Genomic DNA, 72,089 nt, shown 5'->3' with positions numbered 1-72,089 from the left:
AGTGAGTTGGCAGGAGTTCGAAGGTTCTCGTCGGTTCTCGCAGGTTGTAGCTGGCGCTGACTGGTGAATTTAATTGGCCCATTTGGAATAAAAAAGGTAAGCAGTAGTTTTCATAAACAAGGTTAACCGACCTGTAATGTTAAATGTCTGCCAAGCTTCACAGCCGTGTATCTTTGACTTCTTAAAAGTTGCTTCCACTCCTCCCTCCTTCTCCCCATCTCGCCACCCCCCCACCCCCCTTCTCTCCCCTCTTTTAAAGGACTTACCATACATTGTGCTTTAGCCGTCTTATTTACAGAGCCAACCTTACTGTTCATCGCAGTGTGTGTCTGTATCACCTTGGCTTTGCACCATGTGAATTTCAATCAGACAGCGCTCCCCCTGCTTGCCCTGTATCCCTCCTGCATAACGGGCCGGTGAAGAAAGCGATGTGTGTGAGTGTCTGCCACTCTGAGAGCCGGTTTTTCAGGCGACTGCTGGCAACTTGACAGTCGCCGGCAGTCAAAAATTGCCTAAGTGGGACAGGCCCATTAATGTAACATAAATTGACTATCTGGATATGAATGTAGGAGTAAGTTTGGGGATGACCTGAAAATTAGTGATGTTGTTGATAGTGAGCAGGATAGTTTTGAGTTACAAAATGATATTGATCAATTGGTAAAAGGGGCAACACAATGGTAGGTGGAACTTAATCTGGATAAGTGTGAGGAGATGCACTTTGGGTGGACTAGGCGGTCCAAGTCAGCATGGATTTACGAAGGGGAAATCATGCTTGACTAATCTTCTGGAATTTTTTGAAGATGTAACTCGGAAAATGGGCAAGGGAGAGCCAGTGGATGAAGTGTACCTGGACTTTCAGAAAGCATTTGATAAGGTCCCACACAGGAGATTAGTGGGCAAAATTAGAGCACATGGTATTAGGGGTAGAGTGCTGACATGGATAGAGAAGTGGTTGGCAGACAGGAAACAAAGAGTAGGGATTAACGGGACCTTTCAGAATGGCAGGCAGTGACTAGTGGGGTACCGCAAGGCTCAGTGCTGGGACAGCAGCTATTTAGAATATACATCAATGATTTGGATGAAGGGATTCAAAGTAACATTAGCAAATTTGCAGATGACACAAAGCTGGGTGGCAGTGTGAACTGTGAGGAGGATGCTATGAGAATGCAGGGCGACTTGGACAGGTTGGGGAGTGGGCAGATGCATGGCAGATGAAGTTTAATGCAGATAAATGTGAGGTTATCCACGGTGCAAAAACAGGAAGACAGATTACTATCTAAATGGCGTCAAGTTGGGATAAGGAGAAATACAACGGGATCTGGGGGTCCTTGTACATCAGTCTATGAAAGTAAGCATGCAGGTACGGCAGGCAGTGAAGAAAGCGAATGGCATGTTGGCCTTTATAACACGAGGAATCGAATATAGGAGCAAAAAGGTGCTTCTGCAGTTGTACAGATCCCTAATGAGAAAACACCCGGAATATTGTGTGCAGTTTTGGTCCCCTAATTTGAGGAAAGACATTCTTGCTATTGAGGGAGTGCAGCATAGGTTTTCAAGGTTAATTCCTGGAATGGCAGGACTAACATTTGCTGAGAGAATGGAGCAGCTGGGCTTGTACACTCTGGAGTTTAGTAGGATGAGAGGATATCTCATTGAAAATATAAGATTGTTAAGGGCTTGGACACACTAGAGGTAGGAAACATGTTCCCGATGTTGAGGGAGTCCAGAACCAGGGGCCACAGTTTAAGAATAAGGAGTAAGCCATTTAGAACAGAGACAAGGAAACACTTTTTCTCACAGAGAGTGGTGAGTCTGTGGAATTCTTTGCCTCAGACGGCGGTGGAGGCAGGTTCTCTGGATGCTTTCAAGAGAGAGCTAGATAGGGCTCTTATAAATAGCAGAGTCAGGGGATATGGGGAGAAGGCAGGAACGGGGTACTGATTGGGAAAGATCAGCCATGATCCCATTGAGTGGCGGTGCTGGCTCGAAGGGCCAAATGGCCTGCTCCTGCGCCTATTGTCTATTGTCTATTGTCTATTAGGTGTAGAACATACATAATGACCCCCCTCATCCTTTCCCACCCAAACCATTCCCTCCCCTGGTACTTTCCAGGTTTTTAATTCAATTTACTTATTTTCTCCATGTAAGCATCACACCTGTCCCTACATCTTTTCCCTCATATCCATCCGGGGACCTCTACTAACCTCATCTTCTGCATTCAGTGCTCCCAATGTGGCCTTCTTTACATCGGCAAGACCAAGAGTAGACTAGGCAACCACTCGCCAAACACTTGTGCTCAGATTGCCATGGCCGACTAGATCTCCTAGCTGTTAACCATTTTAATTTCCCTTCCAAAACCCTTATTTTCGTTCTGTCCTAATCGTCCTCCATTGCCAGGGTTAACTGTATGTTTGGTGGACTGTGTGGTATGGGAGGACTCGTTGCTCCACCCGTGCAGCAGGTGGCGCTGCACAGGACAAAGGGAGATGTTGAGTATATAGTTTATATACAGTGTATATAGTTTATCCTGTCCTATAGTGTATATAGTTTATCCTGTCCTATAGTGTATATAGTTTATCCTGTCCTATAGTGTATATAGTTTATCCTGTCCTATAGTGTATATAGTTTATCCTGTCTGTGAACAGTGTGAGTGTGCATCCATTTTGACTTGTCTTGTTTCCAGCATTGAGTAATATAATATAGACTTCTGTTGTACCTTGAAGACTCTCAAGTTTCATGCAGACCTAGAAAACGACCACAAAATAAACTGGAGGAACAGTGCCTCATATTCCATTTGGATGGCTTACCAGCCAATAGTAGGAACACCAAATGCTCCAATTTTAGGTAACACTCCCCTTTTTCTCCCCTTCCTCACTTTTGTATCATCGTGCCCCACCTTTTCCCCCCACTCATTTCTCTCACCATCCTGTCCCCTTCCACCTATATCACTCCACCTGGCTTTACATCTCACTTCTCTTCTTGGCTGACATCCTTTTGTCTCCTATTCATTTCCAGCCTCTATCCACCAATCTGCCAATTAAACCCCCTCACCTGTATCCCCTAGCACTTGCCAGTATTTGTCCCACCTCCAACACATGTCCAGGATACTACCTCCTGCTACAATCAATCTGAAGTACGGTCTTTTCCCCTTTGTGTTTTACTCACTATTGCAACATCTGCAGTTCCCTGAGTCTCAAATATTTTAAGCTCACCCTTCAAGCTAATCGGTGTCCTGGTACTCATCAGTTTGACTTTAAGAGATATTAATGAATGGCACTCGACAGAAAATCATGGGCTCACATATTTTTAATGGTTTTCTGGGGATCTTGGAGCAGGAAGTGGAGAGGAGATTCAATATTATCTGAGCACAGGAAATTGGAAAGTCTGCCAGATACACAGTGTAAAGACAATGGGAAGGAACAATTGCCAAAAGCAGAAGGAAGGGCTTCTAGTGGGTACTGTGGGGTTTCTCCTTGGTGATCGGGAAGATAGGATAATTGATTCAGAATTTCAATGGTCTGCTACATAGAAAAACAGAAACATAGAAAGTAGGTGCAGGAGGTGGCCATTCAGCCCTTCAAGCTAGCACTGCCATTCATTGTGATCGTGACTGATCATCCACAATCAGTAACCTGTGCCTGCCTTCTCCCCATACCCCTTGATTCTGCTAGCCCCAAGAGCTCTATCTAACTCTCTTTTACATTCATCCAGAATCCAACTCTGGGTGAAAACGTTTTTTCTCATCGCGGTTTTAAATGGCATCCCCTTTATTCTTAGTCTATGGCCCCTGGTTCTGGACTCCCCCAACATTGGGAACATTTTCCTGCATCTAGCTTGTCCAGTCCTTTTATATATTTATATGTTTCTATAAGAACCCCTCTCATTCTTCTAAATTCCAGTGAATACAAGCCCAGTCTTTCCAATCTTTCCTCATATGACAGTCCCGCCATCCCAGGGATTAACCTCGCGAACCTATGCTGCACTGCCTCAATTGCAAGGATGTCCTTCCACAAATTAGGAGACTAAAACTGCACACAATACTCCAATGTGGTCTCACCCAGGCCCTGTACAACTGCAGAAGGACCTCTTTACTCCTATACTCAAATCTTCTCGTTATGAAGGCCAACATGCCATTATCTTTCTTTACTGCCTGCTGTACCTGCATGTTTACTTTCAGTGACTGTTGTACAAGGACGCCCAGGTCTCGTAGCATTTCTCTTTTTCCTAATCTGACACCATTGAGATAATATTCTGCCTCCTTGTTCTTGCCACCAAAGTGGATAACCTCACATTTATCCTCATTATACTGCATCTGCCATGTATCTGTCCACACACGCAACCTGCCAACTCACCAAGCATCCTCTCGGTAGTTCACACTGCCACCCAGCTTTGTGTCACGTTAGTGTTACTTTTAATTGCATCATCTACTGTAAATCATTAATATATATTGTAAATAGTTGCGGCCCCAGCACCAAGCCTTGCGGCACTCCACTCGCCAATGCCTGCCATTCTGACGGATTCATTTATCTTAATCCGAGGAAGGACATTCTTGCCATAGAGGGACTTTTAGGACTGAGATGAGAAAAAGGTTTTTCACTCAGAGAGTGATGAATCTTTGGAATTCTCTGCCACAGAATGTAGTTGAGGCCAGTTCATTGGCTATATTTAAGAGGGAGTTAGATGTGGCCCTTGTGGCTAAAGGGATCAGGGGGTATGGAGAGAAAGCAGGTACAGGATACTGAGTTGGATGATCAGCCATGATCATATTGAATGGCGGTGCAGGCTCGAAGGGCCGAATGGCCTACTCCTGCACTTATTTTCTATGTTTCTATGTTTCTATTCCTATTCTTTGTTTCCTGTCTGCCAACCAATTCTCTATCCATGTCAATACCCTGCCCCCAATACCATGTGCTCTAATTTTGCCCACTAATCTCCAGTGTTGGACCTTATCAAAGGCTTCCTGAAAGTCCAGGTACATTACGTCCACTGGCTCTCTTCATCCACTTTACTTTTCACATCTTCAAAAAATTCCAGAAGATTAGTCAAGCAGGATTTCCTCTTCATATATCCATGCAGACTTTGACCAATCCTTTTACTGCTTTCCAAATGTGCCGTTATTACTTCTTTAATAATTGACTCCAGCATCTTCCACACCACTGATGTCAGGCTAACTGGTCTATAATTCCCAGTTTTCTCTCTCGCTCCTTTCTTGAAAAGTGGGATAACATTAGCTACCCTTAAATCTCCAGGAACTGATCCTGAATCTATAGAACATTGGAAAATGATCACCAATGCATCCAAGATTTCTAGAGCCACCTCCTTGACTACTCTGGGATGCAGACCGTCAGGCCCTGGGGATTTATCAGCTTTCAGTCCCATCAGTCTACCCAATACTATTTCTCACCCAATGCAAATTTCTTTCAGTTCCTCTGTCTCCCTAGATCATCTGTCCTCTAGTACATCTGGGAGATTGTTTGTGTCTTCCTTAGTGAAGACAGAACCATATAACCTGTTCAATTCATCTGCCATTTCCTTGTTCCCAATAATAATTTCACCTATATCTGCCTTCAAGGGACCCACAATTGTCTTTACTGCTCTTTTTATCTTAACATACCTAGAGAAGCTTTTACTATCCTTCTTTATATTCTTGGCGAGCTTACCTTCGTACTTCATCTTTTCACCCTGTATTGCCCTTTTTGATACGTTCTGATGTCAAGTCAAGTCAAGTCAAGTCAAGTTTATTTGTCACATACACATACGAGATGTGCAGTGAAATGAAAGTGGCAATGCTCGCGGACTTTTGTGCAAAAGACAAACAACAAAACAACCAAACAAATTATAAACACAATCATAACACACTTATTCTTATTCATAATAAATAATGGAAGGAAAAACGTTCTGTACAGTTAGTCCCTGGTGAGAAAGGCGTTTACAGTCCGAATTGCCTCTTTGAAAGTTCCCCAATCCTCTGGCTTCTCGCTACTCTTTGCTATGTTATACCATTCCTAATAAACAATAGGTGCAGGAGTCGGCAATTTCCGCTCTTCGAGCCAGCACCGCCATTCACAGTGATCATGGCTGATCATCCACAATCAGCACCCCGTTCCTGCCTTCTCTCCATATCCCCTGACCGCTATCTTTAATAATAAATTATAATAATAATTTTATTTATAGAGCACTTTAAAAACAAAGTGCTGTACATCACTAATCATTGACAAAAAAGTTAATACATACCAAAAATAACAATCAAAAGAAATAGTAGGAAAAGACATGTAAAATAAATAAACATCAAAAACACCACAAACAGAAGCAAAGCCTCAGGCATGGTCAAAAGCCAGGGAGTACAAATGCGTTTTAGCACTGGACTTGAAGATGGACAGTGAGGGGGCCTGTCTGATGTGCAACGGCAGGGTGTTCCAGAGTGCCGGAGCAGCAACAGAGAAGGCTCTATCCCCTCTGAGCCTCCGACTAGACCTCGGTACCTCCAGGAGCAGCTGACCAGCTGACCTGAGGGACCGGGCAGGAGCGAATGGGTGGAGCAGCTCAGAGAGGTAAGGCGGGGCGAGCCCATTCAGAGATTTAAAAACAAATAACAGTATCTTAAAATGAACCCGAAAGTGCACCGGGAGCCAGTGTAGGGAGGCCAGAATTGGCGATATGTGCTCCCTCTTTTGAGTCCCTGTTAAAAGGCGAGCAGCAGCATTCTGAACCAACTGGAGACGAGCCAGTGAAGAACGAGCAACACCAAAATAGAGCGCGTTACAGTAATCCAGCCTAGATGTAATAAAGGCATGGATTACTGTCTCAAAATGCTGCCGCTCGAGAATGGGCTTCACCTTCGCCAGCTTCCTTAGGTGAAAGAAGCTGGACTTAACCACCGCGCATATTTGGCGATCTAATTTAAAGTCACTGTCCATCCTAAAACCCAGGTTCACAACTGTTGGCTTCACGTACCTTGACAATGGACCTAAATCAACAAATGGAGGTTCACGGCAGCCATTGGGATCAAATAAAATCACCTCTGTCTTCTTTTCATTAAATCCAAGAAAGTTTAGGGCCAACCAGGACTTAATATCATCAAGACAAGACAGAAGCGATTTTACAGAAAAAGGCATCTTCCCCCCTCAGCGGCAAATAAAGCTGGGTATCATCTGCATAACAGTGGAAGGAGATGCCATGCTTTCTAAGGATTGAACCCAGAGGAAGTATGTACAGCGAGAAAAGCAGGGGCCCCAGAATCGAACCCTGTGGGACCCCATATGACAGGGGAGCGGAAGAGGATTCAAACCCAGCAAGGCTAACACACATGGTTCTGCCCGCCAGATAGGACCTGAACCATCCCAGGGCACTGCCGCAGATGCCCACTAACTGCTGTAGCCGAGATAATAAGATATTATGGTCCACCGTATCAAAGGTGGCAGACAAGTCCAGCAGGACAAGAACCACACAATCCCCAGAATCATTAGCCAGGAGGATGTTGTTAAAAACCCTTAGCAATGCTGACTCCGTGCTGTGCATGGTTTTAAATCCAGACTGGAAGATCTCACGAATATCATGCTCCTCCAGGAATAGTTTTAGCTGAGCATAAACAACTCTTTCCAGTAATTTAGAAATAAAAGGCAGTTTCGAGATGGGTCTAAAATTGGCCAGAACAGATTGATCCAGGCCAGGTTTCTTAAGTAGTGGTTGCACTACCGCATGTTTAAAACTCATGGGGACAACCCCAGAACACAAGCTGCTGTTAATAATGGTAAGAACCGACTGCCCTATACTAGGGAAAACCTCCTTAAAAAGATGTGGAGGGACCGCTTAAGAGCTTTATCTAACTCCCTTGAAAGCATTCAGAGAATTAGCCTCCACTGCCTTCTGAGGCAGAGAATTCCGCAGATTCACAAACCTCTGTGTGAAAAAGTATTTCCTCATCTCCATTCTAAATGGCCTACGACTTATTCTTAAACTGTGGCCTGTGGTTCTGGACTCCCCCAACATCGGGAAAATGTTTCCTGCCTCTACCGTATCCAAACCCTTAATAATCTTATATGTTTCACTAAGATTGCCTCTAATCCTTCTAAATTCCAGAGTATACAAGCCCAGTCGCTCCATTCTATCAACATATGACAGTCCCGCCATCCCGGGAATTAACCTGGTAAACCTACGCTGCATTCCCTCAATAGCAAGAATAACCACATAACCATATAACAATTACAGCACGGAAACAGGCCATCTCGACCCTTCTAGTTCGAACACGTATTCTCCCCTAGTCCCATATACCTGCGTTCAGACCATAACCCTCCATTCCTTTCCCGTCCATATAACTATCCAATTTATTTTTAAATTATAAAAACGAACCTGCCTCCACCACCTTCACTGGAAGATCATTCCACACAGCCACCACTCTCTGAGTAAAGAAGTTCCCCCTCATGTTACCCCTAAACTTCTGTCCCTTAATTCTCAAGTCATGTCCCCTTGTTTGAATCTTCCCTACTCTCAGTGGGAAAAGCTTATCCACGTCAACTCTTGTCTATCGCTCTCATCATTTTAAAGACCTCTATCAAGTCCCCCCCTCTGCGCTCCAAAGAATAAAGCCCTAACTTGTTCAACCTTTCTCTGTAACTTAGTTGCTGAAACCCAGGCAACATTCTAGTAATTCTCCTCTGTACTCTCTCTATTTTGTTGACATCCTTCCTATAATTAGGCGACCAAAATTGGACACCATACTCCTGAATTGACCTCAACAATGCCTTGTACAATTTTAACATTACATCCCAACTTCTATACTCAATACTCTGATTTATAAATGCCAGCACACCAAAAGCTTTCTTTACCACCCTATCTACATGAGATTCCACTTTCAGGGAACTGTGCAGTTATTCCCAGATCCCTCTGTTCACCTGCATCCTTCAATTCCCTACCATTTACCATGACAAACAACAGTGGACCCAACACAGATCCCTGTGGCACCCCACTAGTCACTGGCCTCCAACCTGACAAACAACCATCCACCATTACTCTCTGGCATCTCTCATTCAGCCACTGTTGAATCCATCTTGCTACTCCACCATTAATACCCAACAATTGAACCTTCTTAACCAACCATCCGTGAGGAACCTTGTCAAAGGCCTTACTGAAGTTCATATATACACCATCCACTGCTTTACCCTCATCAATTTCCCGAGTAACCTCTTCAAACAATTCAAGAAGATTAGTCAAACATGACCTTCCAGGCACAAATCCACGTTGACTGTTCCTAATCAGACCCTGTTTATCCAGATGCTTATATATATTATCTCTAAGTAGCCTTTCCATTAATTTGCCCACCACTGACGTCAAACTAACAGGTCTATAATTGCTAGGTTTACTCTTAGACCCTTTTTTAAACAATGGAACAACATGCGCAGTACGCCAATCCTCCGGCACTATTCCCGTTTCTAATGACATTTGAAATATTTCTGTCATAGCCCCTGCTATTTCTATATTAACTTCCCTCAATGTCCTAGGGAATATCCTGTCCGAACCTTGAAGAATGTCCTTCCTCAAATTTGGAGACTAAAACTGCACACAATACTCCAGGTGTTGTCTCACTAGGGCCCTGTACAGCTGCAGAAGTACCTCTACTCCTATACTCAACTCCTCTAGTTATGAAGGCAAAATGCCATTCGCATTCTTCACTGCCTGCTGTATCTGCATGCTTACTTTCAGTGACTGATGTTACTTTCAGTGACAAATTTCAGTGACATCTTACTTTTAGTGACAAACTTCCCTTGTCAGCCATGGTTGCCTCTTACTCTGCTTAGAATCTTTCTTCCTCTTTGGAATGAAATGATCCTGCATCTTCTGGATTATGCCAAGAAATTCCTGCCATTGCTGTTCCACCGTCATTCCTGCTTGGATCCCTTTCCAGTCAACCTTGGCCAGCTCCTCTCTCATACCTTCATAGTCCCCTTTATTCAACTGCAACACTGACACTTTTGATTTAACCCTCTCCCTCTCAACTTGCAGATTAAAACATCATATTATGGTTCCTACCTCCTAGCAGTTATTTTATACCTTGAGTTCCCTTAAGATTAAATATCTCGTACATTAGACAACACTAAATCCAGAATTGCCTTCTCTCTTGTAGGCTCCAATACAAGCTTCAATAAGAATCCATCTTGGAGGCACTCTACAAACTCCCTTTCTTGGGGTCCAGAACCAATCTGATTTTCCCAGTCTACCTGCATATTGTAATCTCCCATAACCACAGTGGCATTACCTTTTTTATACATGCCAACTCCTGTTGCAACTTACACCCTATATCCAGGATACTGTTTGGGGGCTTGTAGTTAACTCCCATTAGTGTCTTCTTACCTTTATAATTCCTCAATTCTATCCACAGCGCCAGTTTGAGGAAATGGCAGCAAAGTGAAAAACTAAATGAATGCATTATATTACCTGAAGATCTTGGGAAATTGGAAGCTGTCATGATGAAGATTTGATCAAGGTTGTCCTGGAGACAGAGGAGACTATTACAAGTCTCCCTCTTCCATTGAGAGTTTTCATGAAATCTTTCTTTCAGTTTCCTGTGGTGACATTATATGGTGATGGGCAACAGACAAATAGATGTGAAACTCACATAACATGAGCCCTCATCCCACCTTGATTTGATGGTCCTTTGATGGTCAGGGAAAATGCAGCAAACAGCAAAAAATGGTGTCGTACTGTAGCGACATTTTGTTGGTGGCACATCAGGGCTGGGGCAGAATCAAATATAATGGTTCTGAACGTATTTGGAAAAAAGAAACCGCACAAATCCGTGCTGTAACTGACAAGCTGCTGGTCCATTTAAAGGAATTAGCACCATTGTCATCCCCCAAAGGTAACGGAGTTACCGACTGATAAAGAAAATCCCGGATGATAGGAAAATCTCCAACCTCACCGAGGGTCGCACTTACGGGAATGCAATGGCAGAGAACACCAGGGAGGTCTCCATTATGTCAGGAAATGTGGTTGATGGCGCGGACTGTAAGTAAGACCGAACCACAGATACATCAGGTATTGATTATTGACTATAGCTCGGCATCCAACACCATCATCCCCTCCAAACCTGTTACCAAGCTCAGGGAATTGGGTCTCTGCGCATCACTTTGCAACTTGAATTCTTCATCAATAGATCACAATTGGTATGAATTGGCAACAACACTTCCCCTCCAAAAACATCAGCACAGGGGCTCCTCAAGGCTATGAGTTCAGTCTCCTGCTCTCCTCCCTCCATACTCATGTTTGTGTTGCCAGACACAGTTCCCACTCCATCTTTACCTTCGCAGAGGATACCACTGTTGTAGGACAAATAACGGTTAATGACATCCACCACCCTGACCACACTTTCATTTCACTCCTGGCATTGGGAAGAAAGTATAGGAGTCTGAACACTGTGTCCTCAAGGTTCAGGAACAACTTCTTCCCAATACTTTCAGGCTATTGAATGTTATAAACACCAACTAAACTATGAATTACAATCTGTCTTGCTTGGACTGAGCACTTCAGGCTTTTCTTTTGTTTTGCAATAATATATATATAATTAGAGTTTAGAAAAATGAAGGGGGTGGGGAAACATACCAATGAGTGAAGTGCCTGGATAGAGTGATTGTGGAAGATGTTTCCATTAGTGGAAGAGTCTTGCACCAGAGGGCACTGCCTTAGATTAAAAGGACGTATGTTTAGAAAAGAGATGAGAAGGAATTTATTTAGCCAGAGGGTGGTGAAAGTGTGGAATTCATTGCTACAGACAGCTGTGAAGGCCAAGTCTTTAGGTGTTTTTAAGTGGATAGTGGCAGGTTTTTGATTAGTCAGGGTGTCAAAGGTTACAGGGAGAAAGCAAGAGAATTGGTTTGAGAGAGAAAAATAGCTCAGCCATGAACGAATGGTGGAGTAGACTCAATGGGCCAACTGGCTTAATTCTGCACCCATGACCTATTAACTTATGAATTAAATTATATATATTTTTAAATTTCTTGATTTTTTTCTCTCTCTTGCTTATTGTGTATCTAGGGGTTACTAGGTGTATCTATTGTGTATCTAGGTGTATCTATTGTGTACTGGGGTTACAGACATATTCAAAGTAAATATTCAATTGTTCCGTTTCAGTACATATGGCAATTAAACACTCTTGACTCTTGATCCCAACAGGTGTGAGAGACAGGAAATCAAATTCATTTTACAATTTGTTGGGCTCCAAAATCTTCCTATTCCTTTTTTTATCCTTCTAATGTAGTGTTGATCTACTTTGTAAAATGCAAAGCAATAATTATTTTTAATGTTAATTATCTACTTATTAATTATCCAAATTACAGACGTATTCTACATTCAAGTGCATTAATGATAATTAAAAGCAAACAAACTGCTTTATTGAGTTGAAGATCTGTCTTATTTAATTTCTTGTGTATTTCACTATTCTACTTAGTGGTAGCTTAATTGTGACCATTACAAATTGATTACTGAATTCTGAGAGAAATTGTTTACTCTCAATGTGTTTCTGTACAGGAAGATTAGAACCTGATAGAAAGCCAGCACAATAATTTCTATTTTATTATTGATTTAAAAGCATATACTCAACAAATGTATTCATTCATGGAAACACTTAATATTGATCTTAAGGTCATCGGTTATTTACATCTATCCACAAACTTTGCAGATTTTCCATCTGGAAGATCAACAAACAGAGCTCCATGGAGCAACATCCCGAAGAAAGGAGGGCTACAAGATACAAGATTCAAGATACATTTATTTGTCACATGTACCAATTGGTACAGTGAAATGTCTGGTCACCATACAGCCACGGAGCAACATCCCGAAGAATGGTGGGATATTGGCTCATTCTTAGTTAAGCTGTACATATACATTTGAAACCCAGCTTTTATCCATTTTTTTTTGTTCAGAAATAATAGATGAAGATTCACAGTTAATTCCTGTATTACAAAGCAAGGTACAAATAGAGGTATTGCAAGTGATGCTATGAAAATTTAGTCTCAAGTATAAATGATGGCACACAATTTTTGGTGCAATATTTTGGTATTATCTAGTTTTCAGACATTGGAGAGAATGTCAACCTAGAGGAGTTGTAATCCAGCAAAATACAATTTACTAACCTGATGACTTTTTGCCTTTAATTCAAATGAGTTTTGTTTTCTCAGGAAAAGAAGGTTGCCTTTTAATGCTAGGGATCCTTCAATTCTGGAGTATGGTGTACAATTTTGGTCACCTAATTATAGGAAGGATGTCAACAAAATAGAGAGAGTACAGAGGAGATTTACTAGAATGTTGCCTGGGTTTCAGCAACTAAGTTACAGAGAAAGGTTGAACAAGTTAGGTCTTTATTCTTTGGAGCGCAGAAGGTTAAGGGGGGACTTGATAGAGTTCTTTAAAATGATGAGAGGGATAGACAGAGTTGACGTGGATAAGCTTTTCCCACTGAGAGTAGGGAAGATTCAAACAGGAGGACATGACTTGTGAATTAAGGGACAGAAGTTTAGGAGTAACATGAGGGGGAACTTCTTTACTCAGAGCGTGGTGGCTGTGTGGAATGAGCTTCCAGTGAAGGTGGTGGAGGCAGGTTCGTTTTTATCATTTAAAAATAAATTGGATAGTTATATGGACGGCAAAGGAATGGAGGGTTATGGTCTGAGTGCAGGTAGATGGGACTAGGGGAGAATACGTGTTCGGCACGGACTAGAAGGGCTGAGATGGCCTGTTTCTGTGCTGTAATTGTTATATGGTTATATGGTTAATACTTCGACTGTCTGAACTTTAAGATTACATTCAGCTATTTCTTGAAATTTGCCATTTAAAACAAAATGAAAATACAATGGTAATTTGAAAAGGACAAGTAAAAAAATTGTACTCAATGTACTCAAAAAAATTGAGCCTCAGAATGCTCAAGACTAGTTTACAGTCAATGCGTTATGTTCAAAGTATAGTCACTGTTGAACTGTAGAAGACTGGAGAGTGGCAAATTTTTGGGGCTGCAGGGCAAATGCTGGGAACTATAGGCCAGTAAGCTTAACATCTGTAGCTGGAAAGTTACTAGAGGGTATTCTGAGGGATAAGATATACAGGCATTTAGACAGACATGGGCTGAGTAGGGATAGTCAGCATGGTTTTGTACATGGGAGGTCATCTCTCACAAATCTGATTGAGTTTTTGAAGACGTGAGCAAAAAGGTTGATGAGGGCAGACCTGGAGATGTTGTATATATGGACTGCAGTAAAGCATTCGACAAGGTTCCTCATGGTAGGCTGCTCTGGAAGGTTAGATCGCATGAGATCCAAGGAGGAAATTGGCTTCATGGTAGGAAGCAGAGGATGATGGTGGAAGGTTGCTTCTTGGACTGGTGGGCTGTGACTAGTGGTGCGCCTCAGGGTTCGGTGCTGGGCCTGTTACTGTTTGTCATCTATATCAATGACTTGGATGGGAACATACATGGCAAGATTTGCAGATGATACAAAAGTGGGTGGTTTTGCAGACAGTGAAGATGGTTGTAAAAGATTGAAGCATGATCTTGATCAATTGGTCTGAGAAATGGTAGATGGAATTTAACGCAGAAAAATGTGGGGTGTTACATTTTGGGAAGTCTAACATGGGCAGGACCTACATAGTGAATGGTAATATTGTAGAAGGATCTGGGAGTGCAGGTACACAGTTCCCTGAAGGTGGAGTCACAGGTAGATCAGGTGGTCTAAAAGGCGTTTGACACATAGGCCTTTATCAGCCAGATTATTGATTATAGAAATGTTGCAGTTGAATAAGACATTGGTGAGGCCACTTTTAGAGTATTGTGCTCAATTTTGGGCACCATGTTACAGGAAAGATGTTGTCAAGCTGGAAAGGGTACAGGGAAGATTTATGAGGATGTTGCCAGGACTAAAGGGTCTGAGCTAGAAGCAGAGGTTGAGTAGGCTGGGCTCTATTCCGTGGAGTGCTGGAGGATCAGGGATGATCTTATAGAGGTGTACAAGATCTTGAGATTAATAGATTTGGCGGATGCACAGAGTCTCTTGCTCAGAGTTGGTGAATCGAGGACCAGAGGACATAGGTTTAAGTTGAAGAGGAAAAGATGTAATACAAATCTGGGGGATAACTTTTCACGTAAAGGACGGTGAATGTTTGGAACAAGCTGCCAGAGGAGGTAGTTGAGGCAGGAACTATCCCAACATTTAAGAAGCAGTTAGACAGGTGCATGGATAGGACAGGTTTGGAGGGATATAAACCAAATGCTGGCATGTGGGACTGGTGTGGCTGGGTCAAGTTGGCCAGTGTGGGCAAGTTGGGCCGAAGGGCTTGTTAGCACACTGTATCATCCTATGACTCTATGACTCTATAACTATAGGAAGTACAATCAGTCTGCACACAATAATCTTTCACATAACCTGAAAATGAACTGATTATTTTTGTAATGTCATATTGAACAAGTTTATGGGTGGCATTGTGGCGCTGTTGTAGAGTTGCTACTTTACAGCACCAGAGACCCGGGTTCAATCCTGATTGCAGTGTGTACGTTCTTCCCATTACTGTGTGGTTTCCTCCGGGTGCTACATGTTTGTAGGTTAATTGGCTTCAGTTGTAAATCGTCCCCAGTGCGTGTGTAGGATAGTGTTAGTGTGCAGGGATCACTGGTTGGCATGGACTCAGTGGGCCGAAAGGCCTGTTTCCATGCTGTATCTATAAACTAAACTAAACCGAGAAATAAATGTTATTCAGGACATAGCATGTAATAAATTGCATCTTCAAAGTACTGTCTCGTGATCTTTTATGTCGACATGACGGGAGACGTGGGTTTTAGATTAATGTTGGAATCAAAACCAGCATTTACAACTGCAAAGTTCCTCCTATGGATTAAACAGCCTAGATTTTTGAATTAGTCTCCAGAGTGAGCCCTGCATCCAGAGTCATCTGATTCAGCAGACAGTGCTACCGACTGAGATATACGTTTCATTCAAGCTCTTGTGGAAACTTGGCTCGCAAATACTATTTTCTTACCTACTGTTGTAGAATGGGTTTTCTTGTAACATTTTTGCCAAGAGTTTATTTTCTATAATTTGGTAATTTGGAGGTGTTTATAATCGACCAAGACTATATGGTATATTGGCATGCGCAATTTTCATTTTGGACAAGAAGCCATATGGCCAGCAATAATAACAGCCTGCTCTTCAGTGACTTGTACCTAGCAAAAGGATTTGAGTATAGGAGCAAGGAGGTTCTACTGCAGTTGTACAGGGTCTTCGTGAGACCGCACCTGGAGTATTGCGTACAGTTTTGATCTCCAAATCTGAGGAAAGACATTCTTGCCATAGAGGGAGTACAGAGAAGGTTCACCAGACTGATTCCTGGGATGGCAGGACTTTCATATGAAGAAAGACTGGATAGACTCGGCTTTTACACGCTAGAATTTAGAAGATTGAGGGGGAATCTTATAGAAACTTACAAAATTCTTAAGGGGTTGGACAGGCTAGATGCAGGAAGATTATTCCCGATGTTGGGGAAGTCCAGAACTAGGGGTCACAGTTTAAGGATAAAGGGGAAGTCTTTTAGGACCGAGATGAGAAAATCATTGTTTACACAGAGAGTGGTGAATCTGTGGAATTCTCTGCCACAGAAGGTAGTTGAGGCTAGTTCATTGGCTATATTTAAGAGGGAGTTAGATGTGGCCCTTGTGGCTAAAGGGATCAGGGGGTATGGAGAGAAGGCAGGGATGGGATACTGAGTTGGATGATCAGCCATGATCATATGGAATGGCGGTGCAGGCTCGAAGGGCCGAATGGCCTACTCCTGCACCTATTTTCTATGTTTCTATATTTCTAGATGGTACGGGGTGAAACAGCAAAGAGGAAAGGAGCATCATCACAAGGGTGCAGTTTGCAAGAAGTGCCGTCCCAAACTGAGGTTGGGTTTCTTCAGGGACCGCAGTGTTTCACTAGGCTCGGGTAATTGCTTCAGTTGATGACAAACACCTAGAGGAGTTGCTTCCTGCTGGATGTCTGTTGCTGTCACAGTTGCCACAGGCCATCAAGCTTTTTACCATTTCATACCTGGACAGAAAGGTGGCAGACTACCATGTTCTGCACGATACTAAGGTTTGGGTACTCTGAAGAATTACAAAACTGTAAGCTTCATTTTCCTCAGCAAAACAGAAAGTGCTGCAGTAACTCAGTGGGTCAGGCCGCATCTGTGGAGGGAATGGATAGACAATATTTCAGGTTGGGGCTCTAAAGGAGGGTCCCATTCATTCCCTCCACAGATACTGCCTGTCCTGCTGAGTTACTTCAGATCTTTATGTTTCGCTCAAAATTCCAGCATCTGCAATTCCTTGTGTCTCCAGCTTCCTGGTCCGATTGCTGTGTAGCAGGGGACCCCTGTGATTTCAGTGGGATTATTGAGATAGTCTCATTCACTGAGCTTTGGTGTCCATGAAGGGCTAAGTGAAGGCTGCTTCAGCTTCAGTGCTGGCTGGGCTAAATCAGCAACTGAAAATTGAAGATAGGCACAAAAGGCTGGAGTAACTCAGCAGGTCATGTAGCATCTCTAGAGAAAGGGAATAGGTGACGTTTTGGGGCAGAACCCTTCTTTAGACTTGAGGCAGGTGTGGACTGCTGTCTGAGGTGGGGACTATGTATATGTTGAAATCTTATCAGTGCGGTCCCCATTTGCCTGTTGCACTTGCCCTCTAGGGAACTGCTACCTGCTGAAGGGTACTTTAATGTAGGTAAAAGGTACACAGGAAGTCGACTAGTATCTTTCATCATATTTAAGACACCAGGCACCAGACATTGATTCAGAGTGTGTATGACCATAATCGTTTAAGATCTGTGATTGATGTAACAAGATATTGGCCATTCTATTCATGCAATAAGACATTGTTGCAATGCCCTTCACCTCACATGCTCTGGGTGGAAGGCACCATTCTGTTTACAGTCATTGTCGATGGGGTTGGAAGGGCAGCAGTAGATTGCACTTCCTTTGCTATGCCTGATTAAATGTTGTTTTTCTTTAATCTGTGTCCTAGATGAACAAAGCTTGGAGAGGGCTGTGGCCTCTGACTCAGATCCTCCACTTCTGTCCCTGTTGTCACCCACCATCTGTTCGTACTCACTTGTGAAGTGAGTAACAAGGTGAAAACTCAAAGATCAATCAAACTTGTCCCATTGAAATGTGAGTTTATGAACTGATGCATGACAGACATGAGCACTAAATGATGTATCCTCCAAATTAATTATCCATGCTCTGAATCTACTGTCCAGGTTCCATGAGCACTGTGACAGACAAGAGAATGAATCAGTATTGAAAGGTAAGTATGTTGCAATTGAGTGTTATTTTAGCTGATCGTTTTTTTCCATTGCCAAAATCATACCATGATGACTATTGTACGTTGAGTATCTTTTTGATATTTACTTGTATCATCAGGAAAAGGAGAGGTTTCTCTATCTCAAATGGCCATAGATGTTGAAATGGAACAAACCTGCAGGCTGTAAGATGCTAAAATTCAAGGACATCATGTTATTGGGAAAGCAAACTAAATGTTGGCCTTTAGTTCAATAGGAATGCAATGCAAACATTGGAAAATCTTGCTGTAACTGTATAAGCAATGTCAGATGTAAAGTACCGCGTATACAGATCTTTTATTTAACAAAATATATATTTGCCTTGGAAGGGGTGCAAACAAGGTTCAAAAGATTAATCCCTGGGATGAAGTACTTCGATTGTGAGAACAGATTGAATTGATTTCATTTATTTCTCTAGACGCCAGAGAGTATGAAAGTAGATTTTGCAAAGATGTTTTCCTGGTGGACGAGTCCCTGAGGAATCAATAATTGGGGTCTGGTTCAAGGATAAAGAGGTACTCATTTTAGGGCTGTGAGGAAGAAATTCTGTAGTTTCCCTCAAATTATGGTGACTTTTTTGTAATTCTACACCCTTAGACTTTAGACTTTAGAGATACAGCGTGGAAACAGGCTCTTCAACCACTGAGTCCGCTCCGATCAGCGATCATCCCATACATTAGCACTATCCTACACACTAGGGACAATTTAAGAAGCCAAACAACCAACAAATCTGCATGTTTTTTGGAGTGTGGGAGGAAACCGGAGCACCGAGAGAAAACACACGCGGCCACAGCGAAAACATACAAAGTCAACATTCATATTCAGTATCGAACATGGGTCTCTGGCGCTGTAAGGCAACAACTCTACCGCTGTGCCACTGTGCTACCCTAGGCAGTTGCAGATATTTTGTTATTACTTATGTGTCAGGGTGAAATAAGATGTTTGTGGTGGAAATGGATGAGCAAGATTGCCCTGATGATAATTGACTCTTCTGTTCAGAAATGCAATGTGTCGGTTCAGAAGTGCTGTGTCTATGTTACACACATTCTGAAGGTCAGATGCCAGGATGGTTCCTTATTTTAATAAACCAATAGCAAGGATGCATATTAACCTTGTATCCATCAGAGGCCCTTTTTTTTGCAAATCAGGTAGGCACTCAATAATATGAGTAAATTAAGCTGATTTTGTTTTGAATTTTAATCTTTAATTAATGTTAATATTTCTAATGAACTACACCAATCAAATGTGATTTTAAATGTAATATATTTTTAAACAATTTGAATACTTTACATATGTTTCTGACGAATGAAGATTCTTAGAAACCATGGACAATCATTTTAGATACAAGGAACTGCAGATGCTGGTTTACAAAAAAGACACAAATTGTAGGAATAACTCTACAAGTCAGGCAGCATCGTGGAGAACATGGGTAGACGAAGTTTCAGGTGGGGACCTTCTTCAGGCATTTTTAATCATTTTGCAGTCGCAAAGTCATCAGAGGCTGGGTGTGGGCATCAGTATCGGTGGCTGCGCTGCTATAAAAGGTAAATATGACTGAGAGCATACAGCAAGAAGTGACCACGAGGCCAGCCCAGTCCAATCCAGCCCAATGGTTATTGAAATTCAGCAAGAATGTGCAGTTGGGTCCAAGGATCACAATAGTGTGATCTTATTGGGTGGGAAGGGGGGGGGGGGGGGGGTTTAGTGGAGAACTGAAGTTGCTGGATGGCCTGCACCTGCTCCAATTAAGTTATTTTCTGAGGAGGATCACATCATGTTCTCTCTTTCTATATTATACTCTATCTTATACTCCACTTGAACAAATATATGGACGACTGTGATAAGAATTTCACAGATTAATGCAGTTTATTTGATGCAGCCAGGTGAGGCATGATATCACATCCATCACAATGTCCCTACGTAACATTGTAACAAGTTGACCACTGACTAACAACTGAAATATACTTGCAAGTACTTGTCAGATTGGAATGCTCCCAACATGTCTGTGGTGTAATGCTGGGAGCATCAGTGTTTTTTACTTTTGGTGATTTATGTGCAAATTCGTGTGATTTTATTATTGTTCTTTTTACATTTTTTTCTAAATTTATTTCTTAGCAAACTATTCAAAATGAAAGCCTGAGGTAAACACACTAATGGCACACATGGCTTTTCATGGCATATTTGTGCCACTCCCTTATTCTGTAAGAAGCACTAGACTGAATGTAGAAATAGTCCCTAGGGTACCATAGAACTATATTGTGTTCTACAAAATGGGCAAATAGTGGCAGTCCCTGGATATTAGGCCACTCCTTGGGTCATTCCCTCGGCACTTGAGGGACCGGGATGAGGGACTGCCCACATGCTAAGGAGGCCCTGGCTGCGGCCACGATGCTCGTCCACCCACGGGAGGATTGCCTGACCGCCCTGACGGTGGACGCTTCTGAGGTGGCGGTCGGAGCAGTGTTGGAGCAGCTCGTTGATGGGTGCTGGCGGCCACTTGCCTTCTTCAGCAGACACCTCAGTGGAACCGTGGTTGGCCATGGCACACCTCCTGGGGGTTCGCCTACACCACACGACGGCATATCATCCACAGGCTGGTCGCGTGGCCCCGCCAGCGAGTGCGCCCTCCGTCTAGGATACCTCCTCCAGTGGCTGCTCCGTCCCCTATACCTGTGGGTCGGTTGCCGGTTCCTGTGTGAGCATGGTGTGTTCCCGAGCTTGTTGCCTTGTGCGCCCTACTGTCCGTTTCGTGCCTCCAGTTCTTGGGGGGGGGTGTGTCCTGTGGCTGTCCCTGGATATTAGGCCGCTCTCTGGGTCATCCCCCTCGGAACTTGAGGGACAGGGACAGGGACAGGGACGAGGGGCTGCCCACAGGCTTCCGTTTTCTGCTCAGGGGTTTTCAGGGAGTTTGTTTTTTTCCTTTCGGTGGAACTCATTGTGAGTGGATGCTCACAACCATCATTAAAGAACCTTTGAATCTGCCTAGCATCTAACCTTTTTCTGACCGCGTTCAGGCCACTACAAAATAAAATTAAAATTTCAAATAAGGACGACCAAACTATGGGCAATTGAACCTCAGGAGGCACGTACAGAATAACAAAAATATTAGACAAAACACAGCAGAGGATGTTTAAAAAAAAACATTGTCCATTATGAATGATGGAAGATATTTGGCAGTAAATATTATTTTGGGGGAAAACAGGTTGTGGATTGACCTCCCATTCTGTAAATGCCCAAATTTATTTTCATCAACCAAAGTGTGTATTCAGCAGATACTCCTTAAGGAAGTTTTCCACCTGTGTTCAGAATGACAATTAACCCCTTGGACATTTCAAGAGGCGATGACTGAGAAATCATTTGAACTTGGTAGGCAAGGAACAAAGTGTTAACTTGTTAATTTTGGATGTATTATATTATTACAGCTTAGTTTGACATTTTGGAATTTAGATAGGTTAATGGATAGGGAGGGTTTGGAGGGATATGGGCCCAGTTGGGCCAGGTGGCCTGTTTCTATGCTGTATGACTCGATGATTCTATGACTCGATGAGAATTAAGGAACAGTTCAAGCTGATATAAAGGACATTTACAACTACTACCAGTAAATTAATCTCACTAAGAATGACAAGGAAATGGAAAGTTGGGGATAGAAGTCATCGAAGAAGCAGATTTGTTCTAGTGATAGTGGATTGTTGGAAGGATGGGGTCAAATTAACTAAAAAGCTTTGAAAGGAGGCACAAGCAATGAATCGCAATAGCTTCTATGACAATGACATAATAAATGTCAGGGTTAGTCACCCATAATCTCATTCTACACCATCAGAGACACCATTTCTCGACTAAATTATTCTAATCTAGTGTAATCTGTTAATGGTATTAGTAGGCTATATGGAGACACAAGAGACTGCAGATGCTGGAATCTTTTTTTTATTTTTATTTTTTTTTTAAATTAGAAGCAGTGTACAAAAGTATAAACTGTGGCATATGACATAATACAGTTATTGTACAGCTTCAATTTTAATTTTTAGCTAAAGATGAGAAAGAAAAAGAGAGAAAAAGCAAGAGACAGAGAAAGTGAATGTGCGAGAATAGAACCTCTAGACTACCAAGTTGGTGTAGTTGAAGAGTGAGTAACTAAATGAAATAAGAAAAACGTAGAGAAATAAAAAGACAAAAACAGAAAGAAAAAGAATAAGTGATGATATACCTGCTTTGTATCCCTCCCCACCCATCACCCAACCTGTAATACGATTTAATTCCAAAATTGTGTTGCACCATACTATCCTTGTAATGAATCAATGGTGCCCATGTCTTCAAAAATTGCTCTGGTTTTTCTGCTAAGACAAATCTCATATTTTTAAGATGTAGCATTTCACACATGTTTGTAATCTACATTTTAAGAGTAGGGGCAGATGTATTTTTCCAGAATTTAAGTATTCGTTTTTTCGCCGTTATCAGGACATAATTGAGGAAATATGAAATATTTGAAATATTGATAGCTCAGAGCAGGCTTCTGACATTCTTAGAATAATCAGTTCCGTGTCGGGGTCCAGTTTTGTTTTTAATGTTTTTGAGAAAATTTCAAAAATTCCTTTCCAAAAGTTATGTAATTTTATGCAAGAGGCGAAGGAATGTGTTATAGTTGCTTCTTGATGAACACATTTGTCACAAATAGGAGATACATTTGGAAAGATCTTATTCGGTTTAGTCTTTGAATAGTAGAGTCTGTATAGTATTTTATATTGAATAAAATGTGTGTCTAACATTAATCGAACAATTGTGTATATATAAAAGATTTTCTTCCCATCTGTCTTTTGGAATTTTTAGGCCTAGTTCCTCTTCCCAGTCTCTTCTAATTGCTTCTGACGAAGGGATTTCTATATTTAGAAGGGTGTTATACAAATGTGATGTTAAGTTGTTTGACTCTGAATTTCTATTCACACATTCGTTTAGTATATCTGGCAGCAGAGTTTGGTAGTAAATGCTGGAATCTTGAGCAATCAAAAAATTGCTGGAGGATCTCAGCTCCCCCCTGAGTTTGCTTTTTGATCAATGAGTTCCATTGTGTTTTTTTCCTTTTAGTATTTGCCACTTCCCTATGTCTAATACAGGTTCCTGATATACTTTCATTTACAAATCAATTGAAATTATTTTTTTATTAAAGATTGCCAGATGCAGCACTAATTACAAAAATTCAATTCACATTTAAAACTAGATCAATTGAAATGTCAGCTTGTAAATAGAAGTAAAACTGAATTATGAATTATATCCACTGTACTTGTAATAAATCTAAGCTATTAATGTTTAACATTAAGAATACATTATATTTCAACAGACTTATTTCAAAATGTGAATACCCATCACTTAAGTGTATTGTGGGCAACAGAGGTAGGAAATATTAGAGATACACTTGAAAATTATTATTATTATTAAAGATTGTTTATTTTTATTTCATGGAGAAACACCACCTTTGGTCGGGGTAAACTGCTTGAAGTTGTAATATTACCTTAAATTTAGTACAGTTGCAATTGTAAGTAATTGCAGATACCTACCTATTTTTACACATATGGCTAATACTACATGGATAACATATTTTTCTGTGATTGACCTTTACTAAATAGGAAGCTCCCAAGTTTGATCAATGCCGAGTTTTAGCTACAATTGATTGCAGATTCAGGAATCAATCGGAGGTCTTGCACTTGACCACGATGCAGTTGATCACGTTCATGTTGATAAATACGGAGCTCTAAACATAATGCAAGTACCTGATCAACTTTCTCTATAATGCTTCCCAAAGCCTAACAAAATTCTGCTCACAATCAACAATACAATCAATATAATCAATATAATCAGTTTTATTCGTCGCATTGCACATAACGTGCAATGAAATGAATTTGCCAGCAGCAGTACAACGAAAAAGAACACACAAAATCACACTAAAAATGCAACACAAACATCCACCACAGCATTCATCACTGTGGTGGAAGGCACAAAAATTGGCCAGTCCTCCTCCATTTCCCCCCGTGGTCGGGACCTCAACCCTCCGCAGCCGTCGCTGCGGGCGTCCAGATGTGAGATAAGGTAAAAAGTCAGGTAAGTCCTGAAATGGTGCCTTCCCCACCGGAGACCGTGGCTTCAAGTTGCTGTAGGCTGCAGGCCGGCGATCGGAGATTTAAAGTTCGCCCCGCAGCCAGAAGCACCACAGACCGCAGGGCCGGCTGTCGAAGCTGTAAGTATCCTGATGAAAAATAACTACTTGCACATGATGTAGGACTGTAGTGGGTGTCAGTGAGATTATATCTCAACAGCAATCATCTCTTTATGGAGAGCAAGATAAAAACAAAATAGCAATCAATAACTGGGAGCAATTGTAAAGTGATGAGTTAATTGCCAAGTACATTTTGTGGGTTCATATTTTTGATGCCTTTTGAGTTTTGCATCTCAGGAACATTTGAGGGGTATTTGACTGTGGAATTTGTTGAGATTGCCAGAATTTCCCATTCCATGTTAGTTATGAATTATGGCAGAAAATCAATGAGTGACTATTTTTGAATTCATGAAAGAAAATATTTTCCAATCCAGCACACACAGACTCAGAGGGCACGCCTTTCCAAATGACAGCACCATGTTATGGATCTTATATACCCTTGGGAGTTTAAAAATTAGAGGAAATTTAGGATGAAAGCTATTCTTCTTATTAAACGGATACAGGAGCAGAACATTCAGCGCATTGTATTGTCATTCGATAATTATACGACTGACCTTTAACTTCAGCGCCACTTCTCTGAATAATCCCCATATCCATTGATGCACTTAATATTTAAAAATATATCAATCTGTCTCCACAATCCTCTTGGGAAGAGAATTCCAAAAATTCTTATCTTTGCCTTGAATATCCGATCTCTCATTTTGTGCCTATGACCCCTGATACTAGACATCTTGACATACTCCTAGATCCCTCTGCTCTGCAACACTATCCAGAGGCCCACCATTTACTGTGTAGGTCCTGCCCTTGTTTGACGTCCCAAAATGCAACTTCTCACACTTCTCTGCATTAAAATCCATCAACCATTCCTCTGCCCACCTGGCCAATCGATCCAGATCCTGCTGCAATCTTTCAAAACCTTCTTCACTATCTGCAAAACCACTCACTTTTGTATCATCAGAAGGATGCGAAAATATAAAATGTCCAAGTTGAACCAAGGGGAAACAAAGAAATTGATATAACTGAGAATAAACAGGGCGCCTTCGGGTTATGAGGCTGTGACTATAATAATATATTCACGTTTGCTCAAAAATAATGACAGTGATAGTGTGGACTGGAAAATGGATGAAGAGATTTCAAGAATAAATAAGCCAAGTATATGAGCAAGCAGATGGCAGATGGAATACAATGTGGAAAAATATGAGGTCATCAATCCTGGTAGAAAAAATAGAAAGGCAGAATATTTTTTTAATGGTGATGTTATTGTGCAGGAAAGAACTGCAGGTGCTGGTTTAAATCGAAGGTAGACACAAAATGCTGGAGTAACTCAGCGGGACAGGCAGTATCTCTGGAGATGTCACCCATTCCTTCTCTCCAGAGATGCTGCCTGTCCCCGTTGAGTTACTCCAGCATTTTGTGTCTACTTCCAGGATGTTATTATTCTGTGGGATTTGTGAGTCCGTGTTCATGAATTAATATGCAGGTTCACCAAACATTTAGGGAGCCAAATGGTACAGGACAAGAACACAGGACAAGCGGTGCTGGCTCGAAGGGCTGAAAGGGGTACTCCTGCACCTATTGTCTATTGTCTGATATACAGAAGTTGTCTTACTGAGGTTACAGTCTTTTCCTTTGATACATTCTTTAACTTCTCCTGTGTTCTAAGGCTGGGCCACTTTTCCTGTTGGGCTTTTGCAACTTAAAATGATAAATATTTGCCATAAACTATGTACCAGTTCTTCAAATGTTAGCCATTACTCATTTAATCATACCTTTTAAAGTAGTTTCTCTAGCGAACATGCAAACCATGGCTTTGTAGTTTGGTTTATTTAACCTTAAGAACCTGGTTTCACGTTTTCAAAATCACTTCTAATCTTTATATAAAATTCTATCATATCATGATCAGTCTACCCTAAAGATCTCTTAACTACAAGTTTGTTTATTAACATTATCACATTCCACAAAATTGGGTCAAAATAGATGCTTCCTTCCTCAGCATTCTGATACCTCAGGTAGATTTCAGGAAATTATGCTCTACATTGATTTGAATTCATTCTTCATGCTGGTGTGGCAAGGGTGGGACAGAATTCAATCCGACTAATACCATTGGCAAAGAGAAAAATTATTAACTTTGTGGGGATTGGCTCAAAACAATGGCCACACAATCACACACATTTTTATTCTTGAGTACATCAATCCATTGATAGACACTTCACAAACATGAGGTGCATTGGATTTGGTGAAACTGACTGAAAGATTGCTGGAAAAGTATGTGTTTGAAGTAAGTAGGGAGAAAAGCCACTGGAGGCAAAGGAAAAATATCAGGATTGTTGGGAGGATGGATGGTTTGCGATTTCAGAAGACATCAGGATTGCTGGGTGGTTTGACCTTTCAAAAGACATCAGGATTGATGGGATCCGTAAGATTTTGAAGGTTTGTTTCACTTCAGAAGAAAATAGAATTCAGCCTTGAACATGCAGATGATGTGAGCAGAAAGCTGGAGGAAGCTACAGAGGACTGAGCAAGGCCATAGAGAGACTTGCATTTGATGATTCTGAAGTGACTGTAGCAGGGAATGGGAGCTGATGAAGATCAGCAAGGGAAAAGCTCATGACTGTGCACAGCTGAACTGGTTAGAAGGTGGCAAATGAAATTCTGGATGAGCGTAATTTTACATGGATTGGTGTTGGGATGAATCAAGAAGCATAGAAATAATAAAGATGATGTTAGGAAGTTAGACACAAAATGTTGGAGTAACTCAGAGAGACAGACAGCATCTGTGGAGAGAAAAAATGGGTGGCGCTTCGGGTCGAGGCCCTTCTTCAGACTGAAACTGGCATCTGCAGTTCTTTCCTACACACTGAGGATTTTAGCAATACTTGGGCTGAACTGGAGACAGAGAAGGGCACTATATTGAATTGAAGGCATTTCTAATGATTGACAGTGTGAAAGGCTTGAAGCTAAATTCAACGTTTAATGATACTGAAAGTTTTAGTTTGAGCTTGATTAACAGTTGAGTAGGTTGGAATTAATGTCTCTGAAGTGGAGTTTCTTGTGACGGCTGTGCAGGATAGTCTTTGATCTTGTTTATGTTTACCAGTAGAGCATTTTGGTTAATCTGGTATTTGATGTTGGGCAAGTGCAAGGACAGTTGTAATGTCAACTGAATAGCATTGGCTTAAATAAATTCACGTAAAAAGTGTCAGCCGGGGCAGCATGTGGATGAGAATGGGAGGAAGGAGCAAGGATGGAACCTTATTGCATATCTGAGAGCACCCTGCCATAAACATTGACCTGTTAAATCGAGAGTGGAAGAAGGCAAATCATTAAATTAGGTAGATATATCAGTCCCCAGATGAAAAAGGGTAATGCCATGGCAATGTAGAATATCAATAGTAGTAAAGGTGGAAAATTACTGGAAATAACAGATCAATCTGCGTCTATGGAGTGGGAAATAATGCCAAATAATATCATCTGTCTCAGAACTGGAAAAGTAAATGTTGATTTTGACCCTTGAGTGCTTAACAGTAATGAACTCGAAGTACTGCATTAAGTAGTTAGTGCTTCAAGCTGATGTTCACAGAGACAAATAGAGAACCTAGGTGTCCTTTACTTCCTGCAGGGCTGGATGAATTTGTGTATGTTGTCACATGCTTGAAACAATCTGACTTGTCAGGGACTTGTAATGGAGACACCAGAGCCTGCAGATGATGGAATCAGAGGAAGGATCTTGACTCGAAACATCACCTGCCCATTCCCTCCACAGATGCAGCCTGACCTGCTGAATTCCTTCTACAGTTAGTTTTTTGTTCAGGGACTTGATATGTTGCCTAATTTTATGTCCAGTGATGCAGTGAAGCATGGAGAATATCTTTAGCATTTCCCATTTCTCTTTTCAAATCTGCAACATTTGGAGTATTTTTCAGATGTTGTGTCTGTGTCATTGTAGAATATACCCCTTTGTTTTGAAAGAGTAACAAACATTTTAAATGGGTACCTATTATCTTGAAGAATACCCCACCCTTTCTTTATACTGCATACTTGTACATACTAATGTAACAGGAAACTGTTATCAAATATGGACAAAAGTGATTTCCTCTTGAGTACTAGTGACCCCAGCTGGCAGAAACTGGATTTGCTTTATCAATTGTGTTTAAACTGTAGAAACAACTAAATGCAGATGCTGGTTTATGCCAAAGATAGACACAAAGTGCTGGAGTAACTCAATGGATCAGGCAGCATCTCTGGAGAAAAAGGATGGGTGACGTTTCAGGTCGGGAACCTTCTTCCAACATCTTGGAAGTCAGGTCATGCCCCGCAGCAGCACATATCCTTTTTCTCCAGAGATGCTGCCTGGTCCATTTTCTCCAGAGATGCAGGCTCATTTGTAATTTCAGGGTACTGTATTTGACACAAAGATAATGCTGGATTGTGACTTATTAATTAAATAGTTGATAAATGCTTTGTCTACTGTTAGTGTAAATGACTTAAGCTGATTTTTACAGTGGCGTTACTATTTTGTTCATGCACCTGGTTTGAAAATGAAAGGAGAGCACATCAGAGTGTACAATAGCAGAGGGAAATTTTCATTGTTCACTTTCCGAGAGAAATTTCAATTTGGTATTATTATTATTTCCCTAGAATCTTACATCTGTACCATGTGTTGAAAACAGTGGAATTGTCCTTAATGGGGAATGACTAATATACTGTGAAAGGATGGGGTAGTCTCAATAGGAACGTGAGAAGCAGGATAAGAGGTGATGCATTTAGGCCCATGGTCCATAAGGTCCAGCAGATCTTTTACCTGAGTGCCACTTTCCTGTACCGACGTCATATCATTTCATTGCCTTATCTCTGTCAGCTACTGAACCCTCATAACCATCTTCACGAGGGCATTCTAAAGACTCGCCAGCTAGTACAAGAAGATATGTCTTCTCATTTTGAGGGGCCAACCGCGAACCTCTTTTTTGAGTGTGACTTTAACCAGTTCAGTTCAGTTTAGTTTATCGTCACGTGTATGGAGGTACAGTGAAAAACTTTTGTTGCATGCTAACCAGTCAGTGGAAAGACTATACATTATTACAATCGAGCCATTCACGGTGTAAAGATACTTGATAAGGGAATAACGTTTAGTGCAAGATAAAGTCAGTAAAGTCCGATCAAAGATAGACTGAGGGTCACCAATGAGGTAGATAGCAACATCTGTACTGTAATATTGTTATGCATTTCATTGAGGCCAGGCCTGTTCTTATCACCAGTAATGTTATTGGGAAGGTTTGTAAGAGCCAGCTAGATATTAGGGATGAATCTAAATTGGAATAGTGCAGGAAAATGGTGCTGAGCTAAAAGATCTACCATGGCAAATAATGTACATTCAAATTAAAATCCCTGCTTTTAATTCTTATATTCTTATAATAGAATTGGTGTGGGAACGATGATTTTTATAATGTATTTATTATTCGATCTTTGGAATTTATGTTAATCCACATTTGATAGAAGAACACTAAGAGGATCAGGATTACACTTAGAAATAGGGCACTGACTGCAACTCCACTAAAGCAGATCATATGTAAGGTTTTCTCAGCCTGCAGATGTTGATAAAATGAAGGATTCGGACCTGACATGTCACCTACCCATGTTCTCCAGGAATCCTGCCTGACCCGCTGAATTACTCCAGCATTTTGCGTCTTTTTTTGTAAACCAACATTTGTAGTCCCTTGTTTCCGCTCTACAAAATGGCCTTCCTTTTCACTGGAAACTGTAGTGTTAATATGTTACTGCTTCATGCGTGACATGAAGCGTCTCGAAGAAGGAGCTACAATGAAAAGCCATGTTCTTCAACTGAGGATTTGAAATCATAGCTTTCTGGATGAGCTGAAAGTTGTCTACAAAATGAGTCTAACTAACATTCCTCCTCTCTTTACCTCACCATTTGCAAATCTTTAGTTACACTTTAGTTTCATATCCATAGTTGCCAGGTTAACACCTCCATGGAAACAGTTCAGCTGAATATCGTCAACATCGGGATAAGTACTGTTTGATTTTCTTGGAGCAGAACAGGCAGGTATAGGAGACATAGTAAGACATTTCTCCCATTGTAGATATACCTATACCTGAGGCCTTGGGTTTAAGGTGTAGGGTAACCCAATTATTTTTTTCTCTCTGAGAGTGGATGCAATCTGGAGCGCACTATCTGAGAAAGCTGTGGTGGAGGGTGGGCTCACAACATATAGGAGGCATCTTGATGAGCACTTAATTCATCAAGGCACAGACAACAAACCAGCCACTGGCAATGGGGTTAGTATAGAAAGGTACTGTATTTGATGGTGGGCCTGGTGGCCTGAAGATACGGTCTCTGTGTGTTTATGAAGCAAGGGCTTTGCAAGAAGAGCAGAGAGTTCAGATAGATAACTGAATTAATTGATAGATACTTTAATGTAGGAACGCGTATAGTATTTTGGAGGGAAAACAAATAATAGGAGCAGAAATTCTATGGAAACAAAGAATGATATGAAATAGAATAGGACAGGTATAAGTATAAATGCAAAAATCCTTTAAAGTAAGGTAAGTGTAAAAGAGTGCAAAATTATTCTGTTGCTGAAAAACAGAGGGACAAGGTACAATGACAAACATACAATGGTAGACTGTACAGTGCAATGATTAAGGAATAATTAATGTATTGTCTGCATTTTTAGACACACCATTGCATAAGGGTCTTTCAAGCTATAGTGTACAGCATAAATGACCCAGGTTAATACCAGGTTATACTGGAAATATGAAGGAGAAAAATTAAGTGAGTGAAGTTCAGTGTCAAGAGTATTTCATTGTAATATGCATCAGCAATGGAATCATTTATATTTAATTTGCTACAGCATAACCGGTCCATTAATGCATTGTCACACAAATAAATATGCAATAATCGATAATATTGCATATTTATTTGTGTGACATTTGTTTGATGCACATTTATTTGCATCAGTAGTACAAGGTAACCAGACAATAGTAGTGCCATCAAAATTAAATCCAGAGTAGATCATCATTGCTGAGGTAGTGGTTAGTGTTCGAGAGCAGTGGCAGACCTACATTTTTGGGGCCCTGAAGCTTGAACTGTTATGGAGTCACCTTCCAACCAGCAATGAGGTCTGGGTAACCACTGTTATCTTCTTCAATGGGGCTGTTCCACAACAGATCATCACAAATTTAAATTTCTGCCATAAATGTTAGCTATATTATTTTAAATTATTTGTAATTGTTTTATATTAAATATATTTAGAATGAAACATCCTTAATTTGAACGTTTTTTCATTTACGGCCAGCCTATATGATACTTTGAAGGTAGACAAAATTGCTGGAGTAACTCAGCAGGTGCGGCAGCATCTAAGGAGCGAAGGAAATAGGCAACGTTTCGGGCCGAAACCCTTCTTCAGTCTGATTGCGGATGATCATGGCTGATCATCCACAATCAGTACCCCATTCCTGCCTTCTCCCTATATCCCTTGACTCTGCTATCGTTAAGAGTTCTATCTATCTCTCGCTTGAAAACCTCCAGAGAATTGGCCTCCACTGCCTTCTGAGGCAGAGAATTCCATAGATTCACAACTCTCTTGTGAAAATGTATTTCCTCATTTCCATTCTAAATGGCTTACCCCTTATTCTTAAACTGTGGCCCCTGGTTCTGGACTCCCACAGCGTTGGAAACATGTTTCCTGCCTCGAGCGTGTCTAAACCCTTAATAATCTTATATGTTTCAATAGAATGTTTCAATGTTTAAGAAAGGCGGGAGAGAGAAAACGGGGAATTATAGACCAGTTAGCCTATCGGTGGTGGGGAAGATGCTGGAGTCAATTATAAAAGATCATATAGCCGCACATTTGGATAGCAGGAACAGGATCGGTCCGAGTCAGCATGGATTTCAAAGGGGAAATTATGCTTGACTAATCTTCTGGAATTTGTTGAAGATGTAACTAGGAAAATGGACAAGGGAGATCCAGTGGATGTAGTGTACCTGGACTTTCAGAAAGCATTTGATAAGGTCCCACATAGGAGATTAGTGGGCAAAATTAGGGCACATGGTATTGCGGGTAGAGTGCTGACATGGATAGAGAAGTGGTTGGCAGACAGGAAACAAAGAGTAGGGATTAACGGGTCCCTTTCAGAATGGCAGGCAGTGACTAGTGGGGTACCGCAAGGCTCGGTGCTGGGACAGCAGCTATATATAATATACATCAATTATTTGGATGAAGGGATTCAAAGTAACATTAGCAAATTTGCAGATGACACAAAGCTGGGTGGCAGTGTGAATTGTGAGGAGGATGCTATGAGAATGCAGGGTTACTTGGACAGGTTGGGAGAGTGGGTAGTTGCATGGCAGATGAAGTTTAATGCGGATAAATGTGAGGTTATCCACTTTGATAGCAAAAACAGGAAGGCAGATTACTATCTAAATGGTGTCAAGTTGGGGAAAGGGGAAGTACAACGGGATCTGGGGGTCCTTGTTCATCAGTCAATGGAAGCAAGCATGCAGGTACAGTTGTGTGCAGTTTTGGTCCCCTAATTTGAGGAAGGACATTCTTGCTATTGAGGGAGTGCATCGTAGGTTTACAAGGTTAATTCCTGGGATGGTGGGACTGTCACATGCTGAGAGATTGGAGTAGCTGGGCTTGTACACTCTGGAGTTTAGAAGGATGAGAGGGAATCTCATTGAAACATATAAGATTGTTAAGGGCTTGGACACACTAGAGGCAGGAAACATGTTCCCGATGCTGGGGGAGTCCAGAACCAGGGGCCACAGTTTAAGAATAGGGAGTAAGCCATTTAGAACAGAGACGAGTAAACACTTTTTCTCACAGAGAGTGGCGAGTCTGTGGAATTCTCTGCCTCAGAGAATAAACTTATTGTTTATTGTCTATTTTCCAGACAATAGGTGCAGGAGTAGGCCATTCGGCCCTTTGAGCCAGCATCGCCATTCAATGTGATCATGGCTGATCAACCACAATCAGTACCCCGTTCCTCTCTTCTCCTCATATCCCCTGACTCCGCTATCTTTAAGAGCCCTACCTAGCTCTCGCTTGAAAGTATCCAGAGAACCGGTCTCCACCACCCCCTGAGGCAGAGAATTCCACCGATTCATAACGATCTGTGTGAAAAAGTGTTTCCTCGTCTCCATTCTAAATGGCTTACGCCTTATTCTTAAACTGTGGCCCCTGTTTCTGGACTCTCCCAACATTGAGAAAATGTTTCCTGCCTCTAGCGTGTCCAACCCCTTAATAATCTTATATGTTTCAATAAGATCCTCACTCATCCTTTCTAAACTCCAGAGTGTACAAGCGTATACAGAGTTTCAATAAATGGCCTCACACAGCTAAAAAAATCTTTCCAAAATATGTTACCTTAAATGTCTCTTTGCACTAAGATGAGAAAAAACTTTTTCACCCATAGTTGCAAATTTGTGGAATTCTCTGCCAGAGAAGGCAGTGGTCTTTTCTCCTTCAGCAGAACCTCGGTCTCCCTTCCTGAACTCAGACACACACTTCTCCTCACCTACAACTCGACTAAACCCCTCGCCTCACTATCCCCCCCCCCCCCCCCCCCGCCTCGACGATACCTCACTACCAAACTTCTCCTCATAGCTAAACCTTGCCCCGAATAAACCGTACCTCACTAAATCTCGCCCCCTCAAATAAACCTCACACCTCACCTCACATCTTAACGCGACCTCAACTTAACTAAACCTCCCACCTCACAACTAATCCTTACGACAAAACTCCACCTCACACCTAATCCATGCCTCGTCTAATCGCTGCCTCCCTCCCCCACCCCCGAGGTGTGGGGGAGGGGTCGAGCGCAGAGAGCGGCCCAGGCACACTGCCTGAGAGAGCCGATGGGAGGGGAGGGGTGCACGCCTGCTGACGTTAACGTTGGGCATGAGCCTCGCCTTCCCACCCGCGGGAGCAGGAGAGAAGTGGCGATTAGTCGAGGCGGGGATTATGTGTGAGGTGGGAGGTTTGGTTGAGGCGAGGTTCCGTGAATTGAGGTTTAAGTATGAAGTGAAGTTTAGTCGAGACGAGGGGTTTAGTCGTGGTGAAAAATCAGATTCATTTCTAGGAAAACAAAAAATCAGAATTTCTGAACTAACATCACTTCTGAGGCCCCTCCGGGATTAGGGGCGCTGAAGCTTAAGCTTCATTAGTTTCATAGCAGATCTGCACCTGTTCAAGAGCCAAAAGCTCCTCTTGAATGGTTTTTAGGCTGATGTCTTTTCTTCACAATGGCAGCAGTGAGATGAGAATGTGGCCAGAGTGGTGCAAGTTTTTAATGACATTAGCTGCAGTTATGAGACAGTTCCTCATGTACATCTCTTTGTTAGTGGGGAGATCAGTAACCATGATGGTCTTAGGTCCCATGCGGACCCAACTCAATGTCTACCACACTCTGCCGCCCACTTCATTAAATACTGACTAGATTTCCAGAAAGCTGAAAAAGGCTCAAAGGAATCTTAAGAGCTTTCAACGTGATGAAGTGACTCATGTTGTCGCCCTCACCAAGGTGAGCCCTGTCAACTGACCTCAGTCAGGTGAACAACAACAAACAGAGACAGCAGCAGTGCCGCAGCTTGGCACCAACCCGGAGCATGCATCCTTTTTAGGGTGGGCACCTACAGATGTCGAACCCGATGGCATCACCCTGCTGCGGACTTCTGATGACTCAAAAGCAAGAAGAAGAACATGATGAACAGTTTGTATAGGGTGACAGCTCCTCGCCTGTCAAGCCAGCATCGCCCGCAAAACCTACCTCGCCTGCCAAGCCTATTTCTCCACCCGCAGCCCCGCATTCTCCTCCGCCCGCCTCTCCTGCCCATCCCCCGGCTGCTGTCCCTTCTGTTCCCGACGATGAGGAGGAGGGCGGTTTACGCACCCGCTCTGGCCGGCTGGTCAGGCCGCCTGTCCGCTACGGGGAACTCGCATAGTGTTGTACTGTTGCCGGTGCGGTTGGTGTTCGTAGCGTATGAGCCGTGGTCACTCTGTATAGTACCTGCCACGCTTTTGTTTCCAAGAGGAAGGATGTAGATCAGTGCATGTTCCTTTAACCATAGTGACCTCCCGTATTACTAACCACTCCCCATTGTCTCCAGTATAATTGTAGTGTCCCCACCTCTAGCTCGCTCTCTAGCTCCAGTGATGACCACGGACAGCTACAGCATAGTGTTAAAGAGTTACTTAAATAAACAGTTACAGTAAAAGGCTTGTGTGTGCAGTAAGTCATTTTACAGAGAGGTCAGACAATTTCCTCTTTTAGAAACTCAGTAAAGAAGTGTCATCAATTTCAAATTGTTGCTGTAATCATGAGAAATAGATCTGGAGAGATTTCTCAGTATGCAATATTGTACAATAAAAGCAAAACTAGATGAATATATGAAGTGGAGAAAAATACTGGTTTATGCAGAAAGAGGAAACTGACATTAGATTTTTCTGATCCAGCAATAATCAAGTGGTCATGTGGAGCATAACTCCACTCTCTGATGGTACTAATCCAACATAATAAGATAGTATAGCAACACTTTAAATATTAATAGGCCATAGAACACACAAGGATGCAGGAGTTTTGGAACTGGAATAGAATAGGTCTCCAGGCAGCTTGCAAAACTCTGCATGTGTCACTGGAATAAATGCCAGGCAGAAAGGTTAAGAGCTTTAGAAGATTTAATGCCTGAAAAATGTACAAAACATGTTTTTAGTGCTGCACAACCTTCAGCAAAATATGATGTAACAGAACATTTGTGAGAATGGAAACTAAATGAATTTACACAATATTTTTTTAATTAAATGGAATGAATAAAAGCAACAGGATTCAAAAGTAAAAGTGTGTGAATGTCACTAAAATGTCAGGATTGTAATATGTAACATGAATTCACGGGGGGTAATTGTTGCATCAGAATAATTCTGCCATCATGATACTAAATGGCAACAAGGCATCCTTTGCTCACAATTTTAATCTGTTGTCACTTAAAATGATATTTGTTTTGCTGTCAACTACACCTTTGTTATAATTATGACAAATGTATGTTTTCCACAGTTATGCAGACATTACATAGGTACAACAAATTGCCACGTAATGATTGATAACTAATTAAGTTGTATATGCAGGAGCCTTCGCTAAACTAAAACCAGCTGGGTTAAATAATGAGACGCTGTTGTTTGCTGTTCCTGTCCATGCTGGTGTTGACTCAATGACATTCAGCTGACAGAAATGTGCCAATGACATCAGTCTTCAGACAGTTGCCTACATTCTGAGAACAAAGTATAGAAAGTGACATTTGTAATACAATGATTTCACAAGGCAGACAACGAATGGGATCTGGAATAGGAAATTATTAAAATACATTATTTATACTTTGTTTTTGATCAGAAAAACAAAGTTTAACATTAATCAAATTTTCTATGTTCGGTAAAACGAAAGGTTTAGCATTAGCTAGCTTGTAATACTGATTGACATTTTGGAACCCTTCTAAATATTACTGAATATGAAGAACTGATTCAAGGGTAGATGATCAGATTAATATTTAACATGGAATGTTTTACATACAAATATAAACCCATTATTGTGGTGAAAAAAGCTCCAGTATGCAGTATAGTAATGGCCAAAAAAACCCTCAACAACCAACAGGGTAATTTAAAGTGGCAGTGCATCTGTTTTGTGCAATACCATATTGTGCTCGAGGACCAAAACATGGTGTCCCACAGAACGCTTGTTCTTAGGCAGCTCATTGAATGTCACTTGGATCCCAATGGATGGTTGTTGGCCTGGAGGAGGATATTAACGTGAATTCACTTATCTTTCCAGTGAACGTGCATCAGTTTTGTACATTTGGGGCAAATTAATAGAGGGCTATTATTTTGTGGATATTGAGGATAAGGTCTATGCTGTCTCAAACTTCAGTGGTCACTGGTGACTTTAATTAATTAGCTGTGGTCTGCAGCTCTGGCCTTGGATCTCGATGGAGGTGATTTGGGTTGTAGAGTTTCCTATTAGTTTTGTAGATTAGTCTCAATTAAGTTCAAGCGAATGTCAATGACACAGCCTTGTTTAATGTAGATCTGAACTGAGATTGTATTGGATATGTTGGTTATGAGCATGGAAACATTTAGGAAGGAAACCAAGTCTGGCTCAATGAGGAATGCAGAAAGCTTGTCTAAAAGCAAGTAAAAATGAGTTGCAACAACAACAGTGCAACGTCTGTCTGTCTGTCTGTCTGTCTGTCTGTCTGTCTGTCTGTCTGTCTGTCTGTCTGTCTGTCTGTCCGTCTGTCCACACCCCACTTCCCTCCCCCCCTCCCCTCCCACACATGTAGAGGATGGGGAGAGAGTGCTCGGGGATGAGGAGAAATGAGCCGCGCCTGCGCTGTTAGGGGCTATGGGTGTGTGGCAGAATATTATGTTGGAGAACGATTTGCATTGGGGGAAAGTGTGAGTGGTGGAATATTGCGTTGGGGAATGGGTTGCGTTGGGGGACCAGGCCTCCCATGTGACTGGGACCCAACGGGTTCCACTTAGTCTAGTGAATGCTAAATGGAAGAAACAGCAAGCTGTGGACATAGTTACACTCTACCACAATCAATGACTCAGATCAAAGAATTCCATTCCTGTGACATTCAGACATAAATGGTGGTCAAAAATAAAACAATATACAGGTGGAGGAGGGTTCACAAACATTTCATGCTAAATCATATCATAAACCCTGCACATGCATGTAAAATAGAAAACGGAAGTATTTGTAGCCATCTTCAGCCATCTAACAGTTTGCGTGATGTAATTGGCTGTTGCACAGCAATCTTGTGGAGTTGCCCGGACTCCACCCTGGCATTACCGTCACAAACCAAAGCATATAAGTGATATTATTAAACTTTTAAGGTGATGTAGTGATCAAGGTGAAATATTAAGGTGATTGGAAGAATGCAACAAATACATTAAAAACTATGGGTCCCAGTCACGATTTGTGAAGTGTCCGCCTACACTCAATTAACAATTAAAGTGATGGAAGGTGTTATTTACATATATTCAAGCAACATGCTCAACTAAGCCTGCCGATTGCTGGACAGTTTGGTTTCTGCCGGAACAACATAGATTACGACCTCAGGCCCAAAGAGGTGAATTCCAGACGTGATGTGCCATCCCTAGATGTGAAAGCAGCATTTGTTGAAATGTAAAATCAAAAACCTCAACAAAATGGAAATCAGGGTGCCATTGGAATTGAGGAGTGACAGCTCCACTTAGCAAAATGGAGGATATTTTGATGAAAAATCATTGACCTCAAATGTAAGTAAAACACAAAGTGCTGGAGAAACTCAGCAGTTCAGGCAACGTCTGGAGAGTCCGAAGTAGAAATGTGGCTAAATACGGATTAATAACCTGATTGATTATTTACTAAAATTCGCTGAAAGAAAGAAATTTGTAACACTTGGGACAAAAAGGGTATTTCAGTGTTGTATAATTCTATGTCCCAACAATAGAAATTGAGGTGTTGTGTCCTCTTTGTAGAGTCAAAATAAAATCAAAATGAACTAATTCAGTAGGGAGATGGTGATGTTTTAGATTTGGACTTCTTCTTTAGACTGAAGGAGTATCCTGCCTCGATTGTCCATCCTCTCTCCAGGTGCTGCCTGACCTGCTGAGTCCTTCCAGCACATTGTGTTTTACTTACATTTGTGTAACAATATTCCAGCATCTATAGTTTCTATTATCCTCAATTGTTAACTTTGTTTCTTTCTCTGCAGTTGCTGATTTCTAAGCAATTCCACCATTCTTTCATTTCAGATTCCCAGCATCTGCAGAGTATTTCCTCTGATTTTCTGAAAAAGAAGATAATTGTAGTGGTAAAAAAGACACAATCATTTCAGCTCCAAGCCATCATTGTAGAATAAATGATTCTGTGGTTAGCTTCGTAGAAGGTGAAAAATGCATTGGCTTAGTTGGTGACCTTGCCCCATGCAATTGGCACGTATGTCTCACTATCATGAGGTTCTTTGGTCTGCAGCAAGTTACCTATTGCTTCAGCTTCAAGGGGAGCATTTAAACATGGCACATGAGACATATACTGACAGAGACCAAAGCAGATGGCAAGATACAAAACACTCAATGTCGAATTGCTGCGTTTCATTCTTTAAATTGTATTTAAAAAATCCTAAAGATCTATAACAGATCACCCATTTATCATGCATACATGCAAAAATAGCGCAGCAATAAAGCACAAAAAGGATGTGGTCAGCTGTTGCATATGGTCAATAGAATCACAACATTTACGCTTAGCTTCTTCATACGTGCAACAGCAGCCTGAAGCCTGTTATCTGTTCAAAGTTGTTCCATTGCTAGTTGAACAAATCCACTTCAAAGGACTGTTCCGACTCAAAACTTACTTTATCTTTCTGAACTGATGTGATTCACATTAGAGATAGCTTGTGGATTTGAGGTGAGGATAGCAGAAGGAAATGGAGCCCCTATGTGCTGTGCACAATTCAGTTCTAAATGTATTCAACAGCAACAATCCTTATTATTAGAATGTTTTAATGTAGTAAAATCTGCCAAGGTACACAGCAGGAGCAATATCAATCGAGTTTGAAGCTGATCCATGTAAGAAGATATTAAACATAGAAATGAGGTGCAGGAGTAGGCCATTCGGCCCTTCGAGCCTGCACCGCCATTCAATATGATCATGGCTGATCATCCAACTCAGTATCCTGTACCTGCCTTCTCTCCATACCCCCTGATCCCTTTAGCCACAAGGGCCACATCTAACTCCCTCTTAAATATAGCCAATGAACTGGCCTCAACTACCTTCTGTGGCAGAGAATTCCAGAGATTCACCACTCTATGTGTGAAAAATGTTTTTCTCATCTCGGCCCTAAAAGACTTCCCCCTTATCCTTCAACTGTGACCCCTTGCATAGCATAGGTTATGCAAATGCATAGGTTATCGCTGCAATTAACGATGCATGTTAATACAAGGACAAAAGAGCTTTGAACTAATTTAAAATATCATAGTAAATGGAATGAATTCTCATCTTATCAGATTTTTAGGTGATGGAAACACAAATCTGAAAAGCATCATATTTTTGCTTTAGTTTCTTTCAAAAGATAGAAAGTTTGTGAAGTTTTTACCCTATTTTCTAATATTTGGACATGGATCTCAGTTGGGAAATGTATTTATATTAGCCAAAAGAAAAAATCCTCCATTGAATATAAACTACCCTTATCGGAATAAATTTGAATACTAACAATCTTCGTAAATAACACAGGTTTGAAAGCCAAGACATTTCTTATGCAGAACTGCATCTTTGAAAGAGTATTATACATGCGATACTTCATTTGTCTTTCCAGAAAGGATCTCTCATTAACTAACCCCATCTCTACACTTTGACACACATTCCAACCAATTTCATAATTTCTCACATATTACTTTTTTTCTGGTTGGTCTAGTAGGCCCCGCCTCGGTCATGACTGCCCATGGGTGATGCATCCTAGTTTGCAGGTGATGTGTGGTCAGATGCAAGCCTGGGCGTTGTCATACGGAGGACAGGCTGTTGCCCATGCAGCACGTTCCCCCTCTCCACATCGCTGATCGATCCAAAGGAACAGCAGGGCCGTTACAGTTTGGCACCAGCGCCATTGCAGGAGCTGCCAGAGCGAGGTTGTAGTCAACGGCGAACTGCCTTAGGGGTTCCGACTCCGGATTTTCTTGAGGTTTACTCCAGGAGCCTTTTTCATGTCTCGATATGGCCACAAGGCAATAGAGGTTTTAAATCAGAGTTAAATCTGACACAGTGTGAGAATTCAGGCTTTCAGTATGTGGAAGGAACCCGTGCTGAAACGTCACCCATCTTTTTTCTTCAGAGATGCTGCCTGACCCGTTGAGTTACTCCAGCACTTTGTGTCATACTTTGGTAAATACCAGTAGCTGCAGTTCCTTCCTACACAACTCTTTTATTTTCCCTTTGCATTTTTCTTTCCCTCTTGGAAGTACAACCTGCCCAACAATTAATATCCTTTGCGTATTTTAATGAGGATCCACTTTCAGGGTTTGCTCTCAGAAGAAATACCTGTGAAATTTACAAACCCACATCTAATCTCCCTTATTGGCAAATGTGTTTGATATAACTGTCCATATTGTTGAGCAGTACTGAGATTTGCAAGAGGTGACTGGCTGCGTGCACCCTTGTGCTTATCCTTTATACCACAGGCTCAATTCACTTGAAGATGTGTCTGTGATCTCATGTCCCAAGTAAATGGCTCTGTTAATAGCATATCCTGAAAAATAATAAGTAAAAGAGCAATTTTTGCTTGGGCTAGACATGTAATATATGTAATATATGTAATGTATGTAATATATATATGTAATGTATGTAATATTTGTAATATATCCTTTAATACATATATGTAATATATGTATTAAAGGAGCAATTGAGCTAGACTACTGAAATTCAGTTCTGTCTCAGGGTCCCAATCTAAAACATTATCTGTCCATTCTCCCTCTGCAGATGCTGCCTGACCTGTCGAGTTCTTCCAGCACTATGTCTGTTAGCTCATTAGTTGTTCTCCCGTGATTTTCAACAGTGTGATTTCTCCAAGTAGCTCTGTTGATTGAGGACTGGAGCTACTTCTGAAGAAGGGTCTCAACCCGAAATGTCACCAATGCCTTCTTTCCATAGATGCTCTCACCCGCTGAGTTTCTCCAGCATTTTGTGTCTACCTTCTGTCAATTGAGGATTATCCTATTAGTTCCTAGCGATTCAATCTATTCTATTAGCAAGCACCTTAAGGTAGTTGCACAAAATTATCCCGCTGGCATAAATTAGAAGAAATAGACATAAGAAAAGGCGACAAGCAAATAAATCAAGGTTTTGAAGGATCTGAAAACCAGCAAACCCAAAATTCGGGTTGAGGTACTCAGGCATGCTTGCCTGTGATGCCTGATGTTGGCACTAACTCTGGCATAGTTCATTGGACCAAGGAGCTGATAATATAATATAGCATATAGGAACAGAAGCAGGACATTTAGCCCCAACATCTGCCCCATCATTCAACAAAATTGTGCTTAACTAAGATCTTTGGCTTTAAGTCCATCTTCTTGCACTATCCAGAACCCTCTATTTCCTGAATACCCAGTGCATCACCAAAACCCTCTTTCAGGGTATTGACCAGCAGAAAGCAACTGTTTCCTTATGTTTTCCTATGTAGAAATGTTGCTAAATACGTATTAATAACCCGATTGATTCTTTACTAAAATTAGCTGAAAGCAAGACATTTGTAACATTTGGGAGAAAAGGGATATTTTGGTGGTACATGTGCCTACAGTAGAAATTGAGCCTACAGTAGAAATTGAGGTATTGTGTCTTTGTAAAGTCAAAATCAAATCAAACTGAACTAATTCGGTAGGGAGATAGTTTGTGAAGAGTTTGGTTCCTCTGATTTCTTAATCACTTCATGCTAACTCGTACACACTCACCAAATTATGTCTTCTCATCCATTTAGCTTCCAAAGTACGTGGTGCAATGCCTAAGTGAAAGTTGAGCCTCCTTTTCTGAAAGCATATAATTACATGTTTTGGCATTTAAAATGAATTAGCTTTTAATGAGACAAGGATAGCGGCTGAAACCAGCTACATTTAGGATTCCCTGCCATACATTGGGACTGGATGTTTCCTGCAAGAAATGCAGAAGAAGACAAAAAAGCATGAGAAAAGATGGGCAGCATTGTCAATGGCAGGGCTGTGGAGACATAAATAGAGTTACTATTCATACCTTGACAAAACTTATAATCTTAACGCTTGTCCTCTATGTTGCAACAATATCCAGAAAGTCACAATTCTGGCATTAACCTCCTTATAAATATCTTCCAACAGCAGTTGTTCAAATGGCTTTCCGCACACAAAATAATGTAATGACAACAAGGAAAAGTAATCTCCTTTCTTCTCTAATATCAAGCTTTGAGCTTCTAAAGCAGCATCAAAAAAAAGTCTGAAGAAGGGTCTCGACCCGAAATGTCACCTATTTGTTTTCTTCAGAGATGCTGCATAAGCCACTGAGTTACACCAGCATTTTGTGTCTATCTTTGATGTAAACCAGCATCCACTGTTCCTTCCTACACATCAAGAATTTGGCTGATTGTTGATCGGTTTGTTTCTTCAGAAACTTTCCTCTGGCCTTCATTCCTAAGATGCTGGTTGTCTTTAAGTCATAACACTAGCCCAGGATTTCTGGACTCTCTTTCCCCTAACAATGAATAGTGCAGGTAGCTTTGACCGCACATATAGTTCATAATGATGTGGCAGCACCAATTTCATTTTTTGAAACAGATTCAGAAATAATTATGCTGTAATTCTGATAGGCATTTCCAGAAAAATGTGCAACTGTGAAAGCATATTAATTAACTCTAGGTCACATAGACAAAACAGGTAATGATGAGTATATCTGTACTTTTGATTTGAAAATTAGTTTTATTGAAGTTGCAGTCACAAAATTGTACAGCACAGAAATGGACCCTTTGGCTTTTTTTGTCCATCTGCTCTAATCCCCTCATTTACCTGCAATAGAATTGCATCCTTCAATGCCCCATCTGCTCTAATCCCCTCATTTACCTGCAATAGAATTGCATCCTTCAATGCCCCAGCACATGCGACAAAAGTGCCTAACTGAATACTTCTTAAACATGATAATTCCATCTGTTTCCATCCCCTCCCCTGGTAGCGTATTCTATATACCAACCATTCTTTGTATAAAAAAACGTTTTTCACACATGCCCTTTAAAAATCCTTCCTCTCATCTAAAACCTATACTCTCATGTTGATACCCTACCATAGTAAACAAAAAAATGAACTAACTTGCCTCATCTATGTCTCTCTTAATCTTATATAGGTCTATCAGGTCACTCACCTACCCCAGCCTACATTGCTCCATGGAAAACAAGCCGATCCTATCCATTATCTTTCCACAAGTAAAGTCCTGCAATTCAGGCAACATCCTGGTCAATCCCCTTCGCACTGTCTCCAATGTAATCATATCCTTCCTGTTCTGTGGCAATCAAAACTGCACACAATGCTCCAAGTGTGGCCAAATCAGTGCTTTGTAAATTTGCAATATGACATCCCAACCCTTATATCAAATTTATGAAGCCAATCGTTCCATATACATTCATCAGCATCCTGTGATGCTTCTTTAGGGAACTATTGACTTGGACCCAAAGGTCTTTCTGTTCATCGACGTTCCTAGTGCCCTACCATTTGCTGTACATGTTCTACCCTTATTTTATTTCACAAAGTGCATCAGCTCACACTTGTCAGGGTTAAATTCCATCTGACAATTCTCAGCCCAAATTTCCATTTGATCCATATCTTGCAGCAGCTTTTCAGACATTATCCACATCACCACCAATTATCATGTCACCCACAGACTTACTAATTATACCTCCCACATTCACATCCAAAATCAATGGAATTAAATTTCAAAAGCAGGGAACAATATATGTGTTCCACTGCACTGCCCTATCAGCACATGAGACAAAAGATTAATTAATCTCCTCTTCAAACTAATTTACAGTTGTGTCTATTCTCTTGACATGGTCCAATTCTGTCATTTTCCATTTGGGTTGGCCCCAAATCTACAAGACAGTTTCAGACAGCATGAATGTTGAATTCTCTGAAGGTTTTTTATAGACACAGTGCAAACAGTGAACGTGCTGTTATATTCCAAAGTAGTTGCAGAGCAAAGAAACCACACAGCTAACAGATGGCATAACTTTCAAATACGCTGTCAAACTCTTTTGTTTATGAAATAAATGTAGCATATCACAGATGATGAACTGCTTCAACATTTACATTGAGAATCTACACTGTAATTGTAAAAGTAAGTCATAAACATGTCTATAATAATGAAAAAAAAATCATTCCTCTTATTCAGATGAACATAAGGTCCTTCATCGATCACGACAATGATGCAGTGACTTTTCCTTTCTGACTTAAATAAGTGTAACATAACAGCATAAATGTACTATTTGCAGTGTTCCTGTGTACTCAACATGTTGAGATCACTGGGTGGATTACATAGTCATAGTCATATAGTAATACAGTACAGAAACAGAATCTTCAGCCCACTTTGTCCATGCCAAACAAGTTGGCATTCAGGGCTAATCCCATCTGATTGCAATTGACCTAAATCCTAATATTCACTTTCTACCCATTTATCTGTCCAAATCTATATAACTAAAAGTCTCATCTTGACCACTTCCTGTCTGCGCTGTATATTGATTTTAGAAAAAACGCTACCGTATATCGCTATGATTTTTGGCCATCTTACTCACAGTCCTCCTCTGCTGAGGCAGCCCCAAGGATATTTCCGATCGATTAAAAATAAAAAAGTTTTGTGTGTTTAAAAAATCATGAGATCAGCTGATTGGTCCTCTCGCCTGTCAATCACCATGATGAAGGTAACGCCCCTTCTGGGGGGAGGGGGAGGGGAGCAGGACTATAAAACTGCGAGGGAGAGTCCACAACTGTGATTCTAAGCTGTGAATCTACTGAACTGTGAGTCTGCAATGTACTTGCAATAAATGATTTGTTAGCCCTTAATGACAATGCAATGAGTTGTTTGGCAATTTGGTTACCTGCACTCTGCTTGAAATGCTATAAAATTTAATTGGTGGCCTGCAATCTGCTTGAAATCCTATGAAATTGAATGTGGTGGCCTGCACTCTGCTTGAATTCCTATGAAATTGAATGTGCTGGCCTGCACTCTGCCTGAAATGGAATTTCAAGGAATAGCCGTGAGTGAACTGCCAGCCCAACAACCCTGAGTGACTGATCTACCAGCCCACCAGCCCTGAGTGACTGAGCTGCCAGCCCACCAGCCCTGAGTGCCAGCCCACCAGCCCTGAGTAACTGATCTGCCAGCCCACCAGCCCTGAGTGTCTGAGCTCTGAGTCCACGGGCCCTGAATGACTGAGCTGCCAGCCCACCAGCCCCAGCCCACCAGCCCTGAGTGACTGAGCTGCCAGCCCACTAGCCCTGAGTGGCTGAACTGCCAGCCCACCAGGCCTGAGTGACTGAGCTGCCAGCCTACCAGGCCTGAGTGACTGAGCTGCCAGCCCAAGAATCCATTCGGCCCAAAATGTCCATACTAGCCTTCTGGAAACCAGTCCCCTCGACCCACAACACTCATACTAGCGCTCCAGAAAGCCCTCCCTCACTGGCCACCAATATTGGAATTGGTGGAGAGGTGGAATATTGCATTGGGGGAACAGCCCTCCCGTGTGAACATGGGTTCCAATGGGTCCTACTTAGTCTTGTGTCTTTAAAAAGTCATATTTATATCCACTTCCATAGCTTCCCATGGCAGCTCATTCCTGATATGAAAGGTTTGCTTCTGAGGACTATGTTAAATCTCTCCCTTCACCACAAGCCTATGCCCTTTAGTTTCAGTACCCCATTCTTGGGGAACACACGGTAGCATTCACTTTATCCCTTGTGATTCTGCAGGGTGTGATCACCCTGCAGCATCCTATCTTCCAAAGAGAAAATTCCCAGTCTATCCATCCTCTCTCTATATTTCAAACCAGCAAGTCCATGTAACATCATGGTGAATGTGTTTTGAACCTTTCTCAACTTAACAGCATCCTTCCTATATCCGGGTGACCAAAACTCAACACAATACACCAACTGTGGTCTCACCAACAACTAGTACTATTATATTATGATGTCCCAACTTTTGTACTGAATAGCCTTTCCAATGAAGCACTCACTGTCCACCATACCACCACTTTTAGTGTAATCTGCATATTTACTAACAATGTTAACTGCATTGTCTCCCAAATAGTTCATGCAGACTCCAAACACCAATGAACCCAGCACTGACCCCTGCGACACACCATTGGTCACAGGACTCCAATCAGAAAAAGCAAACCCCTACAAGCCTCCTTCCTCCCAGCTAATTTTGCAACCAATTGGCTGGTTCACATTGGATTACAAGTAATCTAACCTTCCAGATTAGTTTACCATATGATAGGTTGTTTAATTGATAGGAGCTCTGTGACCAGTGGAGTGCAGCCTGGGTCTGTGCTGAGTCCACTGTTGCCTGATATCTACATTAACTGTTTGGAAGACAATGTAGTTAGCATTGTTGGTAAATCTTCAGAGGACACTGAAATCGGTGATGTAGCTAACAGTGAGGAAGGATATCTAAGTTTACATATGTGGACTCTTGTCAAAGGCCATACCAAAGTATCGGAACCAAGAGATATGGGGGGGAAAGCAGAAATGGGGTACTGATTTTGGATGATCAGCCATAACCATATTGAATGGTGGTGCTGGCTCGATGGGCCGAATGACCTACTCCTGCACCTATTTCTATGTTTCTATGCCTATGTTTCTAAAGTCCATAGAGACAACATCCACTGACCTGCCCTCTAAATCCTTTTGGTGACCTCTTCAAAAAATTCTCCCAAATTCATAAGACACAATGTTCCATGTACAAAGCCATGCTGACTATTTCCAATCAGTCCCTGCTTAGAAAAGAATGCTGCCCCCCCCTGCCCCCCCCCCCCCCCCCCCCCCCCCCCCACTGATGTCAGGCTCACTGGCCAGTAGTTCCCTGTGTTGTCCTTGCTCCCCTCCCTTGTGTTGTCCGTGTCCTTGTCCACCCTCCAGTGTACCGGAACTTCACCTGAATTAAAGATATACAAATATCTCTACTTGCAATTTCTTCCCTCGCTTCCCACAATGTCCGAAAATGCATTTGGTCAGGCCCTAGGGATGTATCCACCTCAAAGTGTTTCATAGAGTGAAGAGGGTTTATGCACCGGGAAGGAACATTGAAATTCTTACTTGCGGCCACTTTACAGGCACACTAATGTAACACAACAAATAAATATACAATAATCAATAAAACAGTAAATTATCAATAACACTAGGTCACCAGATAATAGTGCAAACCAAAGACCATAGTGCACTCAAAGCAGACTAGTAGATAGTTGCTGAGATAAGGTTGTGGTTAGGGTTGTGTTGTGTGGTTTAAGAGCCTGATGGGAAGACGCTGTTCTTGAACCACGAGGTCATGCTTCTCAGCTTCCTGAAAGCTATTGCCCAATGGTAGCAGTGAGTTGAGAGTGTGGCCTTAACTTGTGGTCCAGTCCTATTCTTTGCCATAACTAGTTTAAAACTAATAGAATTATGGTCACTAAGTGCTCTCCCATCGATACTTCAGTAACTTGCCCTCCTCCATTCCTTGGAGGACGTTCAATATTATGCCTTCTCTGTGGGGCCCTGTATGTATTGATTAAGGAAACCTTTTTGGAAACAGTCAAAGGACTTGTACAGGATTAAATTTATTATATGTTTCCTAAAAGGTTTCCTTAATCATTACATACAGGGCCCCACAAGGGAAGACAAACAATGAACACATCTGTATATAACTAAAAGTATAAACTTGACCACTTTCTGTCTGCACTGTATATGGATATTTAAAAAAATGCTACCATATATCGCTATGATTTATGGCCATCTTACAGTCTTCCTCCGCTGAGGCAACCCCGAGGATCTTTCCAATCGATGAAAAATTAAAAGGTTATGAATGTTTAAATATCTTGAGATCAGCTGATTGGTCCTCTCACCTGTCAATCATCATGATGAAGGTAACAACTCTTCCGGGGGGCCAGGAGTATAAAGCCCAAATGGTATGAAATTGCATTTGAATTTGATGGCCTGCACTCTGCTTGAAATGGTATGAAATTGCATTTGAATTTGGTGGCCTGCACTCTGCTTGAAATGGTATGAAATTACATTTGAATTTGGTGGCCTGCACTCTGCTTGAAATGGTATGAAATTGCATTTGAATTTGGTGGCCTGCACTCTGCTTGAAATGGTATTTCAAGGAATAGCCGTGAGTGAACTGCCAGCCCACCAGCCCTGAGTGACTGATCTGCCAGCCCACCAGGCCTGAGTGACTGAGCTGCCAGCCTATCAGGCCAGAGTGACTGAGCTGCCAGCCCAAGAATCAAGTCAACCCACAATGTCCATTCTAGCCCTCTGGAAACCAGTCCCATCAGCCCACAATACCCATACTAGCTCTCCAGTAAGCCCCTTCCCCCCCCCCCCACTGGCCACCAATATTGGAATTGGTGGAGAGGTGGAATATTGCATTGGGGGACTAGGCCTCCCGTGTGAGAATGGGACCCAACGGGTCCCACTTAGTCTAGTTATTCTTAACTTTGAACTATTTAACTGTTCAACTCGGGGAAGTTGAAATCTCTCACTAATACCAAAGGGTAATACTCCCCTACCCCTCCTTTCTTACCTGAATCTCTGCTGTGTCTGTAACATCTATATCCTGGAACATTCAGCTACCACACCTCATTTTCTTGGCCGTGTTTCACTTTGACTGTAATATCCCAGTTTCCTGAGACATCCAACACGCTGAGATTATCTGCCTTACCTGTTAAGCCTCTTGCAAATAAATAAATGCAATTTAAACCACCAGATTGTCCTCTATGCTGAGATCCAGCACTTCATGTCTGCGAACCATGCTCTGTTTGACTTTGCCATCTTTGGTGACTTTGACCATTAACGTGGCCTCAATTAACTACTGATGCAGTTCCTGGTTGTGAGAGATTTGCATTCCAAACCTGGTCACTGACATTGATTACAAGATAAATACATTTTATGGAACAATTTTGCATGAAGACTTTGTCCTTTTGGAGCCCTGTAAAAATGTTATGTGGTCCTTATAACCACCAGATAAAGGTGCTTATTTCTTTGAAGACACAGAAGAGATTGGCTAATAGATTCTAAAAGCACAGGATGGGAAATGTCACCATCTGTGCATTCATTCAAGCAAGCACTTGATGCTTCTGACTCCTGACTACCAAAGACTTGGTTACCATGACAAATAATAATGATGAGTGGGACAACCTTGTCTGGTATCTTCGATAAAGATTGAAGCAAGGCAATTAATGTCAGGAATGAAGTGATGTTCCTTGGGAAAAGCACCAAATGTCAGTCCATGTAATTGAGTATTTCTATTAAGGGTTTCCCATTGAAATCTGTCAAATATCCTTCCACTGTTCAGAACATATGTTGCTATTGGGCTTCTTCCTACGTGCAACAGCAGCCTGAATCCTGTTATCTGATCAAAGTTGTTCCATTGCTAGTTGAACAAATCCACTTCAAAGGACTGTTCTGACTCAAAACTTACTTTATCTTTCTGAACTGATGTGATTCACATTAGAGATAGCTTGTGGATTTGAGGTGAGGATAGCAGAAGGAAATGGAGCCCCTATGTGCTGTGCACAATTCAGTTCTAAATGTATTCAACAGCAACAATCCTTATTATTAGAATGTTTTAATGTAGTAAAATCTGCCAAGGTACACAGCAGGAGCAATATCAATCGAGTTTGAAGCTGATCCATGTAAGAAGATATTAAACATAGAAACTTAGAAATGAGGTGCAGGAGTAGGCCATTCGGCCCTTCCAGCCTGCACCGCCATTCAATATGATCATGGCTGATCATCCAACTCAGTATCCTGTACCTGCCTTCTCTCCATACCCCCTGATCCCTTTAGCCACAAGGGCCACATCTAACTCCCTCTTAAATATAGCCAATGAACTGGCCTCAACTACCTTCTGTGGCAGAGAATTCCAGAGATTCACCACTCTATGTGTGAAAAATGTTTTTCTCATCTCGGTCCTAAAAGATTTCCTCCTTATCCTTCAACTGTGACCCCTTGTCCTGGATTGTTAAAGCTTGATGAAACTTGGTCAAAGAATATCTTACAGAAGGAAACAAGACTAGAGAGGGAGGGATACAGGAAGAGAATTCTGAAACTGAGAACTTTGGAAGCTGAAGTCATGGTCAACAATGGTGGAGCTATTAAATGTGGGGATGACCTCGGGATTAGGGTTAGTGTTTGACATCGGAGAGGTATTTATACTTGGAGGAGATTATGGGGATGGTATGGAGGAAGATTATGGAAGGATTTGAAGATGAAAATCAGCATTTTAAAATCAAGAGATTATTTATCTGGGACCAAGTAAAGGTCAGCAAATGCATAGGTTATCGCTGCAATTAACGATGCATGTTAATACAAGGCCTACATTGATTTTAGCTGTAATCTTTCATCTTACTGCAGGTAAGAAAGATCAAAATTAGTTAGTTGTGATGCACCAATGCAACATTTAAAAAGTTGGTGGCTGCATCTTTGTTCAGTTTAGTTAATCAGTTCAGTTTAGTTTATTGTCACGTGTACCGAGGTGCAGTGAAAAGCTTTTGTTGAGTGCTCACCAGATCAACTTTGCTGACACAGATCAGTGTTGTCCACTCCTTCTCTGCGCTCAACATAAAAGTAATGATGATCTTGAAATGCTTAGAACTTCCCCATTAGCTTTGGGTAAAAATGCCACCTGTTATCATAAATGTATTTCAAACTTTCAGGTGGAGGATGTGAAGGTGTGAAATATAGACTGTAAAATTGATAATTTAAATCATATATTTTGCTTCTGAGAAAGCAAAATATGCCAAACAGATTAATGCCAAGTACAGTGAAGCAAGAAATGCAAATTATACAACCAGCCTGTGGATGAATGAATGCCATTTATCAGGATTTCATTAAAGCCTGAAATAAATGCTGAAAGGCTGATAGAATAAAGCCACAAATCATCATTTTTCTTTGGATTTTCTTTCTCGAACAATAGGATTATATTTGAAGTATTTAATATTTCATAGAACAAATGCGTCCACAAAATAGGGGGAGGCAATTTAAAACATTTCTGTTGCTGGAGTGGATCTTCAAACAATGGATTTAATGAGATCTACAGTATAATTGAAAATGAATTGTGTTTTCATAATCAATGTTGGTGGAGCTTATTAATAAAGAGAGAGAGAGACCCTTCAACCCATTGAATTGGTGCAGATCATTAATTAATTTCATTAATCCTATGATATCCTAGTATTTCTCCTTGCATGTCCATCTACTCTTTCAGATTTGACCACTGACCTACACTAGGGAAAATTTACAGTGGCAAATTACACACTCGGGACAATTCCAGGAGTTTCGCACATCTTTGGGATGTGGGACAAGCCCAGAGCAGCCTGAGGAACCCCACTTGATCGCAGGCAAAACATGCAAATTCACGAAAAAAGAGCACCAGGGGTTAAATCTTGATGGCTGGAGCTGTGAAGTAGCAACTCTACTAACCAGATGTTGCACTGTGCCTTCCCAGAATTAATGCATTGGAAGGCACTGATAAAAACTCACTGGCGTATATCTCATCAGCATTCGTTGTGTAAATAAACATATGTTTTATATGGCCCTCAAGAGATATATAATATATCAATATATACTAGACTAAGTGGGACCCGTTGGGTCCCATGTTCACATGGGAGGGCTGGTCCCCCAACACAATATTCCAATATTCCAACACAATATTCCACCTCTCCACCAAATCCAATATTGGTGGCCAGTGGGGGGGCTTTCTTAAGTGCTGGTATGGGTTCTTGGGGTGGCAGCTCTGTCCCTCAAGCCTGATGTGCTGGCAGCTCACTCACGGCTGGTGAGCTGGCAGTTGACTCATGGCTATTCCTTAAAATTCCATATCAAGCAGGGTGCAAGGCCTCCAAATTCAAGTGCCGTTTCATACCACTTCAAGCAGGGTGCAAGACCGCTAAATTCAAGTGCAGTTTCATTCCACTTCGAGCAAGGTACAAGGCCACCAAATTCAAATGCAGCTTCATACCATTTCATGCAGGGTGCAACGCCACCATATTCAAATGCAGTTTCATACCATTTCAAACAGGGTGAAACCACCATAAAACCACACAAAACACCAAACTCACAGTTCAGTAGACATTCATTGTGTTCATTTGATTCACAGCTCAGACAGAGTCGTGACCTCTCCCTCCCCCATCATGCAGAGACTGAGCCACACCCACACTTCCGGGTTTTATAACCCCTCCCACCGGAAAAGGTGTGGCCTTCATGGCGGGATTGAAAGGAGAGTGATTCTCAACATAAGCTTAGATGGGCATGAACATTCTCCGAGAGTGTTCTAAGCTTATCACATTTAGCCAGGTTTGACCCAGATCTCACTAAATCTTTGCCATCGATGTATGTTTCTAAATGCCTTTTAAATGCAGTCATCTTACATGTCTCAACCACTTCTTTGTGGTTCCATCCTATCCCCCTTAGTTAAATCCCTCCCCACCTATGTTCAAGACACCTCAGACACTCTCCGTCGTCTCAGCGCATTCCATTCTCTAGGCCCTCACCCCCTCATCTTCACCATGGACGTCCAGTCACTCTACACCTCCATCCCCCACCAGGATGGTCTCAAAGCTCTCCGGTTATTCCTCGACCAGAGAAGCAACCTATACCCGGCCACTGACACTCTCCTCCGCCTAGCGGAGCTGGTCCTTACCCTCAATAACTTCACGTTTGACTCCTCCCATTTCCTCCAAATACAAGGCGTAGCTATGGGCACACGCATGGGCCCCAGCTACGCCTGCCTTTTTGTCGGGTACGTCGAACAATCCTTGTTCAATACGTACCAGGGCCCCATCCCCGACCTCTACCTCCATTACATCGATGACTGCTTTGGGGCCACCTCCTGCACCCACACACAACTGACTGACTTCATCCACTTCACCACTAACTTCCATCCGGCACTCAAGTACACCTGGACCATTTCCGACACTTCCCTACCATTCCTTGACCTCACTATCTCCATCGCAGGTGATAGACTTCTGACCGACATCCACTATAAACCACTGACTCCCATGGCTATCTGGACTACACTTCTTCCCACCCTGCTTCCTGTAAGGACTCCATCCCCTACTCCCAATTCCTCCGTCTACGCCGCATCTGCTCCCAGGATGAGGCGTTCCACACCAGGGCATCTGAAATGTCCTCATTCTTCAGGAACAGGGGTTCCCCTCCTCCACCATAGATGAGGCTCACACCAGGGTCTCTTCCATACCCCGCAACACTGCTCTCTCTCCCCATTCCCCCCATTCACAACGACGGCAGAATCCCCCTAGTTCTCACCTTTCACCCCACCAGCCGTCACATACAACAAGTAATCCTCCGTCCGTTTCGCCACCTCCGTGACCCCACCACTCGCCACATCTTCTCATCTCCCCCTATGTCTGCCTTCCGCAAAGATCGCTCCCTCCGTAACTCCCTTGTCAATTCTTCCCTTCTCTCGCGTACCACCCCCTCCCCGGGCACTTTCCGGCCCTCCTGCTGTCTCCTCCCATCCCTCAGCCGTCGGGCTCCTCCTCCTCCTTTTTGCTTTCTTCTCCCCGCCACCCCCCATCAGTCTAAAGAAGGGTTTCGGCCTGAAACTTTGCCTATTTCCTTCGCTTCGACAGTGGTGGGCCTCGGCAGTGACGGTGAGATCACGGCAGCGGTGAACCCTCGCGACGATGGGGCCTTGGCGGTGGTGAAGCCTCGCGGCAGTGGCGATGCCTCGCGTGTCGACCCACGGTCGATGGTCGACGAGAGCGTGGAGGACCACTGTGAGGGGGGAGGGGAAGAACAATGGACAATATGGGGGGGGGTTCAATGGACAATGGGGACCTGGCATGCGTAACTGTTGGGGAGGGGGGACAAAATGGGGAGCCGGCGTGTTTTGTAACTTTGTCAGCATCGTAGATGGCTGCTATTTGTATACGTTGTGTATGCGAGCAAAGACTATGTGACAAAGTATTCCTATTCCTATAACTGCAAGTTATGGACAGTATTACTATGCCAACACTGGAACCTGTTTTATCTGAATCTATGTGTCCGTGAAGCTACTGCAAGCAAGATCATCATTGTATCTGTATCTCATGCTATGACAATAAACTTGATTTAAGTAAAACCTCACAGAGTATGGATTATTGCTTGTGGCAATCAATAGATCATCTTGATCAATTAAGCACAGGAAGAGAAAATCATCCTTTTAGAGGAAGCTTTCAGGAAATCATATGAGCTCAACGTGATGCTGAATTGAAAATAAAGATGAGCTTTTAGAATAAGCTGTGACCATTGGTTTGCAGGTTGTTGCTAATGCACTGGGATTAGTGGAGAAAAAGGTAAAAGCCATCATCAATGCATCAAAATTGTAGGAACAACACCTCATATTTCACTTGGGCAGCATACACCCCAGCAATATGAATATTGACTTCTCCAACCAAGTAACCTTTGCCTTCCCTCTCTCTCCATCCCTCCCCCCTTCCCAGTTCTCCAAATAGTCTGAATGTCCTTGTTTACATTTTGTCTCCGTTTGCTTTGTTGTTACCTTCTCCTAGATAACAAGGATCTATTCTACATTTTCCTTGATCTCCATACCCTTTGTCTCATTTTCATACCTTGTATTTCCTTATCTCTGTATCTTCCTCTCTCCTGATTCAGTTTGAAGAAGGGTCCCTACCCAAAACGTCACCTATTCCTTCTATCCAGAGATACTGCCTGTCCCACTGAATAACTCTAGCATTTTGTGTCATTTTGTTTCTTGCTCCCTGCGACGATGTGATTATATGCACGATTCCTTCTAGAACTTGCTAAATACTCAGACCATTGTATCACGTTGAAAAAGGATGTGAAACAATGTGGAGGCAGGAGCACCAACATGCAAGTAACAAATACAAAAGAAGACCACTAGGTGAAACTTTCCTTGTTCATTACAGGACCACATGGACATTGAAGCTGGCACATCATGCAGCAAGTTGTTGATATACATGCTGTGGTGGAAGATTGCAACCTTCACGCGATCTGCCCTGTTTCGACAAATGCAATCAACCCGGCGTGCACAATCAAATAAGATCAAATAGAACAAGTTTTCCTACAACTTTTGTCTGTGCACGCCGTACACAAGAAGAAGATATACATGCTGTGTCAAAGTCACGTGATGGCTGATGATGAGAGATACCTTTCTCTTGGTTTTTTGCACTTTCAAAAAGAGCATGTGTAAATGTGCACAAATTGAGAAGGAAGTCCTTGAGGTAAATGGCGTCAATTTTTATAAGCAATTCGTATATTTTGGTACCATATCATCAGGAAATACCATTTATAATGGATCATATATCAGTGATATTGCTCTGACACTATCACAGATATAAAAATAGGCACTCCATCTAATTCAGCACAACCATAGAGCTGAGATCCACTCTGGTTCCATCATGGCAATAGATAACCAGATGGACAGAAGAAACATTCTCAAAGTCTTCTCAAAGTCTCCTTAGAAAGTGCAACATTTCCACCAGCTTTTAGGAAATCCTGGTACATGATCATTCAAAATGGAGAAGGGGAATTAGGAATAACACACAGAAGCCCAGCGAAAATGGCGGAAGGAGCACACCACATGCCATACTACTCATCCATCTGCTTCCCAAGCAATTTCTGCCCCACCTGTGGCAGTATCTGCAGGACCCATCTTGGCCATATCAACTACCGCACAGAACTGGATGGAAACATGTTAAGCTTGAGGGTAAGGGAACAGAGATCTGGTGGCACAATAATGCAGCAGTAGAGTTGTTCCCCTTTGGCGCTAGAGACCCGGGTTTGATCTTGACTATGGCGCCGTCTGTACGAAGTTTGCACGTTCTCCCTGCGACTGTGTGGGTTTCCTCTGGGTGCTTTGGATTCCTCCCACTTTACAAAGATGGGCAAATCCGTAATTGGTTAATTGGCCTTTTGTAAATTGCCTCTAGTGTTTAGGTCCAGTTTAGGTCAATTTGAAATCCCCTACCCTGAACATGTGGAGGACCAGAACAATCAGCATCAAACATTCAGCCCAGGTAAATTCATGTAAGCATTATAGGAATTGATTTGGGACAGCAGACCTGGTTAAAAAAAAGTCCAGCCTATCAAAAAACTTACTGTAAGTATTTTTTACTCCTTTAGGTGGCACTATGGCAATTACTTCCAATATTATTCTTGACACACTATGACTCATCCAACCATCTTCTTCTTCTTCTCATTATACAATCCCTCGGGATTGAGCATAACTTGCTTCCATTTTGTGGGTTTTGTGGTGACTGTCAGATATCACAGCTTTCCACAAGAGGCAAAGTTGTTTGATTAATAAGTATGTGGGTAGTTATAAGGCCATAAGGTCATAAGTGATAAGAGCAGAATTAGGCCATTCGGCCCATCAAGTTTACTCCACCATTCAATCATGGCTGATCTAACTCTCCCTCCTAACCCCATTCTCCTGCCTTCTCCCCATAACCCTTAACACCCATACTAATCAAGAATCTATCTATCTCTGCCTTAAAAGTATCCATTGACTTGGCCTCCACAATTTTCTGTTGCAAAGAATTCCACAGATTCACCATCCTCTGACTTAAGAAATTCCTCCTCATCCCCATCCTAAAGGAACATCCTTTAATTCTGAAGCTATGACCTCGAGTCCTAGACTCTCCCACTAGTGGAAATATCCTCTCCACACCCACTCTTTCCAAGCCTTTCATTATTTGGTAAGTTTCAATGAGGTTCCCCCTCATCCTTCTAAACTCCTGCGAGTACAGGTCCAGTGCCATCAAACGCTTATCATATGTTACCCACTCATTCCTTGAATTATTCTTGTAAACATCCTCCCGGCGCTCTCCAGAGCCAGCACATCCTTCCTCAGTTATGATACCCAAAATTGCTCACAATACGTCAAATGCAGCCTGACCAGCATTACATCCCTGTTTTCATATTCTAGCCCTCTTGAAATAAATGCTCGCATTGCGTTTGCCTTACTACCGATTTAATTTGCCAATTAACTTTTTATGAATCCTGCACCAGCACTCCCACGTCCCTTTGAACCTGCGATTTCTGGATTCTCTCCCCATTTAGAAAATAGCCTATGCCTCTATTCCTGCTACCAAAAGGCATGACTCCACACTTTGCTACATCATATTCGATTTGCCACTTCGCTGTCCACTCTCCCAATGTGTCCACGTCCTTCTGCAGACTCCCTGCTTTCTCTACACACCTGCCCCTCCACCTATTGGCCACAAAGTCTACAATTCCCTCATCCAAATCATTAATATACAATGTGAAGAGTAGCGGCCCCAGCACCGGCCCCTGCGGAACTCTGCTAGTCACTGGCAGCCAACCAGAAAAATCCCCTTTTATTGCCACACATTGCCTGCTGCTATCCAGCCAACCTGCTATCCATGCTAGTATCTGCCCTTTGATACCATGGGCTCGTCTTCCTGAGCAGCCTCGCATATACCTTATCAAAGGCTTTCAGAAAATTTAGGTCAACAACATCCACTGACTCTCCTTTGCCTGTCCTACTATTTACTTCTTCAAAGCATTCCAGCAGATTTGTCAGGCAAGATCTTCCTAGTTAGGGAGCTGACTGAATGAATGATACTTTTTTTATCACTGGTACCTAGGGTATCTACATAGATCCAGTGAAATGCTTTGTTTTGCATAGAACCTAGGCAGTACACAAATGTAAGTAAGTAAGTAAGTTTATTGGCCAAGTATTCACATACAAGGAATTTGCCTTGGTGCTCCACCCACAAGTAACAACATGACATACAGTGACAGTTACGAATGACTCAGAAACCACTAAACATTAATAATAATAAAACATTAATGATAAAACACCATTGATCAAGCATGTGAACCAACAAAATACCAGATCAAAGGGAGGCTACAGATTTTTGGCTGTTGAGTAGAGCAACTACTCGTGGATAAAAACTGTTTTTTATGTCTGGCTGTGGCTGCTTTGACAATCCGGAGACTCAAGATTCACAAATGATAAACTGTGGGTTCTTCTCCGCTTTAATCAGGCATGTGCCAGGGATTTCCAGGAATCTGCGGAGAGATGCATTTTTTCAAAGAAGCTTGGAGCAGATCTTTGCATCTTTTCCCCTATCCACTTGTTAATCTCTTTCTATGACAGAGTTTGAGATAGAACGTCCATTTCACGAATCACGCATCAGGCACGCAAATAATGTGGCCTGCCTAATGGCGCTAAATGAATACAAATCGGGCTACAATCATGGAATGTTGGTGTGGGAGAGGACAATGATATTGGTTTGCTTATCCTGCCAATTAATTTATATGATTTTTTTGGAGACTGTTGATATTTTTTTTTGGTGCCTTTAAATGCCTACTGTAGGTAGCTTAGGTCTCAGAAACATACAAAAGAGCAGGGATCAGTGCTGTTCGGTAGACTGTGAATTCTGTTTATGTACTCAAATAGTTGATATCCTTTCACTGCCAGAACATGCCATCTGTCGACAAGTCAGCCAAAATGCTTTTTATTGTGATATTTTCTCCCTCCAACTTAAATTTCTACAGTCCAAAATAATTGTTTTTATAAAGGCAATATTTAAAAAAAAAACATATTTCACGATTGAAATTAAACATTACGATTGTCTTATTCAATCGTATACCATCCTAAGGGGGATTGATGGATGTTTATATCAATCAGGGTATATGCTGAGTGTACAAAAGACTGCAGATTCTGGAATGTTCCGCAAAAAAAGAAGAGCAGATGGAGTCAGGGAGCATCCGCAAAAGGAACTGGACAATCAATGTTTCGGGTCGAGACCCTTCATCTGGACTTAACTCACTGCTTCAACTATCCAATTAAGATCAAAAGACCAGAAAACATTGGAGCAGAATGAGGCCATTCGGTCATTTTCCGTGCTGAAGGAAATGGGGAAGTTGGCTTGCTGAGAAGATATTAATTCTATAGCCTGGATAAAACTGTACTTTGGCAACAACAAATATATTGTGAGAAATTCTTTGTATCATGCAAGCAACTGTATTTTAGCAACAACTGAGAGTTAAAAAAAGAAAGAAAAATAATTGTTTAAATCTATATTCATAGGTTCAGACATCGTAGGAGCAGAATTGGGCCATTCGGCCCATCAAATCTATTTCACCATTCCATCGTGGCTGATCTATCTTTCCCTCTCCTGCCTCCGCTGATCTATCTTTCCCTCCCCCATTCTCCTGCCTTTTTCACATAACTTTGGTTGACACCCTTACTAATCAAGAAGCCGTCAATCTTCACTTTAAAATTCCCCAAAGATTTGGCCTTCAGAGCTCTCTGTGGCAATGAATTCCACAGATTCACACCCACTGGCTGAATTTCTCCTCATCTTCATTCCAAAGGTACTCCCTTTTATTTTGAGGCTGTAACCTCTGGTCCTAGACTCTTCCACTAATATAAACAACCTCTCCATATAACCATATAACCATATAACAATTACAGCACGGAAACAGGCCATCTCGGCCTTACAAGTCCGTGCCGAACAACTTTTTTTCCCTTAGTCCCACCTGCCTGCATTCATACCATAACCCTCCATTCCCTTCTCATCCATATGCCTATCCAATTTATTTTTAAATGATACCAATGAACCTGCCTCCACCACTTCCACTGGAAGCTCATTCCACACCGCTACCACTCTCTAAGTAAAGAAGTTCCCCCTCATATTACCCCTAAACTTCTGTCCCTTAATTCTGAAGTCATGTCCTCTTGTTTAAATCTTCCCTATTCTCAAAGGGAAAAGCTTGTCCACATCAACTATGTCTATCCCTCTCATCATTTTAAAGACCTCTATCAAGTCCCCCCTTAACCTTCTGCGCTCCAGAGAATAAAGACCTAACTTATTCAACCTATCTCTGTAACTTAGTTGTTGAAACCCAGGCAACATTCTAGTAAATCTCCTCTGTACTCTCTCTATTTTGTTGACATCCTTCCTATAATTGGGCGACCAAAATTGTACACCTTACTCCAGATTTGGTCTCACCAATGTCTTGTACAATTTTAACATTACATCCCAGCTTCTATACTCAATGCTCTGATCTATAAAGGCTAGCATACCAAAAGCTTTCTTTACCACCCTATCTATATGAGATTCCACCTTCAAGGAACTATGCACGGTTATTCCCAAATCCTTCTGTTCAACTGTATTCTTCAATTCCCTACCATTTACCATGTACGTCCTATTTTGATTTGTCCTGCCAAGGTGTAGCACCTCATATTTATCAGCATTAAACTCCATCTGCCATCTTTCAGCCCATTTTTCCAAATGGCCTAAATCACTCTGTAGACTTTGGAAATCCTCTTCATTATCCACAACACCCCCTATCTTGGTATCATCTGCATACTTACTAATCCAATTTACCACCCCTTCATCCAGATCATTGATGTACATGACAAACAACAAAGGACCCAACACAGATCCCTGAGGCACCCCACTAGTCACCTGCCTCCAACCCGACAAACAGCCATCCACCATTACCCTCTGGCTTCTCCCATTCAGCCACTGTTGAATCCATCTTGCTATTCCGGCATTTATACCCAACAGTTTAACCTTCTTAACCAACCTTCCATGAGAAACCTTGTCAAAGGCCTTACTAAAGTCCATATAGACAACATCCACTGTTTTACCCTCGTCAATTTCCCTAGTAACCTCTTCAAAAAATTCAAGAAGATTAGTCAAACATGACCTTCCAGGCACAAATCCATGTTGACTGTTCCTAATCAGATATTTCATTCCACAGATGCTGCCTGACCCACTGAGTCTAGATCGATAGCCTTGACCTGACTAAAGGTAGACATTGAAATGCATTTATGAGTGGGAGAGAAACACAGGGGTGTAGCTGCAAAATAAGGGACCAGTCATTTTAAACTGAGAAACATGAAAACCTCTTCTCTAAAAGGTTAATGGATCTCTGAAATTCTACCATCAAGGAGCATGGAGGCCAGATATATTTAAGGATGAGATTGATAAATATTTGAAAAATATATGAGGTTGATAATATTTTGATAATATTGATACTATTTGAAAAATCAAGAATTTTAAGGGTTATTGGGAACTGGGGCAGAATAACTGAAGACAGCCTAGATCAAACACAACTCATATTAAATAGTTGGCCTGGGTCCTATTTTCTGGTGCCTATGTATGTTCCTGAGCTTCAGATACTGGAAACCTGAGCAACATTTCAGTCTGAAGAAGAGTCCTGAACCAAAATGCCACCTGTTAATTTCCACCACAGATGTTGCCTAAACCATTGAGTTCCTCCAGCACTGTATGTTTCACTTAGGATTCTAGCATCTGCAGTTCCTTATGTCTCTGTAATATACATATTGTTGCAGCTGGAAGTGCAGATTCTTTTTTAGATCAAGAACACACAAGGAAACAAGAAAAAGAGTTTTGATCAGGTGTGTCAGATTCCCTAGATTTGACCTTTCTAATTTTTCTGCAGCACTTTCCAAAGGCTGCAGTTTCCGAGAATCCCAAGAGGGGAAATTGCTTTAGAAAGGTGAATATTATTCTCTGAGGTTGTTTGTGAACGTTTTGGTTCTATTGTTGAGCCTCTTACAGGCATTGTGAAATATTTTAAGCTCTTACACTCAGGAACTCATTACTTCATTCTGTATTACGCTTGAAAACATTTCATTTCTTGACAGTTACTGAGCTCAGAACTGAGGACTGAACAGTTTAATATATGCAGGAGGAAGTGCAGCAGAAGATCATAAAAATTGACCAATGCATCAAGTCTAAATTCTTTGTTAATTTAATTGGCTTTTTTTGTGGTTCTGTGTTCCCATGAATTTGCTTGCTCTTAATAAGTAGCTTAAAAAAGCATGGGTCTGCGTCATTGGTTCATGCCTATTGGTCATTGCTTGTTCTTTGTTATTTTTTCTCAGCAATGTACTGTGACCCCATATTAAGCTTCCTCTCTATATCTGGGCGATCAGTTAGTGAGTCAACTACATTTGGATGTGGTATGCATTTTGAACATGTGGCATTTTCATGTGTAATGTTTTCAGTTTTACACTTTTTAATTTCAAGTGCACTTTTTGGGTGAAGTACCATACTTGTGAACCATGGTTACACACCAGACGCAAACATCATCACATTGACAAGTTCAGGTCAACTTAAGCCACTCCTTATGGTGACCTTCTTAGTGCAAACAGGAATGGGCAATAACACAAAAACAGAAAATGCCAGCTGGTAGGTCTGGACATTGGGAGAGAGAAACAGAGTTAACATTTCTGGTCAAAGACTTTTCATCTGATTAAAAATCATCAACCTGAAACATTTTAAATGAGATGTGTGGTGCATGTTTCTTACACAAAGAGTGGTGGGTGTTTGGACACACTGCCAGAAGTGGTGATGGACACATAGATATGCAGTGAATGGAGGGATATGGATTATGTGCAGGCAGATGAGATTAATTTAACAGCATCATGCTCAACACAGACATTGAGCGCTGAAGGGCCTGTTCCTGTGCTGTTCTTCTCTCTCTCTCTCTCTCTCTCTCTCTCTCTCTCTCTCTCTCTCTCTCTCTCTCTCTCTCTCTCTCTCTCTCTCCTCTCCCCCCCCCCCCCCCCCCCCCCCCCCCCCCTCTCCAGATGCTGCTTGGCCTGCAGAGTATTTCCAGCATTTTATGTTCTTTTTCGGACTTCATGATTACATACATGTCAATGGACAAATTAATGCTGCTTTTTCAGTTTTACATTCGGATAAGTTGATAATTTGTTGTAGCTGACGCTAAAATGAGATGATTAAACATTATTACTCTCGCAGTTACAAGTTATGCACTTAATGCTAAAAACAATGTTGTATAATACAATATTGTAATACAATACAATACCATACAGCACAATGTTGTATAAATCTATGAACATAAACAATATTCCTTAAAGTTTGTTGTTTTAGAAGGCAGAATATGATTTGTTGAGGTAAATATATACACTGAAATGGACTGTTTTCAATGTATTAAGTTGGGGGAAATCTAGTATTCTCAGCAAGTCAACTGTTAGGAGACACAAGCGGGTCCAGCGGTATCTGTGGTGTGGTAAAGGGCCTGTCCCACTTTCACGACTTAATTCAAAACCTCTGTCGAGTTTAAAGGACCTAAAAAAATAAATCAAGATCGTGGTAATAATCTACAAACTCCTACGACCTTCCACGACTATGTTCACGAACTCCTACAAGTATGTCTACGAATTCCCACGGCTATTTTGATGCCCTCCTTACGAGTAAAAAGTTGCAATTTCTTTCATCCCCACCATTTTTTTTACTCGTGGACATTTTTTATCGGGCTGTAAAAAACGTCCCGACCTACCTGATGCCACGAGTACCTACGGCTAGCATAACGAGCCGCTACGATATATCTATGAACTCCTACGACCTCCTACGGATTCGTTACGAACATTCTGCGAGTTTGAATCAAGCGGAAAACTCGGGAGAATTTGTGAATTACCTCGTGAAAGTGGGACAGGCCCTTAGGAATTATCGAGGTATCGGATCGAAACCTTGCCTCAAGTCAGCATTTATATGTGTCCATTCTTGTTCAAACCTGTTGTATTTATTATCATTCATATTCACGACAAAGTAACTATCTTTTTTGGCAAAACGGCAACTTTTTTAACAGGGATTTGTATACATTTGTATACATTGTATGCTACAGCATACATTTCAGGCGATGTGTGCTTGTTGACGTGTGAAAGGAGGAAGTTTCTTTTAATAAATTAAGTTGGGGAAGTTAGAATGAGGACTGGACTCTAGACTGAAAGAGGAAGTAACTGCCCTTTTCTACAGCTCATTCTTTCGGTTATCATCGTGTGTCCCCAAACTTAAAGCACACATCTGGGGGACTAAATAAGAGTGTTACTTGTTTGTTTCTTTCATAAGTAGCCGCAAAAGTGACTGGTGCTCTTTCCTAACTGAGAGGTATATTTTACATAAGTCTGCAGCGTTATGAACTGACTTGTATAGTTATCAAAAAAAAAAGGAATTTCGTTGCGTTATATTTTACCATGAGCCGATCTGCTGGTGACTGAGACGTGGAATCGGGGAAAGAAGGCGGCAGAGGTAAGCATATTGGAATGAAGAAACTCACCTATGGGAAGGCTGGACGCTGGAATCCGCCCCACTTGTGTACGACTATTAGAGAGCTAATTATATGTTTTTTTTAAAGTTGATGTTGTCTTCTCAAAGTTTAGGATTTCATGTTGTGCACGCAGCTCACTGGATCTACATGAGGCAAAGCGTTAATGTAGGTTCGAGCGTTAATGTAGGAACATAGCAAATTAAAACAGCCTTCCTCCAGGAAGGACTGCTGTCGGGGAAAATGGGGAAGTTGATTTGCTGAGAAACTTTGTCCCGGATATTGATTCTATGGCCTGGATTAAACTGTGCCTTAGCAACAACGAATACATTCCGATAAGTTTTTTGTGTTATAAAAGGAACTGTATTTTAGCAACGACTGTAAGGTTTTTTTTTTTAAATAATCCAGTGCAGTTGGCAAGAGTGTTGGTTGCTGAAGGGCTGAACGCCACGTTAATGTAAATCTATGTGCAGTGAATGAAAGTCTGATTCTGAAAACCCAAGGTAGACACACAATGCTGCGACACAAATGAGGGGTCTCGACCCAAAACGTCACCCATTCCTTCTCTCCGGAGATGCAGCCCGTCCCGCTGAGTTACTCCAGCGTTTTGTGTCTATCTTCAATATAAACCTTTGGTCAAGGACATATCTGGAAATGACACAGGCGTGATATCAAACATGATCTAATCGCTGTGAAAACACAGACGTGGCTGTACACCAATGTTTCATGAACCCGTGTGATTTAACTCTCAGAGTGATTTTATTATCTTCATTTTAGATTAAAAACACAACATCGAAAATATGAAATAAAACATAAATGGGTCAAGCAGTGTTAGAGGAGTAAAGGAGCACATTGGCTTCTCAGGCTGCGAGTGTTTGGTCACCTGAGGAAGGATCGGCCGCAGGAGATGAACCCGAATGTTCAGGTGAAATTGGCCCTTGCTGCAGACTTCCCGCTTTCAGTTTGGTTAAAGCCTTCACTTTTCAGAGCGATGCATCTCATTCAGCGCAAGCAGTATTATTAACAGTTGAACAAAATTTGCTCGAAACCTAAAGTTTGGTGGGGTGGGGGTATTGGGAGAGTGAGGCGAGTCGATATCACTCGCCGTTATCCTCCTAGTGAAATGGAGTTTGACAATGGGTTTGCTATGGCATAGGACAGGTCAGTTTGGGACACGAATAGGAGCGGGGCTAATGCTGATGGATGGGGACAGGCGGGATACATGATGCTACTGAAGGAACTGCAGATGCTGGTGTACCCCGAAGATAGAGACAAAATGCTGGAGTAACTCAGCAGGTCGGGCTGAGATTTTATGTCTACCTTCTGCTAGTGAAGATTTGGTGTAAAACAATGTACTTGTATGTTTGTCTATTCCAGTGTAGAGTTGTAACAGTTGCAGCCTGTTTGTTGTAACCGGAAACCACATTGTCTACGAGCAGGCAGGTTGACTGAGGAAATGTTAATTTTGAGCAATTTGGGAATGTTCTTTTTTAAAAGTACATATCATTTACAATGCCGCATACCCCAAACAATTTGAGCCATATCCCGTTTGGGGCCATTATTTTGAGGATGTGGACGCAAAAGGAGATAGATTACATTTGTAGATATGAAGAGTTTGTACTCTTCATGTACGACAAGTTATTGTCTCGCTTCCTCGCTTCTTTCTTCTATATGCACACAGCGAGATGATAAAATGCCACATTTTTGTTTATTGCAATATAAAGGCGACCGCCAACAATTGTGACACAAATTTGGACATTTCGAGTTGGTGGTCGGCGGGCTATGGACTCGAGCCTTCCTTTGCGCTAATCCATCGAGACGCAATCTATCACATATAAACTGAGGTTAATTGTAGGGACATTTTGCAACTTGGCTCAGCGGCTGCTCTCTCATCTTAACCTCAGACTCCGGCAGAAACCTATAGACTAAAGCTTCAGTGCAGTGCCCAGACCCAGAGAGCGTTACACCATCGTAGGTGCAGTCTACAGTAAGGTATAGTTACAGTTTAGCCAACTGAATTTGAAATATCCCCTGACACTTTTTGTATGTGCTGCAGACATGTTGTTATTAATAGTTTTTATTAATAGTATTTGATCAAATATCCTGCTAGTATTTATTGCTGACCATCATATTAAGAAAATGGCTACACTTTAGAAGAGCACATTTGAATTGAACGACTTTGATATTACATGAGGAGGCCCTGCTTCCACGCACAGTGGTTACGAGCCTTGTATATTTATAATCTTTGTCCATTCCCATGTACACAGTTATCCCTTCAGCAAGACTTATAGTTCTGCCCAGGTAATCTAAGGCAATGTGAGGAATGTTTAACAGGAATAGAATGGGTATGGTCTTATTGCGAATTCGGACCTGTGTTGGGGTTTGCCTTACCCTTGTGAGAGGTTGTGTATGGTGAAGTTAATTTCAAATATTTTTCTGTTGTGCGTTTAAAGCCATTTGGTGTCAATGCAGATGGTCTGTCCAACCACTTGAGCACCGACAAGCACTGCAAACCAAAGTTGTGAAATGAAGAAATATAGAACTACAGATGATAGTTAATTTTAAAAAAAGACACAAAGTTCAGGGGTAACTAACTGATTGCAAAGCAGCATCTAGCTACAGGCTTCGACCGGTCACTGCAAAATTGATCTAACATTATAAACAGAGATCTAGATAGCTGAGGAGAGGTTGGTGTTAAATATTAAAAACTAAGGAGCATACGTGAAATAATCGTTAAAGGGTTAGAGGGAGATGAGGATACTTTTTCCCCCCACCCAGAAGGAGATAGGGCTGGGGAAATCATTGGGTGAAATAGTGGTAGATGCAGAGATCCTTATCACATTGAAAATAGTACTTGGGTTTGTTCTTGAAGAGATGCACTCTGAAGAGTCAGGGCTTGAAGGTAGGATATGCTGATCGGCCTCCTATGCTGTAAATTTACTGTGGTTTTGTGAATTCTCAAAATATTCCAATTCAATTACTTTGTAAAAAAAAGTTAGTTATGTTGAGGAAAACAGATCCTGTAGTTTTTACGTGAGTTCTTTATCCCTGCATAAATAATTCTGGCTAGCAAAGTACATAACATTAATTAAGTACTGATTTACTTCTGTAAAGTCATGATTTAATGATGAACACTTTTTTTTTAATCCCACGTCCGGGACTATTCCCTAAATTGGGCATGAATGTAGCTTACGAAAACAATGAAAGTTAAATTTAGCTGACAGTTTGGTTTTGCAATATTTTCTCAAACATGAATAGTGGGAAGGAGGATTCTGTGAATTTTTGATGCGCAATATGCTGGAAATATTCAATGAATTTATTCTAAACAGACCATATGACATGCACAGGTTAAGTGAGCAGGATTTAAATAGAGCATCTCCCATATGTATTCAGTAAATAGAAGTTGATATATATATATATATATATATAAATTAGGGCGATCACGGTGGCGCAGCGGTAGAGTTGCTGCCTTACAGCGCTTGAAGCGCCGGAGACTTGGGATCGATCCCGACTACGGGTGCTCTGTACGGATTTTGTAAGTTCTCCCCGTGACCGTGTGGGTTTTCTCCGAGATCTTCAGTTTTCTCCTACCCTACAAAGATAAATTGGCTTGGTAAATGTAAAAATTGTCCCTAGTAGGTGTAGGATAATGTTAATGTGAGGGGGTCAGTGCGGACCCGGTGGGTTGAAGGGCCTGTCTCTGTATCTCTAAACTAGACTAAAATTATATATTCCATAAAAGCATGTACTACAAAAGATAATGGAAAAATATACCAAAAAAATAAACTGAATCCAATAGATTCACTTTATTTTTTTGGTATATTTTTCCATTATCTTGTCCAGTCCATAATTGAAAGTTTAGGTATTAAGACTGAATTTGCAAATGGAACATGATTTTTTTACACATCTTTTAATGCGGTGGTTGGTAGCACTATTAGTTTGATGGACGTGATCTATGCTTTGACAGTTTGCATAGCAAATATATTTGCATGATAAGATTGTCAGCTAATTTCTTAATGTTTGTATTCACTCTGGAAATACCTGTTTCCCTGAGCATACTTTCACAGTGAATAGAAAACATGAGCTTACAATTTTATCATGCAAATGTGTTTACTTTGGAAAAAGTTGTTTGGTAATTCCTTTACAGATTAACTTAATAAACATTTTCTTTCAATTTTGGTAATTTATTCGTAAGGCAAAATCATGAGGATGCTGTGTGTAAACAGGATGATTTTCACAAGCCATATCATGCAACTAATATCAGAAAATTAGCACAGTTAAGGAAAAAACATATCATTAATTTTGCCCTTTTAATTTTATGTATGGTTATTTTAAAAATGTAAAGCTCTTGGACTTTTATATATGATGCCAATGCAACCAGTTCTTAATTTACTTGTGACTGCTGGTGGTGGAATGGGGTTTTGTTTAACTATATTGCAGAAGAGCACAGTATAAAGCTTATGCCTAAAATCTATTTGTTAACCATTTATTGTGGGAGACCTAACGAATCATAAAATGACAATGATTTCAAAATACGAGGACAATGCTTTTAGTTTCATTGTCAGAATAAATAGTAATTAACAACATCAAATGACTATTGTTCTTAAAGCTGATGAATAATTGACCAAGTTGTAATATAAATGCAGATGAATATCATGGATACCAATACTAAAAAAATGTAACGGTCAATTGCATGTGAATTTACATTTGAGTTGCAGTCTATGTAATTAAAAAAAAAAAGAAATTATTCATATTTTTGTAATTTGAAATGATTAAGGAGACTAATTGTCAAAACAGTAAACCTAAGACCGATCTGACCTTAAAGTTTATAAGATGGGCAGCATCTTGGAATCCATGGATCTTAAAATGTGAATTGTAATACTACTGAGAGTATTACCAAGTGATATCAATAAATGCTTTTGTATGTTTTATTATAAAAGTGATATTTTACCGTGAACATTCTGAGTTGCAAACAGTTGTAATATCACAAAGTGTTTAAAAACACCAACAACATTTTAGGTGATTTGTTTGTTGAAATAAACACAAAAGTTGGGTTTTTGTGCCTTATCAATACTTGGGTGAGCATTAATTTACTTAAAATTCAGCTTTTGTCAGAATTTATTTTCTGTTGCATTGGAGGAAATGCATGTGTTACATCTAAATATAAATGAAATGTTCTAAAAAATATTACAATTATTTTGAATTAACAAATGGATTTCATTTATTAATAAAAGTAAGTGTAAAATTATCATATTTAACAATGTTAATGTGCTAGGAGATTTATATTTTGATATTTTATAAATAATTAAAACATCTTTCGTTAACAAGATATCCTTAATTATACTGTGCAACTAAATAACTTTAATGAGGGATAACTAAATATTATTACAGTTGAATGAGTTATTACATTTACATGGGTTTCTAACTGTGCAGTGTTGTCTATACAATTTGCTTCATTTTGTTTTACTAAATTTGTTCCAATAGATTTTAAATGAGCACATGAATAAATATTTTTTTTATTTTACGTAGGGACCTATGGGTCCTCTAAGTATAGTTATATTTACGTATATTTGTTTTGGTTTATTTTTCTAGAGAATTTAGGCTAACTTGAAATTTCTGACTGAGCTTTTTTTCCTAATATTTAACATTTGCTGTCGTTTTTTCTTTATTCATTGCAGTAACAATGGGAAATAAATATCTCCTCAAAGGTAAATTAACTTTAACCAGCCCAAAGAATAAATATAAAAGGAACAATTAGGGTGAAGCAGGACATTTATTTACCACTTTATGGAATTATATATACCAACTGAGTAAATGTCATGTTTAGTCAAGGCTGTAATCCTTTTTCATTCTCATCCCCTTGCCCCTTGAGCTGAAAACAACATGGGCCTCAATCAGCCAGAGTTCCCTGGCTATTCCAGTGTGTCCAAAAGTCACAGGTGAACCTTGATCACTAGAAGGTGGGGTCACCCACTAATGTAAAGTCCAGGAGATTGGGCTCCCATTTGCAGACCTGTGTCTGTTCCTATTGGGTGGATGACACATTGGCAATTGTCAAGGGTCTTTGCCATTCTTGCACCTTCCAGTCTGGAATGAAGGCAAATATTTGAAAAACAAAAAGAAAACAATACTGCAGTTGCTGTAAATCTGAAATAGAGACAGAAATGTTTGAAATATTCAGCTGATAAGGCAGTGCATGTGGGCAAAAGGCAGAGTTGACTTTTAAAGGACCTTATTAAACCCCAGTGAAAGTTCATCAACTGGGGAAGCATGGTGGCGCAGCAGTAGAGTTGCTGCCTTACAGCACCAGAGACCCAGATTCGATCCTGACCGCTGGTCTGTATGGAGTTTGTACATTTTCTCGTGACCATGTGGGTTTTCTTCAGGTACTCTGGTTTCCTCTCACACTCCAAAGACATAGACATTTGTTGGTTAATTGCTTTGGAAACATTATAAATTGCCCCCAGTGTGTAGGATATTGAAAGTGTGCAGCGTAGACTTGGTGGGCCAAAGTGAGTGTTTCGTGCTGTATCTCTAAACTGTACTAAATTAAACCTGAAACAATAATTTTATTTCTCTCTCCAAAGATTCTACCCAATCTGCTGAATCTTTCAAACATTTTCAGTTTTCTGTTTTCATTGATAGAATTGTGGAACAGTTACAGCA

At 41.3% G+C, this 72,089-nt stretch overlaps 1 long non-coding RNA gene across 1 annotated transcript; it reads right to left on the bottom strand.

Annotated features, from left to right (window-relative positions):
- Positions 1–36,237: 36,237 nt before the first annotated feature.
- Positions 36,238–67,988, bottom strand: LOC129695689 (uncharacterized). Its single transcript, XR_008723211.1, has 3 exons — positions 65,436–67,988; positions 43,047–43,121; positions 36,238–36,838 (listed from the first exon to the last, which is right to left on the bottom strand). It is a non-coding gene; the product is annotated as an uncharacterized LOC129695689 (long non-coding RNA).
- Positions 67,989–72,089: the final 4,101 nt, after the last annotated feature.

This window comes from Leucoraja erinacea, chromosome 3 (genome assembly GCF_028641065.1).
Source record: "Leucoraja erinacea ecotype New England chromosome 3, Leri_hhj_1, whole genome shotgun sequence".
Classification (NCBI taxonomy): Eukaryota; Metazoa; Chordata; class Chondrichthyes; order Rajiformes; family Rajidae; genus Leucoraja; species Leucoraja erinaceus.
The sequence above is the reverse complement of the archived record's forward strand: the minus strand, read 5'-3'. Positions and strand labels throughout refer to the sequence as shown.